This window comes from Scyliorhinus torazame, chromosome 1, assembly GCF_047496885.1.
Source record: "Scyliorhinus torazame isolate Kashiwa2021f chromosome 1, sScyTor2.1, whole genome shotgun sequence".
Taxonomy (NCBI): domain Eukaryota; kingdom Metazoa; phylum Chordata; class Chondrichthyes; order Carcharhiniformes; family Scyliorhinidae; genus Scyliorhinus; species Scyliorhinus torazame.
The window spans coordinates 398565401-398637489 of record NC_092707.1 but is presented as its reverse complement, the minus strand read 5'-3'; the positions used below and the strand labels follow the sequence as shown (position 1 = coordinate 398637489).

Sequence of the window (72089 nt, the reverse complement as noted above, 5' to 3'; positions counted from 1 at the left end):
CTAGGTAACAGCATTGCTCAAAATTTTCACAAGGTCACAACTGTGCAAAGGGAAGGAATTAAAATCAGCAGAGGACCCTCATTAAAACCCATTGTGCTTGAGAGGTCTTATCATTCCAGCTGTCAGTGTTAATACAGCTCCCTGACACTGTCAGGTTTAGTAGCTTCACTGAAGCATTCCAATTATGACATTGAGACTCACCGTGTGAACCAAAATATAGGCTTTGTTTTTAATCAACAGGGTTTTTGTTTAAATGGATGTTAAACACTTATCATAATTCCTTTTCACTGCTGAAAGACATCACTCAATCTCTCCTTAATCATAAATCTTTACTGTAATGTAGCCAAGGGTGAGTTTTAAATAAATTGTCGGGGTGTATTAGTCTCTGTACTTAACACACCAGTCAGTCTGCGGCAACAGCTAGAAAATAGGTATTAATTGCTAATACCTATTCATTCTGAGGGGCCATTTTACAATTGACGTGCCACTATTCTGGTTATTTTAATTAATCTCTTCCGCACCTTGATTATGGCCTCGCCATTCTTTCCAAAGTAAGATACTGTACTCAAAGCCTGAATAGGATATTCTGATTGCAGCATAACCAGTTCATGGAATCATAGAATTTACAGTGCAGAAGGAGGCCATTTGGCCCATTGACTCTGCACCGGCCATCGGAAAGAGCAGCCCACGCATCCACTCTCTCGCCGTAACCCAGTAACCACATCTAATCTTTCTTTGGACACTAAGGGCAATTTAGCGTGTCCAATCCACCTAATCTGCGCATCTTTGGACTGTGGGAGGAAACCGGAGCACCCGGAGGAAACCCACGCACACACGGGGAGGACGTGCAGACTCCACACAGACGGTGACCCAAGCTGGGAATTGAAACTGGGACCCTGGAGCTATGAAGCAGCAGTGCTAACCACTGTGCTACCGTGCCATCCAGTTATCAGTGTTAATTTGGCATTACTTCTTTGCCGGTGCAAACTAGACCCAATTCATAAAATGTAGAATCCAACTTCATTTTGTCCTTATAACTGCTTTTAGAACTTTACCATTCACTGGATATATTCCCTCCTAATTTTCTTAATTCAGGAAAGTGTCGCCTGATTTTAATTGAATTACATTTCATATTTATCTGCCCAAGGTTTCGAGGCTGTCTTCATGTGCTACACCCCGAGGGGTCAGAGGGGTGGTGGCAGGCAGGGTCGCAGGCGGCATGTTGTAACCCACACGAGACCCTCGGGGTCAGATCAATTAGTCTCCCATGAGTCTGCACTTCCCCACTGAGGGGCGGCGTCCCCATCAGCGGAGTTGCGGACACTATATAAAAGCTCAGCCCGAGCGGGAGCTGAGTGGGGAAATCCCAACTGGGGTACTGTGCACAACGTGGAAATAGTTTCTTGTTCGATAAACATCACAGTTTCTATTAGTTCTGGCGCAGACTCCTCTATCGACACCATAGGGCATGTCATAGAATTCGCTATCCCCGGCTCCCACACATCCCCCTCCACCGCCTCTGACACCACTGAAATTTCACCAGCAGCGGGGGGAGGAGAGCCACAATGAAGCTCACCCGGCTATGGGCCAACTGAGGCTTTTAATTGGCCAATTTACAACTAATTAAAGGCCTCCTCTGACCATCACTGGTACTTTACCTGCAACTTTTGTTTAATCGGATTTACAGTGCAGAAGTCCACTCGGCCCATTGAGTCTGCACTGGCCCTTAAGCCCCCATCCTCACCCTGTCCCCGTAACCCAGTAACCCCACCTAACCTTTTTGTTGGACACAAAGGGCAATTTATCATGGCCAATCCGCCTAACCTGCATATCTTTGGACTGAGGGAGGTCAATGCCAAATATTTGGCCCGACTTGTTCCACTGACTAAGCTGATGGCCAGGCAAGGGTGGGGCGATGGCCTCTTTTCCTGATCCCCTTTGTCAATTGGACGCCTCCACAAAAGGTCACCCCCACAATTTTCCCCTCCTCATTGACCTGGCCATCCCAGCTCTCCCTGCACCATCCTCTCCGCTCCCTAACAGCAGTTGAGCAGAAGTACAACCTTGTGTCGGGTTACTGAGAACAGAGCACCGTAGGTTCTGCGGATGCAAGTAAACACACAGACAGGGGGCAGACTTCTCCGAGCCTCGGCGCCAAAATCACGTTCGGCGCAGAAAAGTGGAGAATGGCCGTTTACCGGGAAATCGGGACCAACGCCGCTGAAGCGATTCGGCGGTCCCTGGAGGATCGCTCAGGAATTGCTCGCGCGCGATCTACGCGGCACAGCTAGGGGGGGGGGATCGATCTCCAGGGGGGCACCTCATGGATGGCCAAGGGAGCGACCGGGCAGCACCGATCCGTGAGGGCGTGCGATCAAGGGGGGGGGGGGCTTACATTTCTGATGACGGTCCGAGGTGCAAGTCCGCCATGTCGCGTGCGCAGACTCCCGACCGGAAGTGCGGGGCCCCGTATCCACTGGAGGAGCACTCCGGGGCCCTGCCAGCCCCTGCAGATGAGAGAATCACTCAGGACTTTCTTAAGGAAAGTACAAAGTGAAACGCCAGCCTTTTTACGCGGCGTGGGCACATAGCCCCATTTTTGGAGAATCCAGCATATAGAGTCCAGACAGCAGTGTGTACAGATCACAACCCACAAGCCAAACTACTGAAGCAGCAACAGATCCAGAACCTAGTGTCGTAGAATCATAGTGCTTTTATAACAGGCCGTCAAGGACGTATCTATTCCAATCCCATGTTCTGGCACTTGGTCCGCAGCCTTGTCTGCAATGGTATTTTGAGTGCTCATCTCAATACTTTTTAAATGTTGTGAGGGTTCCCGCCTCTCCCACCCTTGCAGACAGTGAATTCCAGATTCCAACCATCCTCCGGGTGAAAAGGTCTTTCCTCAGATCCCTGCTAAACCCCTCTTGGTGGAATGGAAGGACATGGAGCGATTGATTTTCATTGCAGAAATATGTGAAGTGGTTCATTTTGGTAGTATTACTGGCCAGGGTTTAGAGAACCCCAATGTGTACCATGGAGTTCACCTGACCCATAACTTGTAATAGGGTGTGGTTATGGGGAGCACAAGGGCCCACTCTACAAGTGCGATGCAACAGAGAACTAAAAATATGTTTGAACAAAAACAATGTTTATTTATGAAACCAGTTAACACTTTATAAACCCACAGTAAACATCTTAACAACTATCAACACCAATAATCCCCACAGATACAGTACTCTATAAGTAACCCTTAATCTTCCTTTGCAACATCCATAAGACAAATACCCTGTTTAACACTGAGATCAGGTTTAAATTCTCTACTGAGAGCAGTTATCATTTTGAAATCATCCAAATGAACACTCTTTAGCTTGTCGAGATATCCATGCACATCTGCTGGCTTCCACTGCAGCTCTCCCTCTCAAAACAAAACCAAACACACCCTGTAGCTGCCTGCTCAAAAACGAAAGTGAAAGACAGACACCCCAGCTCCACCCACACTCTGACATCACTGCAGCCGTCCGATAAACACCCATTTCCTAAAGGTACACCCACTACAGCTATCTGATAAACACCCATTTCTGAAAGGTACTCTCACATGACACATCCCCCCAAGAAAAAAACCCATCAACTTCAAGATGGTTTCATTTTTCACCTTTTCCACTTTCCTTTAAGAAATATTGACAGTGAATATATGTTTATTTTTTAACAAAACAAAACACGCAAACATTTATAATAACATAGTGCATTTTAGTTCTTCTTCCTCCATATGGAATCCTTCTTGATTTACAGTCACTTTGGACAAGAAGGTCTCTACACAATCCATCCATTTCTCTACGCCTCGGCATTTCTCTTTAAAGTCAGATAGTTTAATTCAATCTGATCACAGAGCCCCTTGTAATTCTCCAACACAGGAGCATTGGCTAACACAGCCTTTAGGCCTTCAAATGCCTGTTGAAACTCCGCTGTCCACTTAAATTTGCTACACTTCTTTAGAAGGTGAAGCAACCACACTGCTAACATTTGGCACAAATTTCCAGTAGAATCCACTCATGCCAAGAAATCGCATTATTTCCCTTTGTATCGAGGGTATTAGAAACTCCCCAATAACTTTTGTTTTCACATCCCATGGGACCATTCGACCCTGTCCGATTGTATGGCCAAGGAAAGTGACTTGGGCTTTTCCAAATTAACTTTTGGCTAGGTTTACCACCAATACCGTCTCCTGAAGTCGATCGAATAACTCCATCAGATGTTTTAAATGTTCTGTCCATGTCTGGCTGAAAATTACCAGATCGTCGGTGTATACTGCACAATTGGGTAATCCTGAAATGACTTTGTCAACTCTTGAAATGTGGCTGGGCGTTTTTCATGCCAAATGGCATAACTTTGAATTGGAGCCACAAAAGCTTAAATCTCCGTCGTCCTTTCGGATGAAAATACCTGCCAGTCACCTTTAAGTAAATCCAGTTTGGAAATAAAAACTAATTGTCCCACCTTCTCATGCAGTCCTCCAAATGTGGGATAGGACAAGAGTCCATTCTTGTAACTGCATTCACCTTTCGATAGTCCACACACAACCGTTGGGTACCGTCTGGTTTTGGTACCATCATTATGGGTGAGCTCCATTGGCTGCAACCCACTTCAATTATGCCATTTTTAAGCATACATTCAATCTCTTTGTTAACCTGTGCCAATTTTAAAGGGTTAAGTCAATATAGATGTTGTTTAATTGGAACAGCATTTCCCACATCTACATCATGTATAGCCATTTTCAGTGCTTCCCAACTTATCTCCACAAACTTGCCCATGTGATATCAATAACTCTTTCAGGTCAGTCCAATTTTCCTCTGGAAGGTAATTCAACAATTTATCCCAATATTTAAGAACATCGTCGTTTTCCAATTTAATTTGAGGTCTGTTAAATTCAAAGTCATCTGAATTTGGTTCTTCACTTTGAATTAGAATCATTAAAACCTCCTCCTTGTTCTCTCCTTCCCTTTCAAAGTACCTTTTAATCATATTCACATGATAAACTTGGCGAGTCTTCCTTCTATCTGGCGTTTTTACCACATAATTCACCTCACTTAATTTCCTTTCAATTTGATAAGGTCCACAAACCTAGCTTTTAAAGGCTCACCTACCACTGGTAACAACACTAAACCTTTATCTCCACTGGTAAAACTACGAACTTTGGATTTCTTGTCCGCTACCCGTTTCATCACCATGTTGTGCAATTTTTAAATGCTGTCTCGCCAATTCACCTGCTCTATTAAATCGCTCCCTAAAATTTGACACGTAATCCAATAATATAAGTTCCGATTTCTCACTCACCAATTTTTCCTTTATCCCAATCCTCTGGATAATCTTGACAATTAGCCCTCAACATTGTCTTTAATGTCTGATGCCACCTTTCTACTGCTCCCTGTGATTCTGGATGGTTTGCAGTTGATTTAAATTGTTTTATTCCAAAGCTATCCTTAACTTTTTTGAATAACCTTGAGGTAAAATTTGATCCTTGATCTGATTGAATTTCTGTGGGTAGCCCATATCTAGTAAAGAATTTAAGTAACTCCTCCACAATCTTTTTAGCTGTAATAGTACATACTGGAATGGCCTCTGGAAACCTAGTAGACACATCCATTATAGTCAAACGATATTGATTCCCATTTTTCATTTTAGGAAGCGGTCCCACGCAATCAATTAGGACCCTTGTAAAAGGTTCCTCAAATGCTGGAATGGGTATTAAGGGCGCTGGTTTTATCGCTGCTTGAAGTTTCCCTATCACTTGACTTGTGTGATATGATCGACAAAATTTAACTACATCTTTATATAGTCCAGGAGAATAAAAATGTTTTTGAATTTTAGCTTGAGTTTTCCTTATTCCCAAATGACCTCCCACTGGTACCTCATGTGCTACTCACAACACTTCCTTTCTATACCCTACCGGCAATACTACTTGATGAACTTCTGCCCACTTTTCATCCGCCTGCATATGTAAAGGTCTCCATTTTCTCATCAAGACATCATGTTTACAGTAATAACATTCTGGTATACTCTCAGATTCCTCTTCCGTATATGCTTTCTGATACATCCGTTTTATTTCTATATCTTTCTGTTGTAACTTCGCCAATTTTCCTGAACTAAAAATATCCGCCTCATCCTCCACCTGTTCTTGTTCTTTTCCAACCATCTGATCAAAAATTGTTCCTGATATTTGAACTTCAACTTCATCTTCACTCTTTGATTTCTCCTCTTGTCTTAACCTGTGACTTTGTGACCTTGTTACTGCATAATCCAGAAAAATCCCAGGATATTAGTCCTTCAACACTTCAGTTGTCTGATTTTACACTGGCTTATCAACCACAGTAGGCATCACTCCCACCTGCGATCCAGCTATATCATTACCCAAGGTAAACTGCATTCCTGGACAAGATAGTTTCTCTATTACTCCTACTACCACTTCACCACTCTTCACTGGACTTTCCAACCTCACCTTATATAATGGAACATTACTCTTCTCACCCTGAATTCCACATATTACCACCTTTTCTGGCAATATTCTTCCCAACTACATAACTCTTCATCTCTTACCATTAAAGATTGACTAGCTCCCCTATCTCTTAAAATTGTGACTTTTTTCCTGCTCCTTCTGGTACACATGAGTAAACTTTACCCACACAAGTAAATTCTTTAAAGCGATCTCTCTCCTTCTTATCGATCACCTCTTGATCAGGCTGTACAATCTTTTGCACCTCCTTCGCTTCACTTGGGATTTCATTTACCACTTTAACAAACCCCACTGTCTTATCCTGTTTTACCACATCAGCCTTCCCAGTGCTTTTCTTCATCCACCAACACTAGATTATTTGAAACTAGTTTCAAATATTTGAAACTTTTCATATCTCTTCCACCCTCCTCGATTTCGTTTTTAATCTGAGGTACACTCTCCTTATTATCTCCCAACAGATCTCCTTTACCTCTACCACTTGAGTATTTCTCTTTTACCCAGTTTCTATCCCTCACAGGTTGAAACTGTTGTTGGAAACCAAGCTTTGATTTATGAACTAATTCATAATCATCTGCCATTTCTGCTGCTAATCTCGCAGTTTTAACCCTCTGCTCTTCCACATGAGTTCTCACTACATCAGGAATTGAATTTTTGAACTCCTCCAAAAGTATAATTTCTCTGAGATCTTCATGTGTTTGGTCTATTTTCAAAGCCCTTATCCACCTATCAAAGTTACTCTGTTTGATCCTTTCAAACTCCATATATGTTTGACCAGGTTCTTTCCTTAAATTTTGAAACCTTTGTCTGTAGGCTTCAGGCACTAGTTCATGTGCACCTAAAGTGGATTTTTTCACCTCCTCATACGTCCCAGATACCTCCTCTGACAGTAATGCAAACACTTCACTGGCCCTACCTACCAGCTTTGTTTGAATCAGTAATACCCACATGTCCTGTGGCCATTTCATTTGTTTAGCTACCTTCTCAAATGAAATGAAAAAAACTTCTACCTCCTTCTCATCAAACCTTGGCAATGTTTGGACATATTTAAATAGGTCCCCACCAAGCCTTCGACAATGATGCTCTTTAGCCTCATCACTATCCCCCAACTGTACATCTGTTTCCCTTTATATCCGCCAATTCTAACTGACTTATGTTTCATGGCCATTTTCTGAAGTTCAAACTCTCTCTCTTTTTCCCTTTCTCTGATCTGTATCTCCCTTCCTCTTTCTCTTTGTTCTGCTAGGGCTATTCTTTCTTTTTCTCTTTCTTTTCTCTCCTTTTCTTTTTCCCTGATCTGTATCTCCCTTTCTCTTTCTTTTTCCCTCATTGTGTATTTGCTTTAATTCTTTCTCATGTTCCAGTTCTTTGATTTGTAACTGAATTTTTGCCATTTCTAATGAGTCAGACTGTATCTCAGGCAATTTTAAATGCTCAGCTAGCACCGTAAGTGCCTCTCCTTTTCGTATTCTGTCAGGTAATGTTAACTGCAATGTTTTGCCAAATCTAAAAGCCTTCTTTTAGTCTCTGTTCGTAAGCTACTACGTGTGACCTTATTTAGGAGGGGGAAGCATAGGGTAGGTGGGTACAGCAGGAGAAACAGAGGGGGGGGAAGGGGAGGGGAGAGGGGGAGGGTAGTGCCCCTAGGGACAGGAAAGAAAGGCTGATCGATTCCATTCTGCAGGCCTTACTCCACGGCCCCCAACGTGAAACTGCCAGAGGAAAGGAAAGAGCTGCAGATGGAATTCTATCTGCTCTCCGCACGGAAGGCAGTCCATCAGCTCCGTCAGGCATGGGTAGGCCTTCTGTGAACATGGAGACAAGGCCAGCTGCAGGCTGGCTCACCAGTTGAGAAAACAGGCAGACACAAAAGAGATTGGGATGAAAATGGTCGGATGGTAAATGAGGTTAACGAGATCTTTGCAAATTTATACCAAGGGCTGTACACCTCCGAACCCCCGGAGGGCGACTCGGTGATGGAACAGTTCCTCCATAGATTGGATATACCGGTGGTGGGGAAGGGCGTGAAACAAGGGCTGGAAGCACCGCTGGGGCTGGGCAAAATTGTTGAATGCATCAACTCTGTACAGTCAGGGAAAGTGCCAGGACCGGATGGGTTCCCGGTAGACTTCTACAAAACATTTGTAGCAGCACTGGCCCCACACTTGTGGGAGATGGTCAACACTCACTGTCATCAGGGACCTGTCACCCAGCTACCCCAGGCCTCGATCTCGTTGATCCACAAAAAGGACTAGGACCCGACAGAGTGTGGGTCACACAGACCCATCTCTCTCTTAAACACTGACGCTAAAGTCCTGGTGAAAGTCCTGGCGAGGTGCTCGGGGAGCTGCCGGCCAGAAGTGATCGCGGAAGATCAGACCGGGTTTGTCAAGGGCAGACAGCTAACAGCGAACATCGGACACCTGCTGAACGTAATAATGACCCCAACCAGGGAGAGGACATCAGAGGTGATCGTCTCCCAGGACGCTGAGAAAGTCTTTGACCGAGTAGAATTGAAATACTTCATGGAAGTGCTTGAATGGTTTGGGTTTGGAGCAGGATTCACCGTGTGGGTGGAGCTCCTGTCCAGCGCTTCTATGGTGAGCGTACGGATAAAGGTCACCAGCTCTCAATATTTTTGGCTGCACAAGGCAACGAGGCAGGGGTGCCTGCTATCCCCATTCCTGTTCGCCCTGGCAATCAAACCACGGGCCATCATCCTTAGATTGGCGGCATGATGGGCGGGCATTTGGAGATGGGCAGGTAGCAGAGTTTCGCTCTATGCGGATGACCTGCTCCTCGATGTGTCAAACCTCCTAGCCAGCATGGGAAAGCTAACAGGGCTCCTCAGGGAGTTTGGTGCCTTCTCAACCTCTGAAAGAGCCAAATCTTCCCGGTGAACTCCCGAGAGGGAAGATTGGAGCTGGTGACCCAAACAAGTTCAGGTACCTGGGGATCCAAATGGCCCACACCTGGATGAGGCTCCACAAATGGAACCTCTCCAGCCTGGTGGAGGAGGTGAAGAGGGACCTGCAGAGATGGGATTCACTCCCTCTTTCGCGAGCTGGAAGGATACACATGGTCAAAATGAGTGTGCAGCCGAGGCTCCTATTCATGTTCAGATCACCCCCGATCTTCATCCCCAAATCCATCTTCACCAGGGCGACAAGTTAATCATGGCCTTCGTCTGCAGGGGAGAGTGCTTGGGATATACAATACCATCTCATAGCAAGGCTTGGCCCCAGTGAACCTCCTATTCTACCACTGGGCAGCTAACGCGGAGAGGGTGGAGAGATGGCTAAGGGAACCGGGGGCAGACTGGGGTTCTAATGGAGGAGACCTCCTGCATGGGGACCTCTCTCCGAGCTTTGGCCACAGTGCCACTCCGATCCCCCGGCACAAACACTCCAGCAGCCCAGTGGTAGTGGCCACACTAAACATGGAACCAGACAGGTGCCAGTTCAAGCTTGGTGAGATATCCTTAGAGGCCCCCATCTGCAACAACCATAGGTTCACACCTGAAGACAGGTTTGGGGTGTGGGGGGAGGACAGAGAGACAGTGAGAGTTGAGGACATGTACGTGGACGACAGATTGGCAACCCTGGGGGAACTGAAAGAGATGCTCCAAGTCCCGAAATGGAACAGGTTCAGGTACCTGCAGCTGTGCAACGTCCTCCACAAGGAGACAAAAACACTCCCCCAGAGACCCGGGCACACATTTCTGGACACAATGTTCGGGCTGGATTGGTTAGGGGACGGCAAACGTGGCAAAATTTATGGACGACTCATGGAAAAGGTCAGGACCCCACTGGAAGAGACCACATGGAAATGGGAGGAGGAGCTGGGCATGGAGATAGGAGGAGGACTCCAGATCGAGGGGCTGCACAGAATCAACTCCACCTCCTCTTGCCCTGGGCTAAGCCTGGAGCGGCTCAAGGTGGTGCACAGAGCACACCTCACCAAGACATGCATGAGCGAGTTCAGTCCCGGAGGTGGAGGATAGTTGCGGGCGATGTCAGCGGGGCCCGGCCAACCAAACCCACATGTTCTGGTCCTGCCCCAGACTCAGGGAGTTCTGGTCGGCCTTCTTTGAGGCTATGTTCAGGATGGTGGGGTCGGGATTGAGCTGTGCCCATGTGTGGCGGTTTGTGGGGTGTCAGAGCACCCAGAGTTCTGGGTGGGGAAGGGGGCGGATGATCTGGCCTTCGCCTCAGTGATCACCAGGCAGAGGCATCTGCTAGGCTGGAGATCGGCAATACCACCCAGGGGCTCAGAGTGGCTCTCAGACATGGCAGACTTCCTGAAACTGGAAAAGATAAAATTCTCGATAAGGGGGCCGAGGGGAGATTCCATGACACGTAGAAGAAGTTTGCAAACCACTTTACAACCAGCAACTAACTTGGGAGGTGTGGGTAGTAGTGGATAGGAAAGGGGGGGTGAGGGATAGGGAGGGGGTAGAAAGGGGGGAGGGCAGAGAACCACCTGGATGAAAGGAAGCTCGCGTATAGCAGAGAAGGAATGGGGAGGGAGGCAATTCACAGGAGGGGACGTAGGTCCCTCTCACATGGGCCAAACCGGGAGAATGGACCCGTCTAACCTCCCCCGAGAACTGGAGGGGGGATCTGAATTTCCCATCCGAGCAAAATGAATGTAATTGTAATTATAAAATATGAACAATGTAAAGAAGCAATAGGTGTAAATACACATGTAAAGTTGTGTGTAACTCGTATCACTAAACGTTAAGAGGCCCGATAAGACCACTTCTAAAAAAAAGATAAGATACACACTAATGTAAATAGAATAAAATAATAATAATCTTTATTATTGTCACAAGTAGGCTTACATTAACACTGCAATGAAGTTACTGTGAAAATCCCCTAGTCGCCACATTCCGGCGCCTGTTCGGGTACACGGAGGGAGAATTCAGAATGCCCAATTCACCTAACAGCACGTCTTTCGAGACTTGCGGGAGGAAACCGGAGCACCCGGAGGAAACCCACGCAGACACGGGGAGAACGTGCAGCCTCCGCACAGGTAGTGACCCAAGCCGGGAATCGAACCTGGGACCCTGGGGGAAAATGATAGAACCGGGACCACTGTGGCAGATGCCGGGGACCAGCCTGCGATTGGTGTTGTTACTGTGTCTGTTATTATTATTGTTATTTCTGCATTGTTCTGCCAAGTTTTTGGATATTAAGTGCAAAAATGCCAATAAAAATATTTCCCCCCCCCAAAATGAAATAACAAGTGGTAAATTGACAGCACATCCAGGACAGGGAGCGTGTCACCAGCAGGACGGCCGTCCAGCTTCGCTGTGACGGCATTTGCGCATAGTAAAACAAGAGCAACAGTGAACTCAGAGAGGAGAGAGAGAGAAAAAAACCTTTGCCACTCGAGGCTAATTAACGAGATAATATTAGCCAATGTGTGCAATTGAGTCGAACTGTAATTGCACATGTCATTGAAACTGACAACAAAGCACGGTCTTGATAGGGCCGTTCAGGCGTGGATTGTTAATTGAGATGGAGTGAGAAGTTACTTTATGTTTTCCGGAGATGGGGAAGGGAGTGGTGGCAGGGTGGGGGGGGGGCGGTTTGCGGAGGAGAGGCTGTGAGTTTGGCTGCGGCTGTGATCTGCCATTTCGCAGTTGCGGTTGGGCAGCAGGTGTTTTCTGCTCAAGGCTTTCAGACTCTTCAGGAAAGAAATGGGCAGCGTGTCATCTGTGGGCCGCCCGCTGCTCTGGAACAAAGCGAGACAACAAGATTGGTATGCAGTGCGGTGGCGAGCAGCCCCTGGACTCCCTGCGCGGAGGAGTCAAACAATGCCCGCTGATCACACGCGCGATCAGCACATTGCAGCTGCTGGCAGCAGAGGGCTGTGGGGTCGATGTGGACTCCGGTAGGCAGAGGCTGGCATTCTCAGGCAGGCCTTTCAAAGCCCGCGCTGGAAGCGAGCACAGCTGGTAAAAGTGCGAGGCCCGCCTGCTGCCAAGGGGATGAAGGGGGCAGAGGATCTGCGGGTGAAAGAGACTACAGTGACATGAATGGACTGGAGAAGCTGCGGCTGTTACCTTTAGAGAAGTGAGGATTGGAGAGGAGAATTGATAGAAGTGGACAAAATCATGAGGGCTCGGGGCAGAGTAGAGGGAGAGGAACAGTTCCCATTGGTGGAAGAATCGATACCCTGAGGACACCGAGTTAAGCTGATCAGAGGCGACACGAGGAAAGGTTTTTATTTTGCACGGCGAGTGGTTCGGATCTGGAATGCACTGTCTGAGAGTGTGCTGGAGGCAGATTCACACAGCGAGTGGTTAGGATCTGGAATGTACTGTCTGAGAGTGTGGTGGAGGTAGATTCACACAGCGAGTGGTTAGGATCTGGAATGCACTGTCTGAGAGTGTGGTGGAGGTAGATTCACACAGCGAGTGGTTAGGATCTGGAATGCACTTTCTGAGAGTGCAGTGGAGACAGATTCACACAGTGGTTAGGATCTGGAATGCACCGTCTGAGAGTGCGGCGGAGACAGATTCACACATCGAGTGGTTAGGATCTGGAATGCACTGTCTGAGAGTGTGGAGGAGACAGATTCACACAGCGAGTGGTTAGGATCTGGAATGTACTGTCTGAGAGTGCGGCGGAGACAGATTCACACATCGAGTGGTTAGGATCTGGAATGTACTGTCTGTGAGTGGTGGAGGCAGATTCACACAGCGAGTGGTTAGGATCTGGAATGCACTGTCTGAGAGTGTGGTGGAGGCAGATTCACACAGCGAGTGGTTAGGATCCGGAATACACTGTCTGAGAGTGCGGTGGTGACAGATTCACACAGCGAGTGGTTACGATCTGGAATGCACTTTCTGAGAGTGTGGTGGGGACAGATTCACACAGCGAGTGGTTATGATCTGGAATGCACTGTCTGAGAGTGTGGTGGAGATAGATTCACACAGCGAGTGGTTAGGATCTGGAATGTACTGTCTGAGAGTGTGGTGGAGACAGATTCACACAGCGAGTGGTTAGGATCTGGAATGTACTGTCTGAGAGTGTGGTGGGGCAGATTCACACAGCGAGTGGTTAGGATCTGGAATGCACTGTCTGTGAGTGTGGTGGAGGCAGATTCACACAGCGAGCGGTTAGGATCTCAAATACACTGACTGAGAGTGTGGTGGAGGCAGATTCACACAGCGAGTGGTTCGGATTTGGAATGTACTGTCTGTGAGTGTGGTAGAGGCAGCTTCACTCAGTGAGTGGTTCATATCTGGAATGTACTGTCTGTGAGTGTGGTGGAGGCAGATTCACACAGCGAGTGGTTAGGATCTGGAATGTACTGTCTGAGAGTGTGGTGTAGACAGATTCAGACAACGAGTGGTTAGGATCTGGAATGCACTGTCTGAGAGTGTGGTGGAGGCAGATCCACACAGCGAGTGGTTAGGATCTGGAATGTACTGTCTGAGAGTGTGGTGGAGACAGATTCACACATCGAGTGGTTAGGATCTGGAATGTACTGTCTGAGAGTGTGGTGGAGACAGATTCACACAGCGAGTGGTTAGGATCTGGAATGTACTGTCTGAGAGTGTGGTGGCGACAGATTCTCACAGCGAGTGGTTAGAATCTGGAATGTACTGTCTGAGAGTGTGGTGGAGGCAGATTCACATAGCGAGTGGTTAGGATCTGGAATGTACTTTCTGTGAGTGTGGTAGAGACAGATTCACACAGCGAGTGGTTAGGATCTGAAATGTACTGTCTGAGAGTGTGGTGGAGACAGATTCACACAGCGAGTGGTTAGGATCTGGAATGTACTTTCTGTGAGTGTGGTAGAGACAGATTCACACAGCGAGTGGTTAGGATCTGAAATGTACTGTCTGAGTGTGGTGGAGACAGATTCCACAGCGAGTGGTTAGGATCTGGAATGTACTGTCTGTGAGTGTGGTGGAGGCAGATTCACACAGCGAGTGGTTAGAGTCATGAATGTACTCTCTGAGAGTGTGGTGGAGGCAGATTCACACAGCGAGCGGTTAGGATCTCGAATACACTGTCTGAGAGTGTGGTGGAGGCAGATTCACACAGCGAGTGGTTCGGATTTGGAATGTACTGTCTGTGAGTGTGGTAGAGGCAGCTTCACTCAGTGAGTGGTTCATATCTGGAATGTACTGTCTGTGAGTGTGGTGGAGGCAGATTCACACAGCGAGTGGTTAGGATCTGGAATGTACTGTCTGAGAGTGAGGTGGAGACAGATTCACACAGTGAGTGGGTTAGTATCTGGAATGCACTGTCTGAGAGTCTGGTGGAGACAGATTCACACAGCGAGTGGTTAGGATCTGGAATGCACTGTCTGAGAGTGTGGTGGAGACAGATTCACACAGCGAGTGGTTAGGATCTGGAATGCACTGTCTGAGAGTGTGGTGGAGACAGATTCACACAGCGAGTGGTTAGGATTTGGAATGTACTGTCTGTGAGTGTGGTAGAGGCAGCTTCACTCAGTGAGTGGTTCATATCTGGAATGTACTGTCTGTGAGTGTGGTGGAGGCAGATTCACACAGCGAGTGGTTAGGATCTGGAATGTACTGTCTGAGAGTGTGGTGGAGACAGATTCACACAGTGAGTGGGTTAGTATCTGGAATGCACTGTCTGAGAGTCTGGTGGAGACAGATTCACACAGCGAGTGGTTAGGATCTGGAATGCACTGTCTGAGTGTGTGGTGGAGACAGATTCACACAGCGAGTGGTTAGGATCTGGAATGCACTGTTTGAGACTGTGGTGGAGGCAGTTTCACACAGCGAGTGGTTAGGATCTGGAATGCACTGTCTGAGAGTGTGGTGGAGACAGATTCACACAGCGAGTGGTTAGGATCTGGAATGCACTGTCTGAGAGTGTGGTGGAGACAGATTCACACAGCGAGTGGTTAGGATCTGGAATGCACTGTCTGAGAGTGTGGTGGAGACAGATTCACACAGCGAGTGGTTAGGATCTGGAATGTACTGTCTGAGAGTGTGGTGGAGACAGATTCACACAGCGAGTGGTTAGGATCTGGAATGTACTGTCTGAGAGTGTGGTGGAGACAGATTCACACAGCGAGTGGTTAGGATCAGGAATACACTGTTTGAAAGTGTGGTCGAGGCAGACTCACACAGCGAGTGGTTAGAATCTAGAATGTACTGAACAAAGAACAAAGAACAAAGAAAGGTACAGCACAGGAAAAGGCCCTTCGGCCCGCCAAGCCTGTGCCGACCATGCTGCCCATCTAAACTAAAATCCTCTACACTTCCTGGGTCCGTATCCCTCTATCCACATCCTATTCATGTATTTGCCAAGATGCCCCTTAAATGTCACTATCGTCCCTGCTTCCTCCGGTAGCGAGTTCCAGGCACCCACTACCCTCTGTGCAAAAAACTTGCCTCGTACTTCTCCTCTAAACCTTGCCCCTCGCACCTTAAACCTATGCCCCCTAGTCATTGACCCCTCTACCCTGGGAAAAAGCCTCTGACTATCCACTCTGTCTATGCCCCTCATAATATTGTAGACCTCTATCAGGTCGCCCCTCATCCACTGCCTGAGTGGTTAGGACCTGGAACGTACTCTGTGTGTGTGTGTGATGGAGACAGATTCACACAGCGAGTGGTTAGGATCTGGAAAGCACTGTCTGAGAGAGTGGTGGAGGCCGAATGGCCTTCCTTTGCACTGTCGGGATTCTATGACCTAGTTTGCGCTATAACCGCTCCAAGATCTAACACTATGATAGGTCGGTGTACATGATGCTGGGGCAGATTGATGTTGTGCAGTACTCCTGCAGACTGGGGCAGAGCCTGCAGTAAGGGACTGTACTCCGTTATGTCACTCCCCCCTCACCATCCTCCTCCTACAGCAATCCCCTTGCACCCAATGGTCTGGCACAGAAGTCTCATCTGTAACTGCTTACTTTCATTCTTACTGTGATGAAGCTTTGAGATCTTTAATTATGCTCACTAACGTTTCGGCCAGGAGTGAAAGTATGTCATTTTCATTCACCTCGACCCAGAATTTTATTCCGATTGACATTGTTAAATACTTCACTAATTTTTTTAAAAAGCATCCATTCACTATCTGCTAATATTTTTCAAGTGATTTTGGTCGTAGATTTCGTTGGGCATGTCACCTCTTTCTACCCCCACTGATTTAGCTCAAGTCTAATTTTAACTTCATCATGGGGGAAAAGGTATGTCGCCAAAACTTAACCAATTGCTGTTCTTAAGCGTCATTTTGTCTCCCGTTATAGAATGCTGGAGTGAATGCCAGGTCTAAACTTAGTGATGACCTCAGTGAGTAAGAGTTATCTTTCTGCCCATCAGCCCGACTCAAGAACCGAAACAGCATCAAGGGCTTGGCTGGCACAGGAATCAGAGGATCCCCACAGTGCAGAAGCAGGCCATTTGGCCCATCAAGTCTGCACCGGCTCTCCCAAAGAGCAACCCCACCTCGGCACCCGAGGTTGCAATTGAACCCAGGTCCCCGATGCTGTGAAGCAGCAGTGCTAACCACTGTGCCGCCATGCACAAACAAAACAACAACTGGTCTTTCTTATAAACTAGAGTAATTCACGTAAGGAAAGATGCCACGGCACCAAACGACTTGCAAGCTACATTGTGATCTGATAACGGAAAATGATTTCAGGTTGAAACAGAAAATGCTGGAAATACTAAGCGGGTCCGACAGGATCTGTGGAGAGAGGAATAGAGCTGCTGGGCTGTATTTTATGGCCTGCCGCCCAAAGGAACAAGGACTGCCCCGCTGTCATTCAGCTGCTCGCTTTGCCTGTGAATCGGCTGGAGGCAGGATTTCCACTCCGCAAGGTCAGGAAATCCTGCTTTAGATATCTGCCAGCCACTTGGATGACCAGCGGCACCGTGGGTCTCAGCAGCGCCAAGCGGGAATGGTGGCCACTGCTGGGACTACAGGCAGTCCCGAATGGAGATCATCGCTGGGACCGAAAACCAAGCAAAGTTGAGGGGGAATGGAGATAAGGAGAACTTTTTCACTGGGGTCAATCCGGCAGGCCTCGACAAGTGGGGTAAGGGTGTGAGATTCTGCATTTGAGAGGCCAGGGATGCAGGGGGGGGGATAAAAGGAGAAGGGTGATCTTGGGGAGGGGGTGTGCTTCCGATGGGCTGAGGAAATGAAATGAGATGAAAATCGCTCATTGTCACAAGTAGGCTTCAAATGAAGTTACTGTGAAAAGCCCCTAGTCGCCACATTCCGGCGCCTGTTCGGGAAGGCTGGTACGGGAATTGAATCCACGCTGCTGGCCTGCCTTGGTCTGCTTTCAAAGCCAGCGATTTAGCCCCTAGATATCCACAAAGGAGGTTGCCCCCACCCCCTCCTGGCCTGACACCAGTCCACGCATCTAAAGTTCCGAAGTTTCCCCACATGGCATGGGCCTCCCCCTGGCCTGAATAAAATAGCAGTGGACGTGGGATGAAGCCATTAATTAGCCACTTAAGGGCCTCAGTAGACCCAAGAGCGGACTGGCTCGCAATCCCCTTCACCACCACTCCGAGTTAGCAGTTTGATGTGACATCAATGAACACGAGACGAGCAGTGAACGTAACTGAGGCTTTAATAAACTACACTGAAATCCTCCTGGCCCTGGATCCCGAATTGGGGCAGCGGCGGAGACCAGCCACCTTTATACCAAGCCCGAGGGGAGGCGGAGCCAGCAGGCAGTGGTTTACCATATACTACAGTGGCAGTTTGCCACAACACACATATTATATACCACAGTGGTTCGGAGCCAGCAGGGACAAGCCCAGGCATGTAACAATACAACAGTACCATACAATACAGTGGTTTACCACATTCACCCCCTGTTAAAAAAGAGTCCAGCGGGGGTGAATTGGACTCAAAGATCAAGTCTGTCGGGGGCCTTGACCTTCCGCCGTGATCGCCTCAGTCCCGGCTGTGGTGTGGGCACCGGTGCCGAGACCTGTGCGTCCGGGAGCGTGTCGTCCTCTTCTTCATCCAATAGTTGAGTCGGTGGAGGGGGGGCGGTGTGCGGGCAGGGGTGGTGGTGATGGTCGCCGGTGGGCCTGCGGGTGCCAGATCTTGAGGTAGCTGGGTAGTGGTGGAGGGTGACGGTGTAGGATCGGGGGTGGTGGTGATGGGCGCTGGGGAACCTGCGGGTGCCAAATCCCGGAGGGAGACTGTGTCCTGTCGCCCGTCATGATGTGCCACGTAGGCATATTGTGGATTGGCATGGAGGAGCAAGACCTTCTCGACGAGGGGATCTGATTTATGACTCCTCGCATGCTTCCGGAGGAGGACGGGCGCTGGGACTGTCAGCCAGGAAGGCTAACATACGTTCGTGAAGGGTCTCGGTGGCAGTGCACAGGAGCAACCGGATGGAGTGGAGCACATTGGGGAGGACCTCCTGCCAGTGGGAGACTGGGAGACGTCTGGACCGTAGGGCCAGGAGGAAGGCCTTCCAGACCATCGCGTTCTCCCTCTCCACCTGTCTGTTGCCCCGGGGGTTGTAGCTGGTCGTCCTGCTAGAGGCGATGCCCTTGCTAAGCAGGAACTGATGCAAATCATCGCTCATGAAGGAGGAACCCCGGTCGCTGTGGATGTAGGTGGGGAAACCAAACAAGGTAAAGATACTGTGCAGGGCCTTGATGACGGTGGCAGAGGTCATGTCGGGGCATGGGATGGCAAAGGGGAATCTTGAGTATTCGTCAACAATGTTGAGGAAGTCCACGTTACGGTCAGTGGAGGGGAGGGGCCCTTTGAAGTCGATGCTGAGGCGCTCAAAGGGGCGAGAGGCCTTTACCAGGTGTGTTCTGTCTGGCCAATAGAAGTACGGTTTGCACTCCGCGCAGACCTGGCAGTCCCTGGTCACGGTCCTGACCTCCTCGATGGAGTAAGGCAGGTTGCGAGCCTTGACAAAATGAAAACAACGGGTGACCCCAGGGTGACAGAGGTCATTGTGGAGGGCCCGAAGTCGGTCTACTTGTGCGCTGCCACATGTACCATGGGATAGGGCATCTGGGGGCTCATTGAGCTTCCCCGGTCGGTACAAGATCTCGTATTTGTAGGTGGAGAGCTCGATCCTCCACCTCAGAATCTTGTCGTTCTTGATTTTGCCCCGCTGAGTATTGTTAAACACGAAGGCAACCAACCGTTGGTCAGTGAGGAGAGTGAATCGCCTGCCGGCCAGGTAATGCCTCCAACGTCGCACAGCTTCTACAATGGCTTGGGCTTCCTTTCCGGCAGAGTAGTGTCGAATTTCGGAGGCCTGAAGGGTGCGGGAGAAGAAAGCCACGGGCCTGCCCGCCTGGTTGAGGGTAGCGGCCAGAGCAAAGTCCGACGCATCGCTCTCCACCTGGAACGGAATGGACTCATCCACAGCGTGCATCGCGGCTTTGGCAATATCTGCCTTGATGCGGTTGAAAGCCAGGCGGCCTCAGCCGTCAGGGGATTTAATAAGTGGACGGGCCTTGCCGCATAATTAGGGACCCACTGGGCATAGTGAGAGAAGAACCCCAGGCATCTCTTCAGGGACTTGGGGCAGTGGGGAGGGGGTGTTCCATGAGGGGGCGCATGCGGTCGGGGTTGGGCCCTAGGACTCCTTTTTCCACAACGTAGCCAAGGATGGCTAGGCAGGTTATGCGGAAAACACATTTTTCCTTATTGTAGGTGAGGTTCAGGAGTTTAGCAATGTGGAGGAAGTGCCGGAGGTTTTCGTCATGGTCCTGCTGGTCATGGCCGCAGATGGTGACATTATCTAAGTACATGAACGTGGCCCGCAACCCGTACTGGTCAACCATTCGGTCCATTTCTCGTTGGAAGACCGAGACCCCATTGGTGACGCCAAAGGGAACCCTGAGGAAGTGGTAGAGGCAGCCATCTGCCTCGAAGGTAGTGTATTGGTGGTCCTCCGGGCGGATAGGGAGCTGGTGGTACGCGGACGTCAAGTCAACTGTGGAGAAGACTCGATACTGGCAATCTGGTTGACCATGTCAGATATGCGGAGGAGGGGGCACGCATCGAGCTGCGTGTACCGGTTGATGGTCTGACTGTAGTCAATGACCATCCAGTGCTTCTCCCCAGTCTTGACGACCACCACTTGGGCTCTCCTGGGGCTGGTACTATCCTCAATGATCCCCTCTCGTAGAAGTCGCTGGACCTCCGACCTGATAAAGGCCCTGTCCCGGGCACTGTATCTTCTGCTCCTAGTGGCGACAGGCTTACAGTCCGGGGTGAGGTTAGCAAAGAGCTTAAGGGTCGCGAGGCTGCAGACGGTGAGGGGGGCAAGGGTCCACCAAACTTTAAAGGAAGGCTTTGGAGGTGGCATTGGAAGTCGAGGCTCAGTAATGTTTCATGAATTCATCTTAGATGTTTAGTTTATTAAATTGATGTGCCATCAATGAACGCAAGACGAGCAGTGAACATAACTGAGGCTTTAATAAACTAAACAGAAAGCTCTTGGCCTCGGATCCCGAACGGGGGCAGCGGCGGAGACCAGCCACCTTTATACCGAGCCCGAGGGGAGGCGGAGCCAGCAGGCAGTGGTTTACCACATTACATATAATACAGTGGCAGTTTACCACAATACACATATTATATACTACAGTGGTTCGGAGCCAGCAGGGACAAGCCCAGGCCTGTAGCAATACAACAATACAATACAATACAGTGGTTTACCACAGAGCTGTAGGGTAGGCAGCGGAAAGGCAACCTGCTGGATTTTACATGCACACAACCCCAAGACCCCCTTCAAGTGAGAAGGGGAAAAACATTTCAGGCTTTTCATCAGATTGTGTTTAAAGAGTTGGTTCTTTCAAAGGTTAAAAATTAGCATTAAAACAATAGCTGAACATAATCGAGAGAAAAATATCCTCCAGTCAACTGACCTTTTTTTGATTCTTTGAATAGCAGTGCTAATTGCCCATCCCTGGGGCATTAACACTCAACCACGGAAGAGGACTGGAGTCACATGTCTCCTGGGCCAGAGGCGACAGGCTTCTTTCCCCTGAATGACATGAGTGAAGCAATTGGTTTCTTTTGCAACAATTCAGCAGTTTTCAAGGTTATTTTTGTGGTGCCTGCCCACAGGTTATCGCATATGTTGACTTTTGTTCCTCAGTTTGCAAAACGGCAGGATTTTAACTCACAACATCTTGAGTTGTTGCTGGATTCAGACGGTTAGCACGGTGGTTAGCACTGTTGCTTCTCAGCGCCAGGGACCCGGCTTGGGTGACTGTCTGTGCGGAGTCTGCACATTCTCCCCGTGTCTGCGTGGGTTTCCTCCGGGCGCTCCGGTTTCCTCCCACAAGTCCCGAAAGATGTGCTTGTTAGGTGAATTGGACATTCTGAATTCTCCCTCCGTGTACCAAAACAGTCGCCGGAATATGGCGACTAGGGGATTTTCACAGTAACTTCATTGCAGTGTTAATGTAAGTCTACTTGTGATAATAATAAAGATTATTATTAACTTGCGCATCTATTTTTCTCAGTTTGTTTTTCCAGGCTGCATTTCCTTAATTCGCAGGCCTGGCACCTTGCTCTTTAAATTCTTCTCCAATTTTTGCTGCCTTCCTCTGCTACCATTAATCACATTGATAATGTAGAGTTGGCACAGTGCATGTTAAGGCTGTCACTCTCGGAGTAAACAGCTGAGCTTCCTAGAATTCCATGTCTGGCAGCAGGAGTCTGCAGACATCTGTGGATTCTCCTTCTGGAACAGTTAGAAGCAATTTTAATCTTACTTTTCCAGTGAATATCGCATGGGCAGTCAAAATCATCTGGACAATGTTACGTTCTTCTATTAATCACAGCAATACCAAGCATGAAACCAGGATTGGTAGAACAATAATGTGGGTTCGTTATTTGAAGATAAGACTATGCACAGACAATGGCCGGAATTCTCTTTTCCTGCCAGCACCGGACTCCTGCCCACGGGAATCATAGAATTTACAGTGCAGAAGGAGGCCATTTGGCCCTTTGAGTCTGCACCAGCCCTTGGAAAGAGCACCCTACTTAAGCCCACGCCTCCACCCTATCCCCGTAACCCAGTAACCCCAACCAACCTTCATGGACACTACAAGCAATTTATCATGGCCAATCCACCTAACCTGCACATCTTTGGACTGTGGGAGGAAACCGGAGCACCCGGAGGAAACCCACGCACACACGGGGAGAATGTGCAGACTCCGCACAGACAGTGACCCAAGCCGGGAATCAAACCTGGGCCCCTGGAGCTGTGAAGCAACTGTGCTAACCACCGTGCTACCCAGATTCCCCCCCCCCCCCCCCCCAACCCTCCTGATTTTCTCTCACTACATAAATCGGGGCTCTAGTTTTGGCATGCCGATGACTTTGGATAAATGCTGCAGCTTTTGCTCTGCGCAGAGAGATGGAAACCATAGCGATGAACTGAGATGTGTAGCTGCTAATCATGTTCTTCGAGCATCATTTCAGCAGTGGTTTAGTGGGGGAGCCGCGTTCACCTAGAGGTCAGAACGTTGTGGGTACATAGCTCCACTCTGGGATGTGAGGATGGTGACAGCCCACTGAACTAATGCTGCCCTTGCTGCCGGAGGTGGTGCCTGAGAGACAGTAAACTGAGATCCCATCGCTTCCTCAAGCTGTTGTAAAACATCCTATGGCACCATTTTGAAGAAGGGCAGGGGAGTTATCCCCAGAGTCCTGCCCAATGTTTATCCCACAAAATAAACATCATAAAAACAGGTTAACTGATCATCAAATTGTTATTTTGTGGGAGCTTGCTGTGTACAAATTGGCTGCTGGGTTTCCTGCAGACGACTACAGTTCTGTTGTGTTGAAGCAACAAAAGAAATCTTTCAATCTGTAACGTGTGGCAAAACGGTACGGTCAGAAATAAAATTTAAAGCAATTTCTGAACTGTGGAAGACCTGACCAAAGGGAAAAGGTGCCCATTACACTGCCTGTTTTACAAAGAAAAAATTGCATTTATATAGCACTTATCCATGAGCACCCTGACTTCCCAAAGTCTTTTTTCCATTCTATCATGGGATGTGGTATCACCAGCAAGGTCAGTATTTAATGCCCATCCCGAATTGTCCTTGAATGGAATAGCTTGCTGGGCCATTTCAGAGGGGAGTTAAGAATCAAGCACATTGCTGTGGATCTGGAGTCACATGTAGGCCAGACCGGGTAAGGACGGCAGATTTCCTTCCCTGAAGGACATTAGTGAACCAGGTGGATTTTTACAACAATCGATGCTAGACTAGCTTTCCATTCCAGATTTATTAATTGAATTTAAATACCTGCCGTGATGGGATTTGAACCCAAATGTTGCTGTTAGCCTGGACCTCTAGATAACTAGATCAGTGACGCTGCTACTATGCCACCATCTCGTAATGAACCTTTTTGAAGTGTTATCTTTTGTAATAGTTAAATGGGAGCTAATTGCACACAGCACACGGTTCTATGATGATGACCGGGAAATCATTTCTTGTGATGTTGATTGAGGGGTAAATACTGACCAGGACACCAGGGATAACTCCCCTGCTCCTCTTCGCAATAGTGTCGGGAATATTTTAAGTCCGCCTGAGAGGGCAGACAAGGTCTCAGTTCAACATCTCATCAGAAAGACTGCACCTCCAACAGTTCAGCACTCCCAGTGCTACACTGGATTCATGCTCGAGTCTTTGGAGCAGGACTTGAACTCACCACAGTCTCCTATGCGGCACCTTGTCGAAGGCCTTCTGGAAATCTAAATAAATCACGTCCACTGGTTCTCCTTTGTCTAACTTCCTTGTTACTTCCTCAAAGAACACTAACATATTTGTCAGACATGACCTCCTCTTGACGAAGCCGGGCTGACTCAGTCCCATTTTATCATGCACTTCCAAGTACTCCGCGATCTCGGGCGGGATTCTCCCCTACCCGGCGGGGCGGGCCGTACCGGCGGCGAGGAGTGGCGTGAACCACTCCGGCGTCGGGCCGCCCGTAAGGTGCGGAATCCTCCGCATCTTCAGGGGCTAGGACGGCGGGGTTGGCGCCGTGCCAGCCGGCGCAAAAGGGCTTGGCGCCACGCCAATTGGCGCCAAAGGGCCTCGGCCGGCCGGCACGAGTTGCCTCATGCGCAGGAGCGCCATGGCGGAGGTTGACAGCAGCCGGCGCGGAGGGAAAGAGTGCCCCCACGGCACAGGCCCGCCCATGCATCGGTGGGCCCCAATCGCGGGCCAGGCCACCATGGGAGAACCCCCCCGGGGCCAGATCCCCCCACGCTCCCCCCAAGGACGCTGCAGGCCGCCCGTAGAGCCAGGTCCCGCCGATAGGGACCTGGTTTGATTTACGCCGGCGGCACCGGGCGAAAACGAGCTGCCGCTTGGCCCATCGCGGGTCGGAGAATCACCGGGGGGGGGGCGCCGCTGCCAGCAGCCGCCGACCGGCACGCGCAATTCCCGCCCCTGCCAAAACCCCGGCGCCGGAGAATTTGGCAGCTGCCGGCGGGGCGGCGGGGCGGGATTCACGCCGCCCCCCGGCGATTCTCCGACCCAGCACGTCATCTTTAATAATCGATTCTAAAATCTTACCAACGGCCGAAGTCAGATTAACTGGCCTAAAATTTCCCGTCTTCTGCCTCCCTCCCTTCTTAAACAGGGGTGTTACATTAGCTACTTTCCAGTCCTCTGGGACCCTTCCTGCCTCCAGTGATTCCTGAAAGATCATCACCAATGCCTCCACAATTTCCTCAGCTATCTCTTTTAGAACCCTAGGGTGTAGTCAATCTGGTTCAGGTGATTTATCCACCTTCAGACCTTTCAGTTTCCCAGAACCTTCTCCTTAGTAATGGTCACTGCATTCACATCTGCCCCCTGGTTCTCCTGGAGCTCTGGCATCCCACTGGTGTCTTCCACCGTGAAGACTGATGCAAAGTAACTATTCAGTTCATCTGCAATTTCTTTATTTCCCATTATTACTTCTCCAGCCACATTTCCTGTGGTCCAATGTCTATTTTTGCCTCTCTCTTACCTTTTATATATTGAAAACAACTCTTCCTATCTTCCTTTATAATACTAGCTAGCTTGCACTCATACTTCATCTTCTCTCCCCTTATTGCTTTTTTGGTTGTCCTCTGCTTGCTTTTAGAGGCTTCCCAATCCACTGGCTTCCCACTAATTCTCGCCACTTTGTATACTCTTTCTTTAGCTTTTATGCTGTCCTTGACTTCCCATGTCAGCCATGGACGCCTTGTCCTCCCCTTAGCATGTAATAATAATAATAATAATCGCTTATTGTCACAAGTAGGCTTCAATGAAGTTACTGTGACAAGCCCCTAGTCGCCACATTCCGGCACCTGTTCGGGGAGGCCGGTACGGGAATTGAACCCGTGCTGCTGGCATTATGCTGCATTACAAGCCAGCTATTTAGCCCACTGTGCTAAACCAGCCCCAGTGTGTTTCCTCCTCCTTGGGATGAAACAAGATACCAACTGAGCCACAACTGACACCAAAGGAGCGTGGATGGAACTCAAGGATGCCAAAGAGAATACTGCAGAGAATGAGATCCATGGGGGGCCTTGCCCTCCCAAACCTGCAATATTATCACTGGGCAGCGACCGCAGAGAGAGGGTAATGGGGGGATAAAGAAGCCAGAAGCCGGGTGGATGCTTATGGAGGAGGACTCCTGCAGAGGGACCTCCCTCCGGGCCCTGGCCATGGCAGCATTTCCATCCCCTACTAATAAATATTCAACTAGCCCAGTGGTGGTACCAACACTCCAGTCGTGGAGCCAACTGCAACAGCATTTCGGGTTGGCCGAAATGTCCAGTAGAGCCCCCATCTGCAACAACCACAGGTTCACGCCGGCAACTATGGACCCCACCTTTAAAAGGTGAAGACAGGACGGGGGGGAGGCCTGACCGTCAGGGACTTTTACACCAACAATAGATTAACAACCCTCAAAGAGCTGACAGAAAGATTCCAGCTGACTGGGGGCAACGAATTAGGTACCTACAACGCAAAAACCTCCTACAAAAGGAAACAAGGACGTATCCACGACCACCAAGACAATCACTGCTAGAGGACCTGTTGGGCACGGAAACCCCAGGGAAAGGGAACTGTGGTGACATGTACGGGAAACTGCTACGGGGGCGAACACCCAACTGCACGAGATGAGGGAGAAGTGGGAGGAGGACTTGGGGTTTGAAATTGGTGAGGACTCTTGTGCAAAGCACTGCACAGGGTCAACTCTACCTCCACATAACGCAGCTAAAAGTGGTACACGGAGCTCACCTAACCAGAACCCAAGTGAGCAGGTTCTTCCCAGAGGTGGAGGATAGATGTGAACGGTGTCAAGGAGGCCCGGCCAATCACACCCACATGTTCTGGTCTTGCCCCAGACTTGCTGAGGTTCTGGACAGCCTTCTTCGAGGCAATGTCCAAAGAGGTGGGGCTGAGGGTGGAGCCGTGCCCGAGAGTGACAGTCTTCGGGGTCTCAGAACACCCAGAGCTCTTCATGGGGAGGAGGGTGACGCCCTTGTCTTTGCCTCCCTAATCGTCGGCCGGAGACTCCTGCTCGGCTGGCGGTCAGCAGCACCACCCAAAGCTGCAGACTGGCTGTCCGACCTGTCAGAATCTCTCCAAATGGAGAAAATCAAATTCAGCATCCGAAGGGCGGAAGAGGTCTTCCACAAAACATGGGAACCATTCACTCAGTTGTTCCAAGACCTGTTGGTAGCCAACAACTATGAAGCCAAAGAACAGGAGGGGGTAGCCACGACACAACAAGGAAGAGCGGTGGGTGGCAGGGCGGGGTGGGGGGGGGGGGGGGGGAGGGCAGATACTGGGGCTGTTTAGCACAGGGCTAAATCGCTGGCTTTGAAAGCAGACCCAGGCAGGCTAGCAGCACGGTTCGATTCCCGTAACAGCGTCCCCGAACAGGCGCCGGAATGTGGCGACTAGGGGCTTTTCATAGTAACTTCGTTTGAAGCCTACTTGTGACAATAAGCAAATTTCATTCATTCATAGGGGAGTGAGGGGGGCGGGGGGGAGACATGGAAACAAAACATGTCCAGCATGAGAAGCAAGGGCAGGAGGGGGATGGTAAAAGAGCAGAAACCCAGGATAATGATTTGGGTTCGAATCCCACCACAGCAGGTGGTGGAAATTAAACCCAATAAAATGTCTGGAATTAAAAATCTAATGATGACCATGAAACTATTGCTGATTGTCAGGACAACCCATCTGGTTCACTGTCCCGTCCTTTAGGGAAGGAAATCTGCCGTCCTTACCTGGTCTGGCCTACACGTGATTCCGGACCCACAGCAATGTGGTTCCCTCTTAACTGCCCCCCTCAAGAGCAATTAGGGATGGGCAATAAATGCTGGCGTCCAAAACATCCCATGAACGAATAAAAAAAACTATCGGGCAGATGACAGCTTGCTGTCCTTGCAGCAAGTTAAAATCGGCCCTATCTCCTTGTGTCAAAAACCAAAACAAAATAAAATATAAACTTTTGAACCTTTTGAGGAAACGGCAATCAAGTGGTTGTTTATTTCTATAACTTGGACCATTATATCCCCAGGTTTATTTATTTATGTAGCTGGAATACGAGGGGAATAATTTTGTTTTTAACTGTGGGTTTGTCTGCAGATCCTGGCGGGCACAGATAAATGACTTCCTTATTTTTCTTACCAAAATGTGATACCTCACACTTAACCTCTGTCAAAATTCACTCGGCAATTGTGTGCCCATAAGAACATAAGACATAGGAGCAGAATTAGGCCACTCGGCCCATCGAGTCTGCTCCACCATTCAATCAAGGCCGATATTTTTCTCATCCCCATTCTCCTGCCTTCTCCCCATAACCTCTGACCCCCTTATTGATCAAAAAGCTATCTATCTCTGACTTCAAGGCACTCCGGTGATTTGGCCTCCACAGCCTTCTGCGGCAAAGAGTTCCACAGATTCACCACCCTCTGGCTGAAGAAATTCCTCCCCATCTCTGTTTTAAATTCTACAAACTTATTGAAGGGCAGCACGGTAGCATTGTGGATAGCACAATTGCTTCACAGCTCCAGGGTCCCAGGTTCGATTCCGGCTTGGGTCACTGTCTGTGCGGAGTCTGCACGTTCTCCCCGTGTCTGTGTGGGTTTACTCCGGGTGCTCCGGTTTCCTCCCACAGTCCAAAGATGTGCAGGTTAGGTGGATTGGCCATGATAAATTGCCTTTAGTGTCCAAAATTGCCCTTAGTGTTGGGTGGGGTTACTGGGTTATGGGAATAGGGTGGAGGTGTTGACCTTGGGTTGGGTGCTCTTTCCAAGAGCCGGTCCAGACTCGATGGGCCGAATGGCCTCCTTCTGCACTGTAAATTCTATGATTCTATGTCTTGTCAGTTCTCACAGTCCTCCTCGGTATTGCCCAGAATGGTGGCGTTGGCAAATTTGGAAATGTGTCCGGTTCCATAGTCTAAATCGTTAATATAAATTATGAACGACATCAGTCCTAGCGCTAATTCTTGTGGGACCCCCACGTCCCACTTTCTACCACTCTGAAAACCTACCCTTTTAACCTTGCCATCTGGCTGTCCATTCTGCTTTCAACAGGCCAGAGGCATCATGTCCCTCTTGTTCAAAGCCTACAAGCATCACTAATGCACAAAGATAAATTTGCTTTGCCCTGACGTTCTGGGGCAATTATATGAGAGGTTCGCCAGGAGAGGTACTAGAGGCAACCCCAGTTAAAGTGCACACTCTGTTGCAGATGCAGTTCATCTATTTTGTAAAAGGTATCGGGGGGGGGGGGGGGGCGGGGGGCTGGGGGTTCACCTGCACTCTGAAACTTACAGGCAATTTACTGACCACAGCTACAGGTACAAGGAGCTGCAGTTATCGGAGACATCCTCCAGATCCCTAGACTGCCCAGGAGCAACACCGGGGGAGATCCACTGGTAGAAATAAATATTTTATGATGTGAATACTGTTTCATATGACAGTGATTGTGACAAAAGGGAAGCTAATGAGCAAAACCCTGTGTTTTCTAACAGGAATTTATTAAATTTGACTTTTTAAAAGCCACCAAAGGACGTGACATTAAGAGGTTTTATGACACCAATTAAAACTTATTGATGTCAACTATTGCATAGCATTTTAAAATGTTTTGCTGCGTTTGCACGCTGAATATTGTTGGCTGGTCTGGTGAATAATAAATGATTTATCCCAATATTCTTGTTTTTCACTTGACAGGTAGAAGCCCAAAGGACCAGAGCAGAAAGTGGCATATTGAAAGAACAAACAGATTTCCATTTATCACACCCAGGGTATATGCCAAATGCTTCATAACCAATTAATTACTTTTCAAAGATGCGGTCACTGTTGTTATATCGGCAGGGGCTGGTTTAGCACAGGGCTAAATCGCTGGCTTTTAAAGCACACCAAGGCAGGCCAGCAGCACGGTTCAATTCCAGCCTCCCCGAACAGGCGCCGGAATGTGGCGACTAGGGGCTTTTCACAGTAACTTCATTTGAAGCCTACTTGTGACAATAAGCGATTTTCATTTCATTTCAGGGCTGTACACAGCAGGATCCCATGAAGAGCAGATTAGATGAATGGCCGGTTAGCCTGCTTTCATGGTGGAGTTTGAGAGTTATGGAAAGTAAACGGCTGTACTCTCCGCTCCGCCGCTTTTCAGCCTCGACTCGCCGGCGGGATGCTCCGTTTTGCCGGCCGGTCAATGGGGTTTCCCACTTTGGGCAGCCCCACGTCGTCGGGAAACCCCCGGACTGCCAGCAAAACGGAGCATCCCGCCGGCGGAGAATCCCGCCCAAAGGGTTAGCTTTTTGGCTACCTGATACTGGTGCAACCATCTTTTACCTATTCCGTCAGGAGATGTGGGGTCACTGGCAAACCCTGTGTTTGCTGTCCATCCATAATCAGCCCTGAATGGACATCAATTAACAGTCAACCACCTTGCTGTGGATCTGGAGTCACGGTCCTATGGAGGCCAGGCTGAGTAAGAGTGGCAGATTTCCATCTCTACAGGACATTAGTGAACCGGATGGGTTGTTACGTGGTCACCATTATCAAGACAACCTTTTAAATCCAGATTTATTAATTGAATTTCAATTCCACCAGCTGCGGCGGTGGGATTTGAACCTTTGTCTCCAGAGCGTTAGTCTGGATTGCCAGTCTAGTGATATCACCAGCATATGACAGTTATCCTCAACGTTGATGGAACATGACTGAGACCTGGTGTGAAGCAGAAGTATAATCTCGCTGTGAGTCCCGGTGTATACCTAGACCGTAACTAAACAAGAATTGGTTTTGAGAAAAGAGTGAATGGTAGCATTCTCAGGGTAACAGGCAAACCCGACAGAAACCCCAAACTCAATACGAAACACTAAGCATGGGGGAATTCGCCCGATCTACTCCGAGTGTATCTTCCACATCCATTTAAAAGGACAGCTTCAAGATGATGTTTCATTTCAAAAGCAGCACCTCTGACAATGCAGTGCTCCCTCACTACAGCACTGGAATGTCATCTTACATAATGTTCTCAAATCCTGAAAAGGGGAATGAACCTCTAAACCAGAGTCCAATGTTCAAGGATGCTAATTAACCATAGAGGAAGCATATAACTCAACATAGTCCTTAAATTGAAATGAGGACCTTCCCTGTGAAGGTTCCTTTGCCAGCTGTGCCCTGTGTATGAGACAGAGCGAGGCTCAGCTTAAGCAATACTACCATCAAATCAAACAAGCCCGAAATGGCAACTTCAATCTGAAAGGATCAGATGACTTGTGAAGGATGGGATAGAACATAGAACATACAGTGTAGAAGGAGGCCATTTGGCCCATCCAGTCTGCACCGACCCACTTAAGCCCTCACTAGCCAGCATGGTAGCACAGTGGTTAGCACAGTTGCTCCACAGCTCCAGGGTCCCAGGTTCGATTCCCAGGTTGGGTCACTGTCTGTGCGGAGTCTGCACGTTCTCCCCGTGTCTGCGTGGGTTTCCTCCGGGTGCTCCGGTTTCCTCCCACAGTCCAAAGATGTGCGAGTTAGGTGGATTGGCCATGCTAAATTTCCCTTAGAGTCCAAAAAGGTTAGTTGGGGTTACTGGATTCTGGGGATAGGTTAGAAGTGTGGGTTTAAATGGGGTGCTCTTTCCAAGAGCCGGTGCAGTCTCGATGGGCCGAATGGCCTCCTTCTGAACTGTAAATTCTCTGATTCCACCCTATCCCTGTAACCCAATAACCCCTCCTCGCCTTTTTGGATACCAAGGGCAATTTAGCATGGTCAATCCACCTAACCTGCACATCTTTAGACTGTGGGAGGAAACCGGTGCACCCGGAGGAAACCCACGGATGAGGAAGGCTTTGGGGAGTGGTGACAGGGGCTTGGCTCAGTGACAGCTCCTTGAGTTAGAAGATCTTACCTGAACCCCACTTCAGAGAGTTGAATACATAATCGAGAGTCGACATGCAAATATCGACTCAACTAATAGCACAGGAGGAGGCCTTTTGGAGGAGGTTTATAAAAACTCTTTGACGGATGCGGGCATCTAGCATTTGTTTATGGCTACTTGAACCAAGTGGCTTGACCAGCCAGTTCAGAGGTTGGTTCAGAGTCAACCACGTTACTCTGTGACTGGAGGGTAGCCCAATAGTCCAGGGGCTTTTCACAGTAACTTCACTGAATCCTATTTGTGACAATAAGCAATTGTTATTATTAGTCCCACAAATCTCTGCCAATTGTCCTGCTTCAAGTTCTTTTTCAATTCCCTCTGGAATATTTGACCATGTCCCATACCATGCACCATGCAGTGCATATTACATCCCAACCACTTGGTACATGAAAATCTTTTCTCTCATGTCATTTTTTTTTTCATCCAGTCACCTTAAAGCTGTGAACAGCTCCAGGGTCCCAGGTTCGATTCTCGCTTGGGTCACTGTCTGTGCGGAGTCTGCACCTTCTCCCCGTGTGTGCGTGGGTTGCCTCCGGATGCTCCGGTTTCCTCCCACAGTCCAAAGATGTGCAGGTTAGGTGGATTGGCCACGCTAAATTGCCCTTTGTGTCCAAAAACTGTTAAGTGGGGGTTACTGGGTTACGGGGATAGGGTAGGTACGTGGGCTTCAGTAGGGTGCTTTTTGTAAGGGCCGGTGCAGACTCGATGGGCCGAATGGCCTCCTTCTGCACTGTAACTTCTATGATTCAATGATAACTCTCAGTGACCATTCCAGCCATTAGAAATTATTTCATTTTTCTTACTTTCCCCAACGCAAGATGATTTCAAACACCTCTATCAAATCTCCTCTTAGCCTTCTCTGCTCTGGTGAGAACAACCTTTCAGTACTGAGCGAGTGCTGCACAGTCAGACATGCTGGGCGCGATCTAACGGAAAGGTTTGTAAGTGTGATAACGAGTGGGAACTGTCGGGTGTTTCCTGATGGATGACCCAGCGAGGCCGTCACCGATATCTAACGTTAATTAGGGCACTTATTGATTCCCACAGGATTCATGCCAGCAATGAATCCACGCAGCTCCACGCTACAAGGGGAAGCTGCTCTCAAACCGTTCACGCTGAGCAAACCCCAGACAGCACGCAGCCATGCCACCGTGCAAACCAGACCATGTTTCGGTGATGAAACCCTGGCCCGAATGTTGGATGTGGAGGGGTCCAGAAGGGAGACCATGTGCCCCCGAGGGGGTCGGAGGATCAGCCGCAGGGTAGCCAGTGCCGCCTGCGAGGCTGTGGCAGCGGCCGTCAGTGCGGGAAGTGTCACCACGAGGACCGTCACCCAGTGCCGCAAGAAGCTAAGCGACGTCCACTGGGCTGAACGGGTGAGTTAGCACGGCTCCATGGCACCGGCCCCGCCTGCCACCCCCTTCCCCGTGACTCTGCGGTTGGCACCGCACCCCCCAGCACAATACCACGCATGTGCCCCAGCACACCCTAGCACATACCTGAGCACCCCACCCATGCCCATCAACGGTGCCCATGCCCTGAACCCTGCTATAGCCCCACATGAAACATGCGTCTCACAATGCCCTTTCTTTGTCCCGCAGGAGCTGTTACACACAACAGGCAGGAAAGGGCCCAGGTGGGCAGCGGGGTGCCGAACATCGGAGCCCTCACCCCCGACGTGCCCTGGAGGTTGCTGGGGTGGCCGAGGACTGATTGGTCACCGGCGTTGAGTTTGGCCTGAGCCGCAGAGATGCGTATCCACCGACCACCACCCAGATGACCGGTCACATGTGAGTTGTTCATGCCAGCATGATGACCCTTCCCTCCCACTGGCCGTATGACCATTATCCCGCTGGAACACCATGTGATGGCGCCGGCCCATCTGGGATGCCCACCCCTCCGGTCTTCCAAGAGAACACCTTGGAGGAGCGCTCCGAGGAAGCCACCATTGGGGCATCACAGCTGTCATCCCCATCCTCCACTAATGCAGATACACACACCTCGGTGGACGAAAGTAGTGGACAGGCTTCTGGGACGCAACCTGGTGAGCACCACACAGATGCTGATGCATCTTGAGGAGTCCGACGCACTGCTCATTGACAGCCCGGGTGGCCGCATGGGCTTCTTTGTATCGGGTCTCCGCATCAGTCGCCGGCCTCCGCACTGGCGTCGTTAGCCAGGTCCTAAGCGGGTGCCCAAGAGCCAAGTGGTCATCCTGGGGTGTCCCTAGAAGACGCCGGGTATCTCTGAGTGCCCCAGGATGTAGCTGATGTGCACACACGTGCATGATCTTGAGGTGGTGGTCGCACACAAGTTAAACGTTCATGGGGTGGAACCCTTTCCTGTTAATGAAGGGCGCTCCTGGACTGCCCGGTGCATCAAGGGGCCATGTGTGCCATATATTACCCCCTGGACCTGGGGCATGGCGGAGTATCCTGTTTCCTGGGCATCTTGTTGGGCTTGGTCCAGGTCAAAGTTTATACAGTCTGCTGCCTGGGCAAACAGGGCATCCATGACTTCACAGGTGCACCTGTGGGCTGTAGCTTGTGAGATGCCACACAAGTCCCTGCTCGAGCCCTGGAATGAACCTGAGGCATAAAAGGGCTGCGGTGACCTTGATGGTCACTGGGAACGGGTATCCTCCTCCTCCACGTGGTGCTAAGTCCGCAAGGGCATGGCACAGGTGCCGCACCATCCCCTTGTTGAGGCGGAGCCTCCTGCAGCACGTGCTGTTTGTCAGCTGTTCGAAAGACCAGCGATACCTGTACACCTTCGGCCATCACTGACCTCCCCCTCTGGGTCCCTCCCTGGCCTGATGAGCAGCTCAGTCCTCAGGGTACGGGTTGGACCCCTGCACATGGGCTGCCACATCAAGCCTCTGTCGACGTTGCTGCCGCCTTCTGCCCGTCTGGACTGCCACCAGCATGGCGAGGGCAGCTGCAATATCATCCATAATGTGATACCTGTAAGGAATTGGAGAGGGGAAGTGACCACTCTCTGATCGCGGGATTATCTCCAGTGCTGCAGCCCAGATCCGGGATGTTCGATCGTTTGGCTGCTGTCCCTGCAGGGTCGAGACCTCCAGTGTTCAGGCAAAGTGTCCCGGCCTCACAGTCTGATTGGGACACTGGGCAGTAACACCCACCTAAGGTATGGCACAGCTCCTCACAGAAATTCATTTGAGAATATTTGCTCATTAAATGATCAACAGTAGCAAAGATTTGAAAATCAACGACGTAACCTCATATCACATTAACCATTAAACAACAAGGAAACATCACCATTCCGTATTGCTACCAATACAAAACTATATCAGCTCATTTTCACAAAAGAAACAAACGCATGGTATCACCCCTGATAGATTCCGCAACAGAAATGGAGGATAAACCTGAGAATGTCCAGAACTATGTCGTGGAAATTACCTGTCCATCAATGAGCTTCTTGTTCCACCTATCAGAGCCATTCTCCGCCCAGGATTCGCAGCTGTGCAGGCCCCTCACACACGGCCCAACTTCACCCGAACCAAATCCTGACATCCACTGGCGCTCAAGGCGCAGTTGAACACCCTTGACTTCCAGCGTGCTTAACCCGCGGAGACGTGCCAGTTACCTGCAGCACTCCCCACGCCAGCAACAAAAGCACCAGCAATCTGAGAAAGCATTTCTTCAACGCCCTCATCAGGTGGCCCATTTGGATCGATGTCGCGCAGCAGGTCCCGCAGCGCCTTCTTGCTCCAAACCGGATTGTCTTCTGGACTCGTACATCCCCCTGAGCTCGGTGTTCCAGGATCCAGGTAAAACAAAAATTGTCCCTCTTTCCGGCTACAGAAAAGGAAGGAAACAGCAACAGCAGCCTCCAGGCATCTGCAGCCACCAGCGGGAGCAAGCAGCAAACACGGCCCGCAGCTGTGAAGAGCTCACGTTGCTAACATTACCAATTCCCGATTAACGATAGCCTTCAGCTGTGTCGCAGTCGGTGGGTGTCAAAGTGACCTTCACCATATTACCCCGGATGATGCTCCGTCCTGAAGGTGTTCAGTGGGATGGACAGGCAAAAGCTGAAGTTGCCTCTGGTACGGGTATACGCGAGCCGAGGGCTGGCATGTCGGAACCTCTGGCACTGAGCCCCTCACCCCATGCGCCCTGTGGCGACCCCACACCAATGGTGGCCGACCCCCTCCCACTGGGCCCATTCCCCCCCCCACCCCCGGGGGCTCCCACCCAACCCCCTGCCCAGGGCTGACTGCCCGTTTTCCAAGATGGCTACTCACCTGCTCCTATCCCCACAGCAGCCATTTCCCTAGCTTCCCTTTTTTAAACAGGTGTGCTAAGGTGTGCTTACGTGACCGCTCGCTGGGAAGTCGATTAGATCACGGGAAGTCCTTAGATAAGGGGTCCCTCCCGTTAATGCGATGGAAATTGGTCTCAATTGATGCTTATTGGTTTCTCACGGCGCCTCTGCGGGATCCGAATCTTGCCAACGGGAGCAGGCCGGTTAGAGCGGAAACCGATCGGAACCCAGCACAGTTCCCAATTTTGAACTTTCCCGCGATCTAACTGGCTCGCGTGGATATGCAGCTGGCGCAACGCAGCCATTAGATTGCGTCTGTCATCTTTTGGATGAGATTGTTATGGACAGTACTGATTTCCCCACTTTACCACCCATCCGCAAACTGAAAGGTGCATTTTGTTTCCGTCAAGAGGTGGCATATTTCTCAACCCCTCAGTTTCGGTGCAATCTGATTTTCTATTAATAACCCCACTGAAGACTCAAGATAGCATGAACTCAAAGGGTTAGTTTATTTTTGCACACTCAAAGTGTGAAAGAAGGGTTGCAATATTGCTTCTAGACTCAGGTGGTATAGAGAGGGAACAGAGAAAAGAAGGTTCAATGGTGCAGAGACCACGGAGAAAAGAAATATTGTTTCACGTGTGTGCCAGAGTCAGAATCAAAGTCCAATGAGGTATTCCTTCACAAAGACCATAAGGCATAGGAGCAGAATTAGGCCACCCGGCCCATCCAGTCTGCTCCGCCATTCAATCATGCCTGATATTTTTCTCACCTCCATTCCCCTGCCTTCTCCCCATAACCCCTGATCCCCTCATTAATCAAAAACCCATCTATCTGTCTTAAAGACACTCAATGATTTGGTCTCAGGGGTTGAAAACCAATGCTGTATAATTCACTTTTCTGTGTGTTGACTTCATATGATAAGATAAAAAAGCAGAGATGATTCAGCCTGGTAGCCGCTGGTACAGAATTTCCAGCAGGAGAAATGTTGATGGGGCCAGGTGTTCAACCGGGGCAAGGCTCCTTTTCTGTGAGGATGCCAACTGAGCTTTGCAGTTCAGCAAAGTAATATTACTGGTTCCACAAGCTAGAGGCCCATGTCCCATGACTCCCACCTCCCCACACTGTATGCCTTCTCTGGATTCCCGAGGTTGTTAAATGTCTCAACCATTCCGACTTAAAAGGATGGTTGCACGGCTCTTTGTCTTAGCAGACAAGCAGGCTCCTGCTTGCCAGCCTGGGCTATGTAGTGCTGATGACCTTTGTATAACTCTCTTTGAATTTTGGCTGTGCAGCCCGCAGAGGGTTGTTAGTGACTCCCCGGGGATAACGAGGTGCGAGAATAAGATTTTGGGTGGATTTGATTCATTTTGCATTGAAAATGAATCCAATTCTGGGGCGGCACGGTGGCTCAGTGGTTAGCACTGCTGCCTCATAGCGCCAGGGACAGGGGTTCGATTCTGGCTTGGGTGACTGTGTGGTGTTTGTACCCATGTCTGCGTGGGTTTCCTCCGGCTGCTCCGGTTTCCTCCCACAGTCCAAAGATGTGCAGGTTAGGTGGATTGGCCATGCTAAATTGCCCCTTAGTGTCTAAGGGTTAGGTGGGGTTTCAGGGTTAGGGGGATACGGTGCTGATACGGGGGATTAGGCTGGGCCTTGGTGGGGTGGTCTTTCAGAGAGTCCATGCAGACTCAGTGGGCTGAATGACCTCTTTCTGCACTATAAGTATTCTATATCTCTATTTATTTTATTCAAAAAACACATAGAGTGAGATCTTAGCCCCTCACAAGATGTTTAAGAAGAGGTTTAGCTTGCCTCTTACATGGATATAAAATATTCCATTCCACAGATTGTCCTGGCCAACACTTATGACTCAACAAACAGCAGCATCAATTGATTATCAGGTCACCTATCCCATCATTATTTATGCAAACCTACAATTCACACACAAAACACACATGGATGTGGTATATCTGGATTTCCAGAAAGCCTTTGACAAGGTGCCACACAAAAGGTTGCTGCATAAGATAAAGATGCATGACATTAAGGGGAAAGTAGTAGCATGGATAGAGGATTGGTTAATTAATAGAAAGCAAAGAGTGGGGATTAATGGGTGGTTCTCTGGTTGGCAATCAGTAGCTAGTGGTGTCCCTCAGGGATCAGTGTTGGGCCCACAACTGTTCACAATTTACATAGATGATTTGGAGTTGGGGACCAAGGGCAATGTGTCCAAGTTTGCAGACGACACTAAGATAAGTGGTAAAGCAAAAAGTGCAGAGGATACTGGGAGTCTGCAGAGGGATTTGGATAGGCTAAGTGAATGGGCTAGGGTCTGGCAGATGGAATACAATGTTGACAAATGTGAGGTTATCCATTTTGGTAGGAATAACAGCAAAAGGGATTATTATTTAAATGATAAAATATTAAAACATGCTGCTGTGCAGAGAGACCTGGGTGTGCTCGTGCATGAGTCACAAAAAGTTGGTTTTCAGGTGCAACAGGTGATTAAGAAGGCAAATGGAATTTTGTCCTTCATTGCTAGAGGGATGGAGTTTAAGACTAGGGAGGTTCTGCTGCAATTGTATAAGGTGTTAGTGAGGCCACACCTGGAGTATTGTGTTCAGTTTTGGTCTCCTTACTTGAGAAAGGACGTACTGGCACTGGAGGGTGTGCAGAGGAGATTCACTAGGTTAATCCCAGAGCTGAAGGGGTTGGATTACGAGGAGAGGTTGAGTAGACTGGGACTGTACTCGATGGAATTTAGAAGGATGAGGGGGGATCTTATAGAAACATATAAGATTATGAAGGGAATAGATAGGATAGATGCGGGCAGGTTGTTTCCATTGGCGGGTGAAAGCAGAACTAGGGGGCATAGCCTCAAAATAAGGGGAAGTAGATTTAGGACTGAGTTTAGGAGGAACGTCTTCACCCAAAGGGTTGTGAATCTATGGAATTCCTTGCCCAGTGAAGCAGTAGAGGCTCATTCATTAAATGTTTTTAAGATAAAGATAGATAGTTTTTTGAAGAATAAAGGGATTAAGGGGTATGGTGTTCGGGCCGGAAAGTGGAGCTGAGTCCACAAAAGATCAGCCATGATCTCATTGAATGGTGGAGCAGGCTCGAGGGGCCAGATGGCCTACTCCTGCTCCTAGTTCTTATGTTCTTATGTAAAACAAAATAAAATGCTGGAAATATTCAGCAGGTCAGGCATCTGTGGTGAGAGAAACAGAATGAATGGCCTGAATTCTTGTTTGGCCCCAAGGTGGGTGGAACAGAGACCAGGGAGGTCATTAAAATAGCAGGAGGCGTGTTTTGGAATGGGTTAACCAGTGCACGTCCTCTGCCAAGAATGTTTCCCAGCACCCGGCAAGAGGTGAGCCCAGGTGGCAGCCAATTTACATAATTAAGACCCCTTTTGGCGCCATCAAGTGGAGCCACAGGCATTGCACCAGCAGCAGGCAGCATCTGCCTTGTGGGGAGGCCACCAGCTTCATGATGGTGGCATTTTTGTGCCAACCTGGGGAGACATCAGAGCCAAAAGGGCTATCACTCATAGGGGAAGTTGAAGGCTGTCATGTGAGAGTACCTTTAAGAAAGGTACTCTCTAAGGAAGGGGCTGGTTTAGCACACTGGGCTAAAGAACTGGCTTTTAAAGCAGACCAAGGCAGGCCAGCAGCACGGTTCAATTCCCGTACCAGCCTCCCCGAACAGGCGCCGGAATGTGGCAACTAGGGGCTTTTGACAGTAACTTCATTTGAAGCCTACTTGTAACAATAAGCGATTTTCATTTCACTGGGGCTGGTTTAGCACACTGGGCTAAATAGCTGGCTTTTAAAGCAGGCCAAGGCAGGCCAGCAGCACGGTTCAATTCCCGTTCCAGCCTTCCCGAACAGGTGCCGGAATGTGGCGACTAGGGGCTTTTCACAGTAACTTCATTTGAAGCCTCTTTGTGACAATAAGCGATTTTCATTTCAAATGGGTGTTTATAAATGGGTGTGTAGATAAATATCTGTAGTGAGAGTGCCTTTAAGAAATGGATGTTTATTACTGCATTGATGTCAGAGAGTGGGTGGAGCTGGGCTGTCTGTCAGCTTTTTACTTTCGTTTTTGAGCAGGCTGCAGGGTTTGTTTTAGTTTTGTTTTCAGTGTTGGAGCTGAAGCCAGACCAAGCAGATGTACTGCTGTTCTCTCTGCCATCAAAAGACTATCTTTTGATCATTTGGTGAATTCAGAATTATAAATGTTTTCAGTAGTGACTTTAACCTGATGTGCTTCAGGTAAAAGGTGTTTAAGTTGTATGGATGTTAAAAAGGAAAGCTTAAAGATTTACTTAGTGTTGTAGTCTTTGGGGGTTGTATATGAATTAACGGTTGCTAAGATGTTCACTGTATGTTTTAAAAAGGTTAACTTGAGTTCATAGAATAAACATTGTTTTGCTTTAAAAAATACTTTTCCATTTCTGCTGTCCCACACCTGTAGAGTGGGCCGTGTGCTCCCCATACCACAATCGATTAAAAGTTGTGGGTCAGGTGATCTCCATGATACACTTTGGGGTTCTCTAAACCCTGGCCCATAACAAGGCAAAGAAGACAGTCCCTGTGGCCACAACGATTCAGCCCCCAGAGGTGTTTCCCTCTAAGACCATGACAATTTTAATGTATCTAAGTACCTGTCGGAGTGCACCTCCCTGTTGATGGTCTCTGACCTGCCTCAGCAGCGCGATGTCTCCCACAGGGGTTCTGCTGAGACATCAAAGCCCTTTGATTGGGCCAGCAGCACTTCGAGCCCGTCTGCCATCTTGGATTGGATTGGAGTTGAGTTTATTGTCACGTGTACCGAGGTACAGTGACACGTATTGTTCTGCGTACAGTCCAGCCAGATAGCTCCGTACATGAAAAAACATAGGATATGAAATGAAATGAAATGACATACGATAAATACACAATGTAAACACAGAGACACTGACATCGGGTAAAGCGTACGGAGTGTAGTGCTACTCAGTAGAGAAGATGTGTAGAGATCAGCTCAGTCCATAAGAGGATCATTCAGGAGTCTGGTAACAGCGTTTTTGAACCTGTTTGTGCGTGTTCTCAGACTTTTGTATCTCCTGCCCGATGGAAGAAGCTAGAAGAGTGAATAAACCGGGTGGGAGGGGTCTTTGATTATGCTGCCCGCTTTCCCCAGGCAGCGGGAGGTGTAGATGGAGTCAATGGATGGGAGGCAGGTTCGTGTGATGGACTGGGCTGTGTTCACGACTCTCTGGAGTTTTTTACGGTCTTGGGCCGAGCAGTTGCCATACCAGGCTGTGATGCAGCCCCATAGGATGCTTTCTATGGAGCATCTGTAAAAATCTTTCATTGTTCATTGAGCCCCTAGGTGTGGCCACTAAGGAAGCTGCCTCCTAAGGAAGCAAGAGGGTAGCCAGGGAAAGGGTTGGCCCACTGAAGGATAGGCAAGGGAATCTATGTGTGGAGCCAGAGGAAATGGGCGAGGTACTAAATGAATACTTTGCATCAGTATTCACCAAAGAGAAGGAATTGGTAGATGTTGAGTCTGGAGAAGGGGGTATAGATAGCCTGGGTCACATTGTGATCCAAAAAGACGAGGTGTTGGGTGTCTTAAAAAATATTAAGGTAGATAAGTCCCCAGGGCCTGATGGGATCTACCCCAGAATACTGAAGGAGGCTGGAGAGGAAATTGCTGAGGCCTTGACAGAAATCTTTGGATCCTCGCTGTCTTCAGGGGATGTCCCGGAGGACTGGAGAATAGCCAATGTTGTTCCTCTGTTTAAGAAGGGTAGCAAGGATAAACCCGGGAACTACAGGCCGGTGAGCCTTACTTCAGTGGTAGGGAAATTACGGGAGAGAATTCTTCGAGACAGGATCTACTCCCATTTGGAAGCAGATGGACGTATTAGTGAGAGGCAGCACGGTTATGTGAAGGGGAGGTCGTGTCTCACTAACTTGATAGAGTTTTTCGAGGAGGTCACTAAGATGATTGATGCAGGTAGGGCAGTGGATGTTGTCTATATGGACTTCAGTAAGGCCTTTGACAAGGTCCCTCATGGTAGACTAGTACAAAAGGTGAAGTCACATGGGATCAGGGGTGAGCTGGCAAGGTGGATACAGAACTGGCTAGGCCATAGAAGGCAGAGAGTAGCAATGGAAGGATGCTTTTCTCATTGGAGGGCTGTGACCAGTGGGGTTCCACAGGGATCAGTGCTGGGACCTTTGCTCTTTGTAATATATATAAATGATTTGGAGGAAAATGTAACTGGTCTGATTAGTAAGTTTGCAGACGACACAAAGGTTGGTGGAATTGCGGATAGCGATGAGGACTGTCGGAGGATACAGCAGGATTTAGATTGTTTGGAGACTTGGGCGGAGAGATGGCAGATGGAGTTTAATCCGGACAAATGTGAGGTAATGCATTTTGGAAGGTCTAATGCAGGTAGGGAATATACAGTGAATGGTAGAACCCTCAAGAGTATTGAAAGTCAAAGAGATCTAGGAGTACAGGTCCACAGGTCATTGAAAGGGGCAACACAAGAAGGTAGTCAAGAAGGCATACGGCATGCTTGCCTTCATTGGCCGGGGCATTGAGTATAAGAATTGGCAAGTCATGTTGCAGCTGTATAGAACCTTAGTTAGGCCACACTTGGAGTATAGTGTTCAATTCTGGTCGCCACACTACCAGAAGGATGTGGAGGCTTTAGAGAGGGTGCAGAAGAGATTTACCAGAATGTTGCCAGGAATGGAGGGCATTAGCTATGAGGAGCGGTTGAATAAACTCGGTTTGTTCTCACTGGAATGAAGGAGGTTGAGGGGAGACCTGATAGAGGTATACAAAATTATGAGGGGCATAGACAGAATGGATAGTCAGAGGCTTTTCCCCAGGGTAAAGGGGTCAATTACTAGGGGGCATAGGTTTAAGGTGAGAGGGGCAACGTTTAGAGTAGATGTACGAGGCAAGTTTTTTACGCAGAGGGTAGTGGGTGCCTGGAACTCGCTACCGGAGGAGGTGGAAGCAGGGACGATAGTGACATTTAAGGGGCATCTTGACAAATACATGAATAGGATGGGAATAGAAGGATACGGACCCAGGAAGTGTGGAAGATTGTAGTTTAGTCGGGTACATGGTCGGCACGGGCTTGTAGGGCCGAAGGGCCTGTTCCTGTGCTGTACATTTCTTTGTTGTTTGTTCTTTGTTCTCCGGTAAAATTGCCAAACTGATCCCACTCGCCAGTGAGTGTGCGCTCGGAACCTCCATTTGGTCTCAATGTTGTAATCCTGAAAAATAAAGTACAATTGCATGTCTTTCTTTAATGATACACGTTTGGGTTATTCCCAATTTCCCTTAAATGGTTGATACCGTTGAAATTGGTGTTAACATTTCCTTGACAGTGAAACAAGCCAACTGCAGTCTGGCACCCTGAGGGAGATGGAATTCCTTTTTTCAGTCTTTCCAGTGAACAATTGTAACATAAACATATTCTAATGTTATAATGTGGAATTTGGACTAATCTTTATGTTACAATGACAGTTTTTTGTGCTCAGATTGGTGTTCACTCATACATTGCACATTTCCTCCTCTCCTGGCATATTTTCTGCCTGTCTGCCGGAAAATCTGTGAGTGGAAACACAGGAATATGTGTGAGGGGGGTGTGTTACAGTTCACGCAGGGAGTCCAAGTTGTTGTGGCAACATGCCCTGTTAAAAGCATGTTGGAGTTATGGAGAGTGGTGGTAGGGGCTCCGATGTTTTGTCCCTCGCATGGCATGACCAGGGATCTCCCCTCACCCTTCAGCCATCTGTGGGGAATATGTCCCTCCATGACACGGCACCCTGGTCCACTCTTCAATCATCGCTATCACCCTGACCTTCCCACGGCACCTTCCCATGCAAGTCCAGGAGATGCAACGGCTGCCCTCTCATCTCCTCCCATCCCGCTGCCAGGTCACCAAACAACCCTCCCAGATGAAACAGTGATTTATGTGCACTTCTTTCAATTCAGTAGACCGTATTCGCTGCTCACATTGTGGTCTTTTCGACACTGGAGAGATCAGATGCAGATCGGGTGATCGATTCGCAGGATACCTCTGCAGATGTGACCCTGAACTTCCAGTCGGCCATTATTTTAATCCTCCGCCCCATTCCCATTCAGTTTTCTCTGCCCACAGCCTCTTCCAATGCTCCAGTGAAACTCAACAGAAGCTCAAGGAGCACCTCATCTTCCAATCCATGGTCTTCTAGTCTGATGCACGATCAATTACACAAAGACGAGAGTTGAATGCAACTGAGGCTTTATTACACTAAGATGTGTGGCTTCCTACAGCAGCTGGTGAAATGGCTGCTGTATGGGGAGCACACATATTTATACTCTGCCTACTGGGCAGAGCCAGCAGGCAGGGAACTACCCCCGCACCTGTAGTACAGGGCCTTAGCACTGTTATGGGTCCGGGTTTACAGAACCCCAAAGTGTTTCATGGAGTTCAACCGACCCACAACTTTTAATAGATTGTGGTGTGGGAAGCACACGGTGTACTCTCCAGGTGTGATACAGCAATTATGGACAAATGTTTTTTAAAACAAAACAATGTTTATTCTATGAAGTCAATTTAACCTTTTAAAAACAAATATTGAATATCTTAACACCCATTACTTCAAAGATAACCCCAAAAGACTACAACACGAAATAATCCTTCAAACTGTTCCTTTAAACATCCAAAAGACTTCAAACCTTCAAAAACAGACATGAGGTTACACTCAATATATTTATAGTCTTTGGATTTGCAGACATCAACAGACCAGCTCTGTGTTTTCTTCCTGCAGCTCTCAGCAAAACACCCAGACACTCCTAGCTTTCTCCTCAAACTGAAACCAAAAACAGAAGTGAGCTCAGCTCCCCCCCACCCTCTGACATCACTTCAGTAATATGATCAGCTCCATTTCTTAAAGGTACATTGCTTAAACATCCATTTCTTAAAGGTAATCTCACATGGCACCACAAATCACCTCATATATACATCTGTGGTGACTACTGATGCACAATCAATTGGACAAAGATGAGAGTTGAATACAACTGAGGCTTTATTACTCTAAGATGTGTGGCCTCCCAGAGCAGCTGGCAAAATGGCTGCTGTACGGAGGACACACATATTTATACTCTGCCTACTGGGCGAAGCCAGCAGGCAGGGACTACCGCTGTACCTGGAGTATAGTGTCTTACAGTACATCTCCTAATATATGTACAACAGTGGTTTACCACATTCACCACCTGTTAAAATTGAGTCCGGCTGGGGTGGTGGAGAATTATATACAGCAAGTTTGAGTTTAATATACAGTATTGCAAGAAAAAAATTTCTTTTGAAGTTCAGTGGGTAGACAGTCCCGAACCAGTTATAGGTTTAGTCGGTCTGGGGCCTTGATGTGCCGCTTGGAGCGATGCAGTGGTGGCGGCGATTCAGATGTTGGTCTGGTCCTCGGTCTCCGGGAGCATGCTGAAATCCTCTTCATCCTCGGGCGTGGGCAGGGGGAGGACGGATGGTCCTGGGGGGGTTGCGGCTGGGAGCGCCGGGGGAGGGGGGGGTGGAGACGGGCCAGAGGTGTGTGTGTGTGTGGAACCTGCTGGTGCCAGGTCCCTGAGGGAGGCAGTATCCTGGCGGCTGTCGGGGTACGCTACGTAGGCATACAGGGGATTTGCGTGGAGCAACTACACCCTCTCCACCAACGGTTCCGCCTTGTGGAGTCGGACGTGCCTACGGAGGAGAACGGTCCTGGAGCTGCGAGCCAAGTTGGGAGCGACACCCCGGATATGAACTTCCTGGGGAAGGCAAAGAGACGTTCATGGGGTGTGTTGTTAGTAGCGGTGCACAGTAGTGCATCGGGGAGGACCTCCTGCCAGCGGGAGGCTGGGAGATTCCTGGACCGTAGGGCCAGTTGGACGGCCCTCCAGACCGTCCCGTTCTCCCTCTCTACCTGCCCGTTTCCCTGGGGGTTATATCTTGTCGTCCTGCTGGAGGTGATATGCCTGCTGAGCAGGAACATGACGCAGCTCATCATTCATGAATGAGGATCCCCTATCACTGTGGATGTAGGCGGGGAAACCGAACACAGCGAAGATTGTGTTGAGGGCTTTGATGATGGTGGCAGACGTCATGTCGGGGCATGGGATGGCGAAGGGGAATCTGGAGTACTCATCGACCACACTGAGAAAATACGTGTTACGGTCAGTGGAGGGGAGGGGCCCTTTGAAATCCATGCTGAGGCGTTCAAAGGGGCGGGAGGCCTTAACCAGGCACGCACAGTTTGGCTGGTAGGAGGGCGGTTTGCACCCCGCGCAGACCTGGCAGTCTCTGGTGATTGTCCGTACTTCCTCGAGGGAGTAGGGCAGATTGCGGGCCTTCATGAAATGGTACAACCGTGTGATTCCCGGGTGACAAAGGCTGTCGTGCAGAGTCCGGAGTCGGTCTACTTGTGCGCTGGCACATGTACCTCGGGATAGGGCATCTGGGGGCTCGTCGAGCTTGCCGGGGTGATACATAATCTCGTAATTATAAGTGGAGAGCTCGATCCTCCACCTCAAGATTTTATCATTCTTGATCTCGCCCCGCTGTGTGTTATTGAACATGAAGGCTACCGACCGTTGGTCAGTGAGGAGAGTGAATCTCCTGCCGGCCAGGTAATGCCTCCAATGCCGCACAGCTTCAACGATAGCTTGGGTCTCCTTTTCAACGGATGACAGCCGAATTTCGGAGGCATGAAGGGTGCGGGAAAAGAATGCCACGGGTCTGCCTGCCTGATTGAGGGTGGCGGCTAGGGCGACGTCTGATGCGTCGCTTTCCACTTGAAAGGGCAGTGTCTCGTCTACTGCGGCCTTGGCGATATCGGCTCTGATACGGACGAAGGCCTGTTGAGCTTCGGCCCGCAGGGGAAAATGGGTGGACTGGATGAGTGGGCGGGCCTTGTCCGCATAGTTTGGGACCCACTGGGCGTAGTATGAAAAGAACCCCAGGCAGCGTTTGAGGGCATTGGGGCAGTGGGGGAGGGGGAGCTCCATGAGGAGGCGCATGCGGTCGGGATCGGGCCCCAGAACTCCGTTCTGGACCACATAGCCGAGGATGGCTAAGCGGTTTGTGCTGAACACGCACTTCTCCTTGTTGTAGGTGAGGTTTAGGAGAGTGGCGGTGTGGAGGAATTTTGCAAGGTTGGCATCGTGGTCCTGCTGATCATGGCCGCAGATGGTGACATTGTCTAGGTACGGAAAGGTGGCCCGCAAACCGTACCGGTCGACCATTTGGTCCATCTCCCTTTGGAAGACCGAGACCCTGTTGATGACGCCAAAGGGAACCCTAATAAAGTGGTAAAGGCGGCCATCTGCCTCGAAGGCCGTGTATGGACGGGCTGCCTTACGGATGGGGAGCTGGTGGTAGGCAGATTTGAGGTCTACAGTTGAGAAGACCCGGTACTGTGAAATCTGATTGACCATATCAGATATGCGTGGGAGGGGGTACGCGTCGAGCTGCGTGTACCTGTTGATGGTCTGGCTGTAGTCCACGACCATTCTGTGTTTCTCCCCAGTTTTAACTACTACCACTTGGGCTCTCCAGGGGCTGTTGCTGGCCTTGTGATGCCTTCCCGAAGCAGCCGCTGGACTTCGGACCTGATGAAGGTCCTGTCCTGGGCGCTGTACCGTCTGCTCCTGGTGGCGACGGGTTTGCAATCCGGAGTTAGATTTGCGAAAAGGGAAGGTGGGTTGACCTTTAGGGTCGCGAGGCCGCACACAGTAAGGGGTGGTAGGGGCGCGCCGAATTTCAATGTTAGGCTCTGGAGGTTACATTGGAAGTCCAGGCCGAGTAGTAGGGCTGCGCAGGGATTAGGGAGGCCGTAGAGGCGGAAGCTGCTGAATTCTACGCCCTGGACCGTGAGCGTGACTATACAGTACCCCCGGATCGCCACGGAGTGGGATCTGGAGACCAGGGAGATTCTTTGATTGGCGGGGTGTACCGCGAGGGAGCAGCGCCTTACCGTATCCGGGTGGATGAAGCTTTTGGTGCTCCCGGAGTCCAGTAGGCAAGCGGTCATGTGTCCATCGATTTTAATGCTGGTCGATGCAGTGGCCAGGTTGTGCGGGTGAGACTGGTCGATGGTGACCGAGGCAAGTCGTGGTTGGTCGTCGCTGGTGTCGGATGATGGGGTGCCCAGGGGGCATGGGTCCTGGAACGATGGTGGTGCCCATGTGCCGTGGGGGAGACAAGATGGCGGTGCCTGGAGATCTTGGGGTGGACAAAATGGCGGCGCCCACTGGCCGCACGTGGCGGGGGTTGAAAAAGATGGCGGCACCCATGGGCCGCACGTGCTCCGCGGAGGGGAAGATAGCGGCGCCCACTGTCCATGCGTGGTCTGAGGGGGAGAAGTTGGCGGCGCCCACTGGCAGACCATGGTCTGAGGTGGAGAGGATGGTGGCGCCCACTGGCCGCACGTGGTCCGGGGAGTCGAAGATGGCGGCGCCCATTGTGCGTAAACGAGGGGGGTCGGTGCGATAGCGGCGACTGCGCGGGCCTGGCACACCACGGCGAAGTGCCCCTTCTGCCTTACAAAGGGCAGCGCGGGCCGGGTAGCGTTGGCGGGGGTGTTTTTGTTGGCCGCAAAAGTAAAATCGGGGACCCCCGATGTTGGCGGCTGGCACGTGGCGCAGGCGTATTGGCTGGGTAAGGCCCCCGTTGGGGCGGGCGTCTGTGGTGTCCATGATGCGTAGGAGGGATGGGCCACGCGGCTGGTGGTGTAGGCCTGAATATTGCGCACAGTGACTGTCATGGATAGCGCTAGCTTCTTTGTCTCTGCGAGATCGAGAGTGGCCCCCTCTAAAAGTCGCTGGCCTATGAGGTCTGACCCAATCCCCATAACAAAAGCGTCCCGCATAAGGAGGCTTTATTACACTAAGATGTGTGGCCTCCCACAGCAGCTGGCAAAATGGCTGCTGTATGGGGAGCACACATATTTATACTCCACCTACTGGGCGGAGCCAGCAGGCAGGGAACTACTCCCGTACCTGTAGTACAGGGCCTTACCACAAATCACCTAATATATACATCAGTGGTGACTACCACATGGTCTTCATGGTCTTCGGCATTCAACATTGAGTTCAACAACTTCGGATCACAAACACCGCTCCCATTTATTTTTTGGACAGCAACTTGTGGTATTGTTATACATGCCAGTAAAGTAAGGGTTAATAAAATGTACACAGAGAGCCACTAGAGGGAGCTAGTCTTGGATGTATATAAGGGATGATGCAGAGTCTTGTGGGACAGAAGTTTGGAGTAGGTGGTAGGAGCAGAAGCTGGCTAGAAGGACTGAAGATAGTGAGAGAGCAGTTTATTATGTTAGTGAGTTAGATGTAGATGAGCATAGTGAGTATAGTTTATGTATGATCAATCAACTGTTTGTTTCTTAGGGATATGTCGAATCCAGTTAGTAGTGTTTAATAAAATAGTTTTGTTGGTTTACAAGACTCGTTGTTCTCTGATCAACACCACACATCGAAACCATCCGGATAGAGCAAGGCAGAGAACCACACACAACTGTTACTAATCATTTAGTTATTGCCATTCACACCTCCTCTAGGCCCATCTTTTTCCCCTTTACCTTTGGCGTTACCACCCGCTCCTCCCCCCTTGCTTTTGCCTCGCACCATCATCCTTTTTATCATTCGATCTCTCCTTCCATCCGCCCTGTCCTGGGCCTCACCTTTCATTCTTTCCTCTTCTCGCCTCTTTCCCTGCCTTCTTCCCTAAACCGTCTCGAACGTTCCTCAGTTCTGATTGGCCTGAAGCGTTGGCTGGGGTTTTCCAGTCCTGACCAGGCAGATGTGGCAAGCCAGCCAAAAATTCATTGACGTCGGCAGGACCGGAAGATCCACCTAGCCTTGCACATCTTTTGGGTTGTGGGGGCGAAACCCACACAAACACGGGGAGAGTGTGCAAACTCCACACGGACAGTGACCCAGAGCCGGGATCGAACCTGAGACCTTGGTGCCATGAGGCAGCAGTGCTAACCCACTGTGCCACTGTGCTGCCCTTATCTTAGTTTTTAACAACTCAGCCACAGGTCAGCACCCCTGACAGCCCGGCACTCCCTCAGCGCTGTACTTTACCAGAGGAAATCTCGGGAACGCACAGTTCTGAATCAAAGGTTCGAGCCCCACTAACTGGGCCAAGCTGACACAAGAAGCCTTGTTAGTTTGAGAAATACGTGTAGGCAACAAATAGTTAAAGCACTCAAAGTTCCCTTAGTTCAGCGTTCATTTTATCATTTCAAAAATAAATTGTCCGCCTTGCCTCGTGGACTGGTTTAAAAAATGTTGCCTCAGATTAAATGGGTTCAAATGATGGAAGGAGCCTGCGGGTTAGGCATGATGTCAACACATAACACCTGGGGCAACTAACACAGGACAGGGTGTCAGCTGTGGCCCAGAGGGACGCACTCTCACTGCTGAATCAGGAGGCTGTGGGTTCAAGTACTATTCCAGAGCCTTAAGCACCAATGCCCAGGCTGACACTCCAATGCAGCAGTGAGGGAGCACTGCACTGTCGAAAGTGCCAACTTTTGGATGCGATGTAAACGGAGACTGTGTCTGTCTTCTTATATTGATGTAAAAGAGCACAGGCACTATTTTTAAGAGGGGCAAAAGATGTTATCCCGTGTCCCAGCCAATATTTATCTCTCGGGCAAAATAATTAAAAACAGACGATCTGGACATTATCGCATTGCGTTTTGTGGAAGCTTGCTGTGCGCAGATATGTAATTCCCTGCGTAATAACAGTGACAACAATTCAACTACAGGGTAATCCGCACAAAGGGACCCTTCTCCTTTGAGTGTCAGCGATTACTGCTGCTCTGTATAATTGCAACGGGCGGTGCGGTAGCACAGTGGTTAGCACTGTTGCTTCACAGCGCCAGGGTCCCAGGTTCGATTCCCGGCTTGGGTCACTGTTGTGCGGAGTCCGCACATTCTCCCCGTGCCTGCGTGGGTTTCCTCCGGGTGCTCCGGTTTCCTCCCACAAGTCCCGAAAGGTAATTTGGTCATTCTGAATTCTCCCTCTGTGTACCCGAACAGCTGACAGAATGTGGCGACGAGGGGATTTTCACAGTAACTTAATTGCAGTGTTAATGTAAGCCTACTTGTGACAATAATAAAGATTATCATTATTATGATGCCCTCCCTGAATGTCCATGGGGATGTTGAAGTAATTTCTAGCTCCAGAAGACAATAATTTGTAACTTCATTTCTGCATATAAGCATCAATGCCCAATATTACAGGTAACACCAGTGGCAACCTGACTTTTGTTTCTTTTCTTGCGCGTGATGTGCCTGTCTCTGGTTGGACCAGCATTTGGTGCAGGTCCCAAGCTGCCTTTGAACTGAGTGGCTGGCTAGGCCATTTCAGAGGGCAGCTCAGCGTCAACCAAATTGCCGTGGGCCGGGAGTCACAAATGGACCAGACCAGGCAAGGACAGCAGATTCCCTTTGGGTTAGGATGTTTCAAATTGTTTCAATTCCTTTCTCAGAGTTACGAAGGCGGAGTGGACATGGCAAGCCCCTTAATTCATTTCCATGCTTGCTCCAAAGACCAATTCAAAATTCTGATGTATCTTTAGACGAACGGCACAAAAGAAACAAGATTGCAGAAACACGTGGGTTTGAAGCGAGATTAACGGAGGTTTATTGAACAGGTCTTCACCGGACAAGGTTTGCCGCCAAAAGCCCGCGAAGCAGCCGGTGACGTCACGCAAGCTACATGATTCGGATCTCAAAGAGACATTGCACACAGCTATAAAAACCCACATGTGTAACAAATTCAATCCAATTCATGGTCCCCACAAAAGGTGCGAGCCAGACCCAAGCTGGCAAGAACAGGCATTACATCTCGGCTGGAATTCTCCTGCCATTGGGATTCTCTTTTCCCGCTGGGAGCATATCCCCGCCCAGTGGGGTGGGGTGGCTTCAGTGGGAAATCCCATTGACAAGCAGCGGGAAGAGAGAATCCCGCCGACAGCAAATGGCACGGCGCCAGGAAACACGTGGCTGGGAGACCAGGCGATTCTGTCCCTGACCTCGGAGCTGGATCCTATATTTGGTATCTGTCAAAAGGCTGAGTGAGCCAGATGGGTTTTTAACAACAATTAATGATAGTTTCTGTGATGATTATGCACATATGCATATCTGCATAATTGTACATAGCTGCACCAATGTATCTAACTGTATATAACAGTACCAATATAAATAGCTAATGATCAATACACGTAGGGACAGTCATGACCTCCTACCAGTAGGTGGAAGCAGACACACATGGAGACATATATACCGCGGGACGTACGAGACGCAGGCACTTGGTGCAGGACGAACAACGAGACAGTCACGTCTCACCTTAGCTCTACGGTAACTTAGGCGTGATTGTCTGTCCATAGAATTGCTGGTTACCTTTCTACAGTCAAGAATAAATACTTGTTACAACCATACACTCATGTTCTATGTGTGTCTTCATAATCGTGGGAGCCAGAGAACACAATAGTTTCATGGTCACTATTACAGAGATTAGCTTTCAATTCTACATTTATTAAATCATTGCCTTTAAATTCCGCCAGCTGCTGTAGATCCCAGACCATTAGCCTGGGCCTCTGGATTATTAGTCCAGTGACATTAACGATACGCTACCATCTCCCCCATAACACGGATGTGATGCTGATCTTCTCCAGCCCTGGTGAAATGGCTCCTCTGGTGGAGGTGGCGGTAGGCGTTGCTGCACAACTGGACAGGGATGTCTCTCCCTCTGTGTGCAGGGCCAGCCTGGCATTCCTCCGCAGTTCCAGGAAATGAGTGACTCCAGTTATGTGGATAGGTTGGAGAAGCTGGAGTTGCCCTCCTTCCAGAAGAGAAGGCTGAGAGGTGATTTGATCGAGATGTTCAAAATCATGAGGGCTCCGTAACAGAGTGGAGAGAGAGAAACTGTTCCCATTGGCTGGACAGTCAAGGGCACGGATTTAAGGTGATTTGCAAAAGAACCAATGACGACATGAGGAATTTATTTTTTGCGCAGCGAGTGGACAGGATTGTGAATTCACTGTCTGAGTGTGTGGTGGAGGCAGGGTCAATCAAGGACTAAGGGAATTCGATAAGCGATTGAAGAGATAAAATGTGCAGGAAGGTAGGGGGTGGAACTGTTCTCACAGAGAGCTGGCACAGGGCCGATGGGCAGACTGGGCTCAGTTTGCACTGTAAACATTTCTTGATTCTGTGAAAGGGAGCGGCCTTGTGCTTGTTTGAAATGGGAGGAGAGGGGAAGGGGTGAGAGGGATAATGTCAGCCCCGTAGGAAATGCCACGAATGCAGATGACAATCAGTTAGCAACAGCAAAAGAAACCACCAAAGAAGCAGTAACAATTCCTGTTGGATCTGCCATTATTTATCTTTGTCAAATTGCTCACTGCCAACACCCTAAGTAATACTGTGCGTAGGCACTGGGTAGTCCAGGATGGATGTGGATTTAAATACAAATAAATATTCGCAAAAGTCCAATAGGGATGTATGCAAAACAGAGGCAAAGAAAACCGAGGGGTTCTCACACTTAAGCTGAAGGCTTATCGAACAAAAGTCGAGGTAAATGCTCATTGGACTTGTAGACTGAGTGGTCACATGATGATGTGGCTACTTAAAAGGGCCACGTGATGGGAGTGTGGAAGTTCTCCCCCGGAGTGTCGGCAGAGTACATGCACGTAGTGCTGCTCAGACGGTAACACAGTGGTTAGCACCGTTGCTTCACAGCGCCATGGTTCCAGGTTTGATTCCCGGCTTGGGTCACAGTCTGTGCGGAATCTGCATGCTCTCCCCGTGTTTGCGTGGGTTTCCTCCGGGTGCTCCGGTTTCCTCCCGCAAGTCCAGAAAGAGGTGCTTGTTCGGTGAATTCTCCCTCTGTGTACTGAACAGGCGCCGGAATGTGGCGACTAGGGGATTTTCACAGTAACCTCATTGCAGTGTCAATGTAAGCCTACTTCTGACACTAATAGAGATTATTATTATTAGTGAATAAACAATTGTTGTTCTGAGTCCTTGGTTATCGTTATCAGAACCCAGCGCTTCTTCAGAACTCACTGTCTGAAAGGATGGGGAGTGGCAGAAACCTCACCTCAATGGCACCTTAAAAAAACAACTGGATATGCACTCGGAGTGCCGGAACCTACAAAGGGTACGGACCAAAAGCTGGGAAGTGTGGTTCGGCTCAAGTCTCTTTCACGGGCCAGCACAGGCCCAACAGGCAAAATGGCCGCCTGCTGTGCTGTAATCACCTGTGACATTATTCTGCCGAATGCAAAAGATTCCATGACATTATTCTAATCTCAATCGGGCAGTTTTCCTGAGGCAACCCCTGCTTGAACACATTGCAGAGCTGTAGTAAAAGGCTGCAGTTCCTCAATCAGCCAACGGCAGTCGCAGGCCGACCATTCATTCCCGCCCTGTGGGATCTTGCTGTGCTCAAGCTGTCTGCCGGTTATCCAAGTGACAACACTTTATTTTTGCTTTTCTTTTTTTAATAAATTTCGAGTACCCAATTCATTTTTTCCAATTAAGGGGCAATTTAGCGTGGCCAATCCACCTACCCTGCACATCTTTCGGGTTGTGGGGGCGAAACCCACGCAAACACGGGGAGAATGTGTGCAAACTCCACACGGACCAGGGATCGAACCTGGGACCCCAGTGCCGTGAGGCAGCAGTGATAACCACTGTGCTGCCCATCCAAGTAACAACGCTATTTCTCAAAGTATGTTGTTGGCTTTGGATAAATTGCCCTGAAGATGTAACGAAAGGCTCCACAGATTCTCCCTTCTTAGAATGAAAATGAGAAATTAAATGAAAAGGAAAATCGCTTATTGTCCCAAGTAGGCTTCAAATGAAGTTACTGTGAAAAGCCCCTAGTCGCCACATTCCGGCGCCTGTTCGGGGAGGCCGATACGGGAATTGAACCGTGCTGCTGGCCTGCCCTCGTCTGCTTTCAAAGCCAGCGATTGAGGCCTGCGCTGCCTAGAATGAGTCTTACTGCACTGGATATTCTTGTTTTTGTCCCAGGCTGTTTTTTCTTATTTGTTTGCCCTGGGTCACTGAGGTATTGGACTTAGTTTCTTTAATGTTATCAGGATTTGTATTTGTCATATTCGTTTGCTGTACTGTGACTGAGGCGAACTATCTCCTCTGCTGGCGTATCAATCAAATGCCAAATCCATTGAAACGACCACATCCCAATCTCCACTCTCTCCTCTGCAGCCAGCCAGCACCGCCCCCACCCCCACTCACACTCTGTTCCAAACCCTTTGTAATGCAGAAACAACAGGGTTCTTCTTATAAGCAGAGCCCGCCTGCAGCTGGTGGCAGCTGCAACTCGTTGAAGGCATCGTAAACAAATGGCACAGTCCCACCGGGCGCGCGGTTTGGTTTGAGGGGGTGCTCGGGTTCCGAGGCCTCTCTGTGGCCTGCAAGTGTGGGGTTGCACAACTTTGCGAAATATTTGCTGGAGAGTCTGAACTAAAAGAAACTCTTTATTTCACCTGAAAACTGGAAGCCACCACTTTGAAAGGAAATCATTGTTATTTTTTTAAAAATCTCTTCAGGAGTGAGAAGTAATGCCACCCATCTGCAAGGGTAACTGTTCTCAGGAGTCAATGGAGGCAAACAGGGGCACAGAACTATTGATCCAGGCTAAACCTGCTTTGCTCAAACAGGCTGACCCAATGCAGACCTTTTCAGTTCAGAGTCAGGGGGCGGGATTCTCCACTCCCGCGCCGAAATGCCCACGCCGTCGAGGTTCACGACGGCGTGAAACGGCCCCGATCCTGAACGATTCAGGCCCCAACACTGGGCTAGGATCGGTGCCGCGTCATCTACACGCACCAGGCCTTGTCGCCGCGTAAAAGCGGCGCCGCATAGATGACGCGGCCGGCGCCGCATAACTGGCTTCACCCGCGCATGCGTGGTTGCCGTCCTCTCCAAGTCCGCCCCGCAAGACGATGGCGGGCGGATCTTGCGGGGCAGCGGAAGGAAGGAGGCCCTCCTTCAGAGTGGACGGCCCGACGATCGGTGGACACCGATCGCGGGCCACCCCACATTTGAGGTACCCCCCGGTGCAGGATCCCCCCTCGCCCTCCTGCAGGCCGCCCCCCCCCCCCCCCCCCAGCGTTCGCGCGCTGTTCCTGACAGCAGCGACCAGGTGTGGACGGCGCTGGGGGGCACCCGCCGTTTTGGCCTGGCCGCTCGGCCCATCCGGGCCTGAGAATAGCGGGGGTGCCGGAGAATCGCCATTTTGGGTGTCTTCGGCGATTCTCCAGCCTGCAGCCGCGCGGAACTCGACGGGGCCGTTCCCACCGCTTGGGAGAATCGCGGGAGGGGGTCGGACCGGCGTCCCCGGAAATTTTGGCGGCACAGGCGATTCTCCCAACCGGCGCGGGAGTGGAGAATCTCGCCCAGGGTATAATGAGCTTGGGTATTTACTTCACTGCTTTTAAATGGGGGTTAGTAATGTACTCCTCGACACACAGGTTGCTGATAGGTGTTCGAGCTCCACATTAGAGTTGCCATTGTAACACTCAAGGAGGCCATTCAGCCCATCCATTCCATTCTAGTTCTCTGCAGAGTAATTCAATCAGTCCCATTCACCTGCTCTTTCCCCACAGCCCGCCAGGTTTATTTCCCGAAAGACCCCATCCAAATTTCTTTTGAAATCATTCATCCACTTCCATCAACCTCGTAGGCAGCAAGCTGATTACCCCTCACTCCTTCATATGTTCTGCCTCCGCATCTCCAGCCCAGAATTTTAAACCCCTACTCCTTGTGCCATTAGCCAGCAGGAACAGTTTTTCCTTGTCGAAACCTGTCATAATCTTGTTCACCTCTCCCAAATCTCCCCTCAAACACCTTTGCTCTGTGGAGATCAACCTAACCTTGGAAACAAATTGTCTTGTCGTATTTGTGGATGACTACCTCATCTTTTGTCATTGTCAGAGGACACATGGGGCGAGATTCTCCGACCCCCCGCCGGATGGAGAATCGCCGGGGGCTGGCGTGAATCCCGCCCCCGCCGGTTGCCGAATTCTCCGGCCCGGATGAGCCGAAGTCTCGCCGCTAAAATGCCTGTCCCGCCGGCGTAGATTAAACCACCTACCTTACCGGCGGGACAAGGCGGCGCGGGCGGGCTCCGGGGTCCTGGGGGGGGCACGGGGCGATCTGGCTCTGGGGGGTGCCCCCACGGTGGCCTGGCCCGCGATCGGTGCCCATCGATCCAAGGGTGGGCCTGTGCCTTGGGGGCACTTTTTCCCTTCCGCCTCCGCCACGGTCTCCACCATGGCGGAGGCGGAAGAGACTCCCTCCACTGCGCATGTGCGGGAATGCCCTCAGCGGCCGCTGACGCTCCCGGGCATGCGCCGCCCGGAGATGTCATTTCCGCACCAGCTGGCGGGGCACCAAAGGCCTTTTCCGCCAGCTGGCGGGGCGGAAATTCGCCCGGCGCGAGCCTAGCCCCTTAAGGTTGGGGCTCGGCACCCAAAGATGCGGAGCCCGACTGATTTGCGCCCTTTTGGGCACCAGGCGGCGGACATCGCGCCGTTTCCGGAGAATTTCGCCCCCGGTACTTGTCTCTGCCATATAATGGTCTGGCACATACAGGGTTAATGTGGGACTGAGTACAGTACCACCCACACAGTGATGTATGAAGGTGCATGATCCAAACCTGGGGTCAGTGCTGTATTGAGCAGAGACATGTGAAGACTTAGCTTATGGAAATACCTCATTGCCTGTACTGTTTACTGTTTATATGTATATAGTTACAAATGGCTAATAAAGACTTGTTATTCACCCACCACAAGACCATAAGACATAGGAGCGTAATTGGGCCACTCGGCCCATCAAGTCCGCTCCGCCATTAAATCATGGCTGATATTTTCTCATCCCCATTCCCCTGCCTTCTCCCCATAACCCCTGATCCACTTATTAATCAAGAACCTATCTCTCTCTCTGTCTGAAAGACACTCAGTGATTTGGCCTCCACAGCCTTCTGCTGCAACGAGTTCCACAGATTCACCATCCTCTGGCTGAAGAAATTCCTCCTCATCTCTGTTTTAAAGGATCGTCCCTTTAGTCTGAGATTGTGTCCTCTGGTTCTAGTTTTTCCTACAAGTGGAAACATCCTCTCCACGTCCACTCTATCCAGGCCTTGCAGTATCCTGTAAGTTTCAATAAGATCCCCCCTCATCCTTCTAAACTCCAACGAGGACAGACCCAGAGTCCTCAACCGTTCCTCATACGTCAAGCTCTTCATTCCAGGGATCATTCTTGTGAACCTCCTCGGGACCCTTTCCAAGGCCAGCACATCCTTCCTTAGATACGGGGCCCAAAACTGCTCACAACACTCCAAATGGGGTCTGACCAGAGCCTTGTGCAGCCTCAGAAGTACATCCCTGAAGATTATGAAGACTTCTTTAAGAGACATTCTTTAAGGGGCTGCACGGTAGCATTGTGGATAGCACAATTGCTTCACAGCTCCAGGGTCCCAGGTTCGATTCCGGCTTGGGTCACTGTCTGTGCGGAGTCTGCACCTCCTCCCCGTGTGTGCGTGGGTTTCCTCCGGGTGCTCCGGTTTCCTCCCACAGTCCAAAGATGTGCAGGTTAGGTGGATTGGCCATCAGAAATTGCCCTTAGTGTCCACAATTGCCCTTAGTGTTGGGTGGGGTTACTGGGTTATGGGGATAGGGTGGAGGTGTTGACCTTGGGTAGGGTGCTCTTTCCAAGAGCCGGTGCAGACCTGATGGGCCGAATGGCCTCCTTCTGCACTGTAAATTCTATGCCTATGTCTATGACATTGTAACCAACACCCTCCCAACACTTTCTGCCAATTCCCACCAATTTTATAGAACACAGTCAGTCTATTTTACAGGTCACAGAATTGTTATGGTGCATTCAGCCCATCGTGTCTGCACCGCCTCTCTGAATGAGCATGTTGATTTACTGCCATTCCGCTGTCTTTTCCCCTGTAATCAGAAAGAGAATCAAGGGTAATGGAGATGAGGCGGGAATGTGGAGTTGAGGATTATCTCAGATCAGTCATGATCTCATTGAATGGCGGAGCCAACCGATGGGGCGAATGGCCTACTTCTGCTCCTACATCTTATGGTTTTACCCCTGCACCTTGTTTCCATTCAAGTAATAATTTAATGCCCTTGTTGAATGCCTTGATTGAACGTGCCTCCACCACACTTCCAGGCCGCGCATTCCAGACTCAAAGCCCTCGCTGTGTGAAAATGTTTTTTCTCACGTCACATTTGCATCTTTCACAAATCACTTCAAATCTGCGCCCTCTCATTCTCGAACCATTTATGAGCGGGAACAGTTTCTCCCTATCTACTCTGTCCAGTCCCTCAAGATTTTGAACACCTCTATTAAATTTCCTCTTAGCCTTCTTCCCTGGAAGGAGAACAGTCCCAACCGTGGGCAGCATGGTAGCATCAAGTGGCTAGCACTGTGGCTTCACAGCACCAGGGTCACGGGTTCGATTTCCCCGCTGGGTCACTGTCTGTGCGGAGTCTGCACGTTCTCCCCGTGTCTGCGTGGGTTTCCTCCGGGTGCTCCGGTTTCCTCCCACAAGTCCCGAAAGACGTGCTGTTAGGTAATTTGGACATTCTGAATTCTCCCTCTGTGTACCAGAACAGGCGCCGGAAGGTGGCGACTAGGGGATTTTCACAGAAACTCCATTACAGTGTTAATGTAAGTCTACTTGTGACAATAAAGATTATTAAGATTAAGATAAATCTCGCCTGGACTTTTTCCAAAGGGTTCACATCCTTTCTAAAACCGTACACAACAATATTCCAGCTCTGGTCCATCTTATTCACTTTGCTATCATGATTCCCATTTCAAATCATTGATCAAGGATGTGACTAAGGTATAGTTCCCATACTAATTCATGCAGAATCTTGCAGCATGTCTTTGGATTAATTCAATGACTTCTTGCCATATCAGAATCCCCCACACAACTTGCATACGCCAGGATTCGACAAACAAGTGTTTGGAAAGCTACAACTCTGAATTTGAAAAGACACAGAGAGAGAGCTTGGCTGGAGAGTTTGGATCGGAGCTCACCTGGCAGATGCAGAAATTGGTTGCATGGATCACAGTGAGGGAGAAAGCTGTGGGCTGCTGGACGGTATCGGTGGGCGGGTCACGTGGGTGGAACAATGGAAAATGCAGTTCAGTCCAGTGAATTGTGAGGTAATGCATTTGGGAAAGGTTAACAAGGAAAGGGAATACACAATGGATGGTCAGATACTAAGGAGTGTAGAATTTCCTTGGAGCACGTGGCCATAGCTCCCTGCAGGTCATTGGACAGGGTAGATAAGGCGATCAAGAAGACAGATGGGATACTTGCCTTTAATAGACAAAGCACAGAATATAAGAGCTGGGAGGTTCTGCTGGAATTGTACAAAGCACCATTGAGACCACAGTTGGAGTATAGCGTGCAGGTCTGATCACCGCATAATAGGAAAGATTTGATTACGCTAGCCAGGGTACAGAGGAGATTTTCACAAATAAAGAACAAAGAACAAAGAAAAGTACAGCACAGGAACAGGCCCTTCGGCCCTCCAAGTCTGCGCCGACCATGCTGCCCGTCTAAACTGAAATCTTCTGCACTTCCGGGGTCCGTATCCCTCTATTCCCATCCTATTCATGTATTTGTCAAGATGCCCCTTAAACGTCACTATCGTCCCTGCTTCCACCACCTCCTCCGGCAGCGAGTTCCAGGCACCACGTACATCTCCTCTAAACCTTGCCCCTCGCACCATAGAGCTCTGCCCCCTCGTCATTGACCCCTCTGCCCTGAGAAAAAGCCTCGGACTATCCAGTTGTTTCCTATAGCGGAACATTTTATTTTTGGGGAAAGATTGGACAGGCTGAGGTTCTTTTCTTTGAAACGGAGGAGGTTGAGGAGAGATTCAATTTGAAGTGTATCAAGTTTGCGGGGTCCAGATAAGAGTGGATCAGAAGACATTATTCGCTTGGTTGAGTGGCCCATAACCAGAGGGCGTAGATTTCAGGTGGGAGGAGGTTTATGGAGAATCAGAGGCTGTTGGGTGATTTGGAAGTCAAAGGACCCGTTGCTTTCCGAGGGTTCACTTTTAAGAAGGCCAACCTTGATGTGTTGGGTGTTCTGGATCACAAACAGGTCACCAACACTGGAAGTGGTGCAACTCTATTTTATTATAAGGTTAATTATATTAACATACTTGAACTGTGGGTAAATGCAATACCAGCTTTAACTGTTGACCCTTGCCTAGTCCTAACCAGGTGATGCACTCAGCACATGGTGAATGTCTGTGGTGCAGGCTGTGAGCTCTGTGCTCCGAGCTGGCTGCTACTAGAATGAGCGGGAACTCTCCTGTCCCCTGTCTTTATAGTGCGTGTGCTCTCACTGGTGATTGGCTGTGGTGTTGTGTATGCTGCTTGGTCCCACTGCATGTCCATCAGTGTGTGTGTGTGTCTGCACCATAATATACTGGTGTATATTATGACATCTCCCCTTTTATATAAAGAACATGTGCCTGCGTGACAATAAATATCGTGTAGTGAATGTACCTGACTATGTGTGTGCGTGTTATTTACATGACTATGTACAGGAGGCTAATCTATTTACACGGGAAGGTGCTTGGTGCAGAGAAAGAGGGTGTCACACCAACAACGAAATGAACATGATATAGAAACTACTGGAATGATGAAACCGGATAACAGAACAGATCAAAGAGTCCAACATCGTAAAACTCATAAGTCAAGTCTCTGAGGTGGGCGACGAATTCTGGTTGACCATCAGGGTGGCACACCACTCATCATCTGGATCAATGCTGTGCTCCGACAGCGGCTGGTGGTTTTGATTCGGGGACAGCCTGTTCTTTGTTATAACAGCGACTCGAAAATGCTCCCTCGAGCCCTCGGTGTCACTGGTCTGCGGGAAGTCGTAATCGGACTCGGTGAACGTGGGTTGAATTGCCCGAACTTTCCTGCGAGGCTGGTTGAAGCGATGCGAATTGGCAGGTTGAGCTGCTCGACAACAGGCAGCATAGTGGCCAAGTCTGCCACATCGAGATTCTGCAGGACATTGCCGCTTTAAAAGGGCGGAGCCACACTTGCCGCACGTCGTGACGTCAGTACGCTCGTTGCGCCACCGCGCATGCGCGGTGCGGTCCTGCGTGGTGCGTGCCTGCGCATCACATTCCTCCACGTCACCGTCCCCTCGTTTGGCGCGTACAAGCGCGGGAGGCCGCGAAAAGCGTGCGAAATGGCCGCCCTCATCCAGGCTACAGCCTTGGAGGTGTTCAATTGTTTGGTCCCGTTCCGCCTCGTGGGGACCTTGCAGATCCATTCCAGCCACCTGTATGTGGGTGTACCGGATGGTGGCATTTTCATGCAAGACACAGGTCTCGATGGCAGTCGCTCGGGTGAGTTGCTTAATTTTGAGGAGCTGCTGACGCAGGGGGTCCGACAGAACACCAAGTACGATCTGGTCGCGTATCATGGAGTCAGAGGTGGGCCCGTAGCTGCAGGACTGCGCAAGGATGCGGAGGTGTGTTAAAAAGGATTGGAAAGGCTCGTCCTTACCCTGCAAGTGCTGCTGGAACAGGTATCTTTCGAAGCATTCATTGACCTCTATGCTGAAGTGGGTATCGAATTTGTGGAGAACCGTCTTGTACTTTGTTTTGTCCTCTTCGCCTGCGAATGTGAGGGAGTTGAAGATGTGGATGGCATGTTGCCCGGCCGTGGAGAGGAGCAGAGCAATCTTCCTGGTGTCCGATGCCTTCTCCCTGTCCGTGGTTTCGAGGAAGAGCTGGAAGCGCTGTTTAAAAATCTTCCAATTGACCCCGAGATTGCCGGCGATGCGGAGCGGCGGCGGCGGGTTGATGTTCTCCATACTGCAGGATGCCGGAATGCTGATTAGTTGCAGGTGGGTCTCAGAAGTGCGAGTATGCAACCACTCCTTGTACCATGATGTGTTGGGTGTTCTGGATCACAAACAGGTCACCAACACTGGAAGTGGTGCAACTCTATTTTATTATAAGGTTAACTATATTAACATACTTGAACTGTGGGTAAATGCAATACCAGCTTTAACTGTTGACCCTTGCGTTGTGCAAAACGGAGTCCTAGGGCCTGACCCTGACCGCCTAGAACTTCCCCTTCCCCACTGCCTCAAGGCCCTGAAGAGATGCCTGCGGTTCTTTTCCTGCTATGCCTAGTGGGTCCCCAATTATGCGGACAAGGCCCGCACACTCATTAAATCCACCCTTCTTCCCCTGACAGCTGAGGCCTGGCTGGCCTTCAACCGCATCAAAGCAGATATTGCCAAGGCCACAATGCACGCAGTAGACGAGTCCATCCCGTTGCAATGGAGAGCGATGCGTCCGACTTTGCCCTGGCTGCTACCCTCAACCAGGCGGGCAGGCCCGTGGCTTTCTTCTCCCGCACCCTCCAGGTCTCCGAAATTCGACACTACTCTGCCGGAAAGGAAGCCCAAGCCATTGTAGAAGCTGTGCGACATTGGAGGCATTACCTGGCCGGCAGGCGATTCACTCTCCTCACTGACCAACTGTCGGTTGCCTTCGTGTTCAATAACACACAGCGGGGCAAGATCAAGAATGACAAGATCCTAAGGTGGAGGATCGAACTCTCCACCTATAATTATGATATCTTATATCGACCTGGGAAGCTCAATGAGCCCCCAGATGCCACATCCCGCGGTACATGTGCCAGCGCACATGTTGACTGACTTCGGGCCCTCCATAATGACCTCTGTCACCCGGGGGTCACCCGTTTTCCCACTTTATCAAGGCTTGCAACCTGCCTTACTCCATCGAGGAGGTCAGACTGTGACCAGGGACTGCCAGGTCTGCGCAGAGTGCAAACCACACTAGTATCGGCCAGACAGAGCACACCTGGTAAAGGCCTCCCACCCCTTTGAGCACCTCAGCGTTGATTTCAAAGGCCTCCCACCCCCTCCTCAACATCATTGATGAGTACTCACATTTCCCTTTCGCCATCCCGTGCCCTGACATGACCTCTGCCACAGTTATCAAGGCCCTGCACGGCCTCTTCACCTTGTTCGGTTTCCCCACTTACATCCACAGCGATCGGGGTTCCTCCTTCATGAGTGATGAGCTGCACCAGTACCTGCTTAGCAAGGGCATCGCCTCGAGCAGGACTACCAGCTACAACCCCCGGGGGAACGGACAGTGGAGAGGGAGAACGCGATGGTCTGGAAGGCCGTCCTTCTTGCCCTATGGTCTAGAAGTCTCTCTGTCTCCTGATGGCAGGAGGTCTTTCCCGATGAGCTCCACTCCATCCGGTCGCTCCTGTGTACCGCCACCAATGCTATACCTCACGAGAGAATGTTTGTCTTCCCCAGGAAGTCCACCTCAGGGGTCTCGCTCCCGTCCTGGCTGATGGTCCCAGGGCCCGTCCTCCTCCGGAAGCATGTGAGGAGTCATAAGTCAGATCCCCTAGTCGAACGGGTCCTTCTCCTCCATGCTAACCCCAAATATGTCTACGTGGCACACCATGACGGGCGGGAGGGCACAGTCTCCCTCCGGGATTTGGCACCCGCAGGTTCCCCAGCGACCATCACCACTACCCCCGACCCTACACCTTCTTAGCACAGGGCTAAATCGCTGGCTTTGAAAGCAGACTAAGGCAGACCAGCAGCACGGTTCGATTCCCGTTCCAGCCTCCCCAAACAGGCGCGGGAATGTGGCAACTAGGGGCTTTTCACAGTAACTTCATTTGAAGCCTACTTGTGACAATAAGCATTGCTGCCCATGGTGCACCAGGGCCACGGCATACTCCGCTAGTCCCAGTGCATGGCACGCCAGAGCCTCAGGGTCCGTCACCAGGCACTCATCTACTTGGTGATGCAGAAGACGACCCGCCCTTGGACACGCAGGCCTCAACACTTCATCCGACACCAGTATCCACACCACAGCCGGGACTGCGGCGGTCACAGCGGAAAGTCAAAGCCCCCGCCAGACTCGATATATAATTCAACCCGTCCACTTCACCCCCACTGGACTCTTTTTTAACAGGGGGTGAATGTGGTAAACCACTGTATTGTATTATACCTGCTGTATGTAACATGCCCGAGCTTGCCCCTGCTGGCTCCGCCTGTGACTCCTCCCCTCGGGCTCCACCTGTGGCTCCTCCCATCAGGCTCCGCCTGTGGCTCCTCCCCTCGGTGGAGGTACAAAGGTGGCCAACCTCCGGCCCTTCCTTCAGTCTGGGGCTGGCTGCCTGCAGGTATCTTTAAGCTAATTAAAGGCACAGTTTCACTCTCAACTCTTCCTCTGTCATTATTGATGGTACATCAGTTGGCCGCTGAGTTCTTGAAAATGGACCAGTCCACTGACTCCAAGCAGCTCTTCCATTGCCTTGGACCAGCACTGCACGACCTTCTTAATTGGATTCTCCCATTTAAGGTTTTGTTTTTATGCCAGTGGAAAGAGCACCGTCTTGTGGTCTGATTTTCCAAAGTGCGATTGGGGGATGGATCGTTAGGCGTCCTTAATGTTTGTGTAGCAGTGGTCAAGGATGATGGGGCCCCTGGTGCGACAGGAGATGTGTTGGTGGAATTTTGGCAGCACACTCTTGAGGTTGGCCTAGTTGAAGTCCCCGGCCGCGATGAACACGGCCTCCGGGTATTCTGTTTCATTGTTATTTATAGTGGTGTACAATTCATTAAGCTCCTTCTTCACCTCTGCCTGGGATGGACCGCTGTGATGATGGCAGAAGTGAACTCCTGTGAGTAAGGGCGGCATTTCACAGTCAGGTATTCCCGGTCTGGGGGGCAATAGTTCACCAGGGTCCCCACGTCCGAGCACCAGGAGGAGTTGATGTGGAGGCAAATCCCTCCACCCGTCGCTTTGCCCGATGACGCCGTGCGTTCCATCCGGTGTATTGAGAAGCCGTCAGGTTGTATGGTACAGTCCGGTGAGGCAGGAGTGATCCATGACTCTGTGAAAGAGAGCATACAGCAGTCTCTTACTTCCCTCTGAGTGGAGTGGGGGCATGTTCGTGATCCGGTCGGGCCCGGGGTGCCGCGAGTACGGGTCTACATTTTGGCGTGTTCCGGTCCTCGCGTGGGGTCTCTGCCATTTTGGGTCTGTCTAGTCTGGGTTTAGGTCGCAGGCAGGCAGAGGCTTCCTGGATCAGGTTAGGCCGGGTCACATGTTTGTTTCCAGTGTTGGTGGTCTGGTCGGGCGTTCCTGGTATCGGGCCTTGGAGTAGGCCTGGTCTGGCCTCCACGTGGATTCTCCTTTCCTCTATCTGCCGGTAAATCGGGGTGCTGGGCGGGCCTCTCCAGGTCGGGCTGGGCCTTGTGGTTGGGCCGGGTCAAGAGTTCCGGGGTCCGAGGTCGCTTCCTAGGCCGGGTCTGGCTCTCTGGGAGCCGGGTTGATTTCTCCGGGTCGGGGTCAGACTTCCGGGTCGGGCCTCTTCCACTTCCAAGTCGAGGCCAGGGTCAGGTCGAATGAGGAACACTGCCGGGTCGAGGGGCTAATTACTGTGTTTGTGGCTGGGTTGAGGAAGCCATGGCCTACACATCATCTTTTCTAGTTAACTTGCACCTTCAGAATTTCAGCTTCTTTTCGAACGGAATAAAACGGTTTATCTTTTGATGAAGATTGCTTTCCCCAGATAGTTAACAGTGGAACTGAAATGAGGACTGGATTGATTTGTGTTTATTTTATATGGAAGGGCATTTTAATCTTCATTTGGGTGTCTCGCGTCGCTCACAGGCTCAGAGGCCACCTTAAGGTTGTAGGCCTGGATTGAATGGAATGGGAAAATGGTGGCCACGGCAGGAGGTGTGGTTGTCAATGGTGCCGCCCACACTCCCACTGCCGGCTGAGACTTCAGCCATCTCACCACGACACGCGGACGCTGACACCTGTGCATTGGTATGACATCAGAGGGCAGAAGGGAAAGGAAAAAAATACTTTCATTTCGGTAGTACCTGCCATCACCTCAGGGTGTCTTAAAGTTCTTCACATCCAGCGGAGTACTTCTTGAAGTATAGTCACTGTTGTAAAAGAGGAAGCATCGCAGCCAGTAGAGGACAAAGATTAGGGAGATGCTGAGGGGATGACGTGAAGGTTGACCCAGTTCCAAATTTGCATCAGCAGGTAAGCCATTTTGGAGCCCACTTAATCTCAAAGTGGTGCGTAATGGTGGCACAGTGGTTAGCACGGCTGCCTCGCAGCGCCAGTGTCCCGGGTTCAACTCAGGCCTTGGGTGACTGTCTGTGTGGAGTTTGTAGATTCTCCCCGTGCCTGCGTGGGGTTTCCACCGGGTGCTCCAGTTTCCTCCCACAGTCCAAAGATGTGCAGGTTAAGCGGATTGGCCATGTCAATGCACAGGGTTACAGGGATAGGACGGTGGAGTTGGCCTCGGTAGAGTGCTCTTGCAGAGGGTTGTGCAGACTCGATGGGCTGAATGGCCTGTTTCTGTGCTATAGGAATTCTATGAGGAGGATAGTCATATTATAAAGCTTCCTTTTTCTGCCCTGGCAGCCAAAACAAAGTAAAACTTGATGAGATAACGACCAGGGGTTGACGCTCAGCTCAATGGTTGAATATAAAACTGGATTGGCCAATGTCAAGGCAGCCAGACGATTTTCAGTTCTTTGAATTCAGATAGCTTTGGTGGAGGGATAGATGTTTGCCAGGCCATGAACTTCCCCCCTGTCCTCCTACAAATAGCACCATTTTAACATAAGGATAGGACTTTTTTATTCAGAGATAAGGGGCAAAATTCTCCCCCAACGGCGCGATGTCCGCCGACTGGCGCGAAAGACGGCGCCAATCAGGCGGGCATCGCGCCGGCCCAAAGGTGCGGAATGCTCCGCATCTTTGGCGGCCTAGCCCCAACATTGAGGGGCTAGGCCGACGCCGGAGGGATTTCCGCCCCGCCAGCTGGCGGAAATGGCATTTGTTGCCCCGCCAGCTGGCGCGGAAATGCGGCGCATGCGCGGGAGCGTCAGCGGCCGCTGACAGTTTCCCGGCGCATGCGCGGGAGCGTCAGCGGCCGCTGTCAGTTTCCCGCGCATGCGCAGTGGGGAGAGTCTCTTCCGCCTCTGCCATGGTGGAGGCCGTAGCGGAGGCGGAAGGGAAAGAGTGCCCCCACGGCACAGGCCCGCTCGCGGATCGGTGGGCCCCGATCGCGGGCCAGGCCACTGTGGGGGCACCCCCTGGGGTCAGATCGCCCCGCGCCCCCTCCCCAGGACCCCGGAGCCCGCCCACGCCGCCTGGTCCCGCCGGTAAATACCAGGTTTGATTTACGCCGGCGGGACAGGCAATTTCTGGGCGGGACTTCGGCCCATACGGGCCGGAGAATCCAGCGGGGGGTCCCGCCAACCGGCGCGGCCCGATTCCCGCCCCCGCCCAATCTCCGGTACCGGAGACTTCGGCGGGGGCGGGGGCGGGATGCACGGCGGCCTATGGCCATTCTCCGACCCGGCGGGGGGTCGGAGAATGACGCCCAAGATGACAGCCCAGCAATGCACGGGGATAGGGGGTTGTGTGGGTGGGTGGGGGGCAAGGGGGGATGGGGGTGGGTGGGGGTGATATCAGCTTAGTTTTTGCATGCTGAACTCTCCAGGATGGGATCTGAACCCGCAACCTTTCTGGTTGAGGCACGATCAATTTGACGAAAGACGAAAGTTGAATCCAAACTGAGGCTATATTGGTATCAGATGTGTGGCCTCCCACAGCTGCTGGCGAAATGGCTGCGAGCTGGAGGACACACATCTTTATACTCCGTCTCCTGGGCGGAGCCAGCAGGCAGGGGCCACAGGCGAACCTGTAGTGCAGGTTCTACCGTACATCCTCTAATATAAGTACAACAGTGGTTTACCACATTCACCCCCTGTTAAAATTGAGTCTGGCGGGGGTGTTGGAGAACTATACACAATCATGATTTTAATATTTACAGAGCAAAACAAATGTCTTTGGGCGTCCGGTGGACCGGTCAGAGGTGCAGCCGGTCCGGGGCCTTGATGGTCCTTTGGGAGCGACAAAGTGGTGACGGCAATGTTGGTGCTGACCTGGTCGCACGTGACTCCGGGAGCGTGCCGAAATCCTCTTCATTGACAGGCGTGGGCAGGGGGAGGACGGACGGTCCTGGGGGGGGGGGTTGTTGTGAGCGACGGGGGTGGGGAGGGTGGCACCGGGGGCGACGGGGGTGGTGTGGGGGTGGAACCTGTCGGTGCCAGGTTCCTGAGGGAGATAGTATCCTGGCGCCCGTCGGGGAATGCCACGTAGGCGTACTGGGGGTTTGCGTTGAGCAAGTGTACCCTCTCCACCAACAGGTCCGCCTTGTGGAGTCGCACATGTTTACGGAGAAGCACAGTTCCCGGAGCTGTGAGCCAAGTTGGGAGCGACACCCCGGATGTGGACTTCTTGGGGAAGGCAAAAAGACGTTCATGCGGTGTACTGTTAGTGGCAGTGCAGAGTAACGAGCGAATGGAATGTAGTGTATCAGGGAGGACCTCTTGCCAGCGGGTGGCCGGGAGATTTCTGGACCGGAGGCCCAGCTGGACGGCCCTCCATACCGTCCCATTCTGGAGAATCCAGAAGACTGGAGAATCGGCGCAACCGCGCCACACCGCCCCGACGTCGGCGCGCGATTCTCCGAGGTGCGGAGAATCGGTGCCATTTGGCACGACGCCGGCTGCAGGCCGCTGTACGAGGCTGGGCGGCCACTTCTCCGGCCTGTATGGGCCGAGCAGCCGCGCGGAAAAAGCAGAGTCCCGCCGGTGCCGTCCACGCCTGGTCGCTGCCGGCGGGAACGCTGCGCTAAGTGTCGGGGGGCGGCCTGTTGGGGGGGGGGGTGGTGGCTCCGTCCCCGGGGGGAGCCTCCAATGGGGTCTGGTCCGCGATCGGGGCCCACCGATCGGCGGGCCGGCCTCTACCCCCCCCCCCCCCCCCCCGAGCCTACTTTGTGGCGCATCCGGCCCCAGAAACTCCGCGCCATGTTGCGTCGAGGCCGGCGCGTTCCGTAAAGCCACCGCGCATCGCGAGGTGGGGCCAGAATCGCTCGTGCCCACACCGGTTTCGCGCCGCCCTGAAACATGACGGCGTTCAGGATGACGCGGACACTCGCACGATCAGAGATTCGCGCCCACAGACTCCCAAATGGATTTTCTGGCCTTTAGAAATCTTTTGGCAGAGTTGTGCCAATTATCACAATGCCACCGAGTCCTCCAAACCCTCCGTCCGCACCTGGAGCCAATAGGGATGATAGATGAATGGGACCTGGTGCACATTAGGACGTGCGAACAGCAGAGTTTGGAACGGCCTCAGGATTGTGGAGGGTGTAATGGGAAAGGTTGATCAGGAACGGTCGAGGCGAGGGGTGACAATGGCATAGGTGAGCGTTTCAGTCACAGATGAGCTGAGGTGGCGCCTGACAAGGAAACATTTACAAATATTTACGAGCTGAAAATGGCAGAAAAACATAGCAGACCCATCAGGATTGAGAAAGAGAAAAAAATAAGGGTGTAGATTCTCGTTCAACAGAGCGTACAGTTTACATTTAATTACTTTGTGCGTAGCTTGATGAATTTGTGGAACAGATTGCCCAGTGACAGTGGAGGCGGACAATGTTCGCAAATTCAAGTCATGGCACATCCAGGACTGTTGATCGGACCAGCACCCTGAATGACAGAACTGCAACAGCTGGGGAAGTGGTGATGGCTTCTCACTCGACGTGTGAAAGCTGACCCTCTGCCAACAAAATGAGCTCACCCGGGGCAGGATGGAGAGAGAGAGATGGGGGGGGAGGGGGGAGAAACTGTCAGGCTATAACCCGTGCGTAGACAATCCCACAGAGGTTTTCCTTTCTATGGCCTTATGTAATGTCCCCAAATTCTTTAAGGGTATTTGCAGTGCACCGGTGCAGGAAACATTGCACCATGGGGCTGGTGTAGCACAGTGGGCAGAACAAGACCAGCAGCTCAGGTTTGTGGTAGTCACCACTGTTGTATTATATTGTATATACTGCATACGCGGGTATTACGCTAAGGCGCCTGTACTACAGGTACGGGGGTAGATCCTTGCCTGCTGGCTCCGCCCAGTAGGCGGAGTATAAATGTGTGTGCTCTCCGAACTGCAGCCATTTCGGCAGCAGCTGTAGGAGGCCACACATCTCTGTGTAATAAAGCCTCGATTACTCTCTACTCTCGTCTCGCCATAATTGATAGTGCATCAAGGTTCAAATACCGTTCCAGCCTCCCCGAACAGCCGCAGGAATATGACAACTAGGGGCTTTTAACAGTAACTTCATTGAAGCCTACTTATGACAATAAGTGATTATTATTGTTACCACAAAATGCACAGCAAGTTTCAGAATTGATGAATTGAGGATAAATATTGGCCAGGTTTGGTTGTGTGGGTTGCGGAGCTAGGAAGGTGGGGGGCGGGGGGGGTGGTCAGGATGGAGCAGGAAGTTACTCCACCAGCGATCGGCACGCCCCGGTGAAACACGGGGCTGGGGGAACGGCGAATCCCTATCGGGATTCAAATGCATGCAAATCGCGGTTTTGCACGGTGCCACCGGCATGGGGCTTGTCGCTCGCCGCCGTCGCAGGCAGGGCATCAGATCATCGCAACGGGTTTGCCGCCCGTGGCCGATGGCATTTTTCGGCTGATGCCCCATTCTCCGCCCGATCGGGAAACCCGATACCAGCTTCGAGCAGTGGAGAACCCTCCCCAATAAAGCAGGAGCCCGAATTCTCCGTCCGTTCGT

The 72089-nt window shown here is 50.5% G+C and overlaps 1 long non-coding RNA gene across 1 annotated transcript; it reads left to right on the top strand.

The window, feature by feature from the left end:
• The first annotated feature begins 12141 nt into the window (after positions 1 to 12141).
• On the top strand, positions 12142 to 52715 carry LOC140410307 (uncharacterized). The gene is made up of 3 exons (XR_011940616.1): positions 12142 to 12274; positions 29708 to 29781; positions 51785 to 52715. It is a non-coding gene; the product is annotated as an uncharacterized lncRNA (long non-coding RNA).
• The last annotated feature ends 19374 nt before the right edge of the window (positions 52716 to 72089 follow it).